The sequence below is a fragment of the Malus sylvestris genome, chromosome 14 (genome assembly GCF_916048215.2).
Source record: "Malus sylvestris chromosome 14, drMalSylv7.2, whole genome shotgun sequence".
Taxonomy (NCBI): Eukaryota; Viridiplantae; Streptophyta; class Magnoliopsida; order Rosales; family Rosaceae; genus Malus; species Malus sylvestris.
The window spans coordinates 25,284,654-25,354,391 of NC_062273.1; the positions used below are offsets into that span (position 1 = coordinate 25,284,654).

General features: G+C 37.0%; 7 protein-coding genes, 1 long non-coding RNA gene and 1 other non-coding gene across 18 annotated transcripts; 2 read left to right on the forward strand and 7 right to left on the reverse strand.

Annotated features, from left to right (window-relative positions):
- Window positions 1–11,627: 11,627 nt before the first annotated feature.
- On the forward strand, window positions 11,628–17,254 carry LOC126598835 (uncharacterized). Of its 7 annotated transcripts, none has more exons than XR_007614990.1 (7): window positions 11,628–11,902; window positions 12,634–12,872; window positions 13,244–14,155; window positions 15,338–15,571; window positions 15,665–15,853; window positions 15,944–16,002; window positions 16,716–17,254. XR_007614990.1 is itself a non-coding variant. In XM_050265195.1 (4 exons), exons 2-4 carry the CDS (start codon window positions 12,711–12,713, stop codon window positions 16,818–16,820), a joined length of 327 nt encoding a protein of 108 aa, XP_050121152.1. In that variant the 5' UTR covers window positions 11,628–11,902; window positions 12,634–12,710; the 3' UTR covers window positions 16,821–17,254. The 7 variants fall into 7 exon arrangements, 2 of the variants coding, with proteins under 2 accessions (XP_050121152.1, XP_050121151.1); XR_007614988.1 differs by having other exon boundaries at window positions 13,244–13,656; window positions 14,017–15,571; XR_007614989.1 differs by having other exon boundaries at window positions 13,244–13,303; window positions 14,017–15,571.
- Window positions 17,255–21,479: 4,225 nt separating this feature from the next.
- On the forward strand, window positions 21,480–22,757 carry LOC126600397 (uncharacterized). The gene is made up of 2 exons (XR_007615437.1): window positions 21,480–22,120; window positions 22,280–22,757. It is a non-coding gene; the product is annotated as an uncharacterized LOC126600397 (long non-coding RNA).
- A 1,571-nt stretch (window positions 22,758–24,328) lies between these two features.
- On the reverse strand, window positions 24,329–28,238 carry LOC126599906 (protein KINESIN LIGHT CHAIN-RELATED 3-like). 2 transcript variants are annotated; one of them, XM_050266373.1, is made up of 3 exons: window positions 27,897–28,238; window positions 25,169–27,174; window positions 24,329–24,830 (listed from the first exon to the last, which is right to left on the reverse strand). In XM_050266373.1, exons 2-3 carry the CDS (start codon window positions 27,145–27,147, stop codon window positions 24,617–24,619), a joined length of 2,193 nt encoding a protein of 730 aa, XP_050122330.1. In that variant the 5' UTR covers window positions 27,148–27,174; window positions 27,897–28,238; the 3' UTR covers window positions 24,329–24,616. The 2 variants fall into 2 exon arrangements, with proteins under 2 accessions (XP_050122330.1, XP_050122329.1); XM_050266372.1 differs by having other exon boundaries at window positions 25,169–27,192.
- A 3,064-nt stretch (window positions 28,239–31,302) lies between these two features.
- TRNAL-UAG (transfer RNA leucine (anticodon UAG)) lies at window positions 31,303–31,382 on the reverse strand. Its single transcript has one exon. It is a non-coding gene; the product is annotated as a tRNA-Leu (tRNA).
- Window positions 31,383–32,154: 772 nt separating this feature from the next.
- LOC126598374 (serine/threonine/tyrosine-protein kinase HT1-like) lies at window positions 32,155–36,090 on the reverse strand. Its single transcript, XM_050264733.1, has 3 exons — window positions 35,093–36,090; window positions 34,166–34,621; window positions 32,155–32,584 (listed from the first exon to the last, which is right to left on the reverse strand). Exons 1-3 carry the CDS (start codon window positions 35,450–35,452, stop codon window positions 32,345–32,347), a joined length of 1,056 nt encoding a protein of 351 aa, XP_050120690.1. The 5' UTR covers window positions 35,453–36,090; the 3' UTR covers window positions 32,155–32,344.
- Window positions 36,091–44,309: 8,219 nt separating this feature from the next.
- Window positions 44,310–46,452, reverse strand: LOC126600900 (CASP-like protein 4A3). The gene is made up of 3 exons (XM_050267602.1): window positions 45,730–46,452; window positions 45,137–45,272; window positions 44,310–44,778 (listed from the first exon to the last, which is right to left on the reverse strand). The coding sequence occupies exons 1-3, from the start codon at window positions 46,335–46,337 to the stop codon at window positions 44,584–44,586; spliced, it is 939 nt and encodes a 312-aa protein (XP_050123559.1). The 5' UTR covers window positions 46,338–46,452; the 3' UTR covers window positions 44,310–44,583.
- Window positions 46,453–48,227: 1,775 nt separating this feature from the next.
- Window positions 48,228–53,617, reverse strand: LOC126599995 (protein EXECUTER 2, chloroplastic-like). Of its 2 annotated transcripts, none has more exons than XM_050266489.1 (11): window positions 53,122–53,617; window positions 52,120–52,236; window positions 51,969–52,034; window positions 51,316–51,422; window positions 51,164–51,245; window positions 50,354–51,052; window positions 49,723–49,849; window positions 49,475–49,641; window positions 49,290–49,364; window positions 48,668–48,772; window positions 48,228–48,540 (listed from the first exon to the last, which is right to left on the reverse strand). In XM_050266489.1, the coding sequence occupies exons 1-11, from the start codon at window positions 53,467–53,469 to the stop codon at window positions 48,439–48,441; spliced, it is 1,995 nt and encodes a 664-aa protein (XP_050122446.1). In that variant the 5' UTR covers window positions 53,470–53,617; the 3' UTR covers window positions 48,228–48,438. The 2 variants fall into 2 exon arrangements, with proteins under 2 accessions (XP_050122446.1, XP_050122447.1); XM_050266490.1 differs by having other exon boundaries at window positions 48,680–48,772; window positions 53,122–53,616.
- A 1,443-nt stretch (window positions 53,618–55,060) lies between these two features.
- Window positions 55,061–58,543, reverse strand: LOC126600728 (E3 ubiquitin-protein ligase SIS3-like). Of its 2 annotated transcripts, XM_050267364.1 has the most exons (10): window positions 58,269–58,543; window positions 58,122–58,160; window positions 57,960–58,026; window positions 57,807–57,880; window positions 57,477–57,615; window positions 57,296–57,388; window positions 57,057–57,122; window positions 56,672–56,791; window positions 56,025–56,138; window positions 55,061–55,720 (listed from the first exon to the last, which is right to left on the reverse strand). In XM_050267364.1, the coding sequence occupies exons 1-10, from the start codon at window positions 58,295–58,297 to the stop codon at window positions 55,310–55,312; spliced, it is 1,152 nt and encodes a 383-aa protein (XP_050123321.1). In that variant the 5' UTR covers window positions 58,298–58,543; the 3' UTR covers window positions 55,061–55,309. The 2 variants fall into 2 exon arrangements, with proteins under 2 accessions (XP_050123321.1, XP_050123322.1); XM_050267365.1 differs by lacking the exons at window positions 57,960–58,026; window positions 58,122–58,160; window positions 58,269–58,543 and having other exon boundaries at window positions 57,477–57,667.
- Window positions 58,544–64,995: 6,452 nt separating this feature from the next.
- LOC126598406 (uncharacterized) lies at window positions 64,996–67,245 on the reverse strand. Its single transcript, XM_050264768.1, has 5 exons — window positions 66,827–67,245; window positions 66,164–66,409; window positions 65,669–65,750; window positions 65,348–65,562; window positions 64,996–65,219 (listed from the first exon to the last, which is right to left on the reverse strand). Exons 1-5 carry the CDS (start codon window positions 67,069–67,071, stop codon window positions 65,099–65,101), a joined length of 909 nt encoding a protein of 302 aa, XP_050120725.1. The 5' UTR covers window positions 67,072–67,245; the 3' UTR covers window positions 64,996–65,098.
- Window positions 67,246–69,738: the final 2,493 nt, after the last annotated feature.

Below are 69,738 nucleotides of genomic sequence, written 5' to 3' on the forward strand. Positions count from 1 at the left end.
GGTGAAATAGATGTTGAAGTACTACATGATTGTGTTTCCAAGAACTCTGAGGCTGTAGATGTAGTCAAGGAATCTGTGGCACTATATGATATTGGATTCAAGGACTCTGAAGCTCGAGATGAAGATGAATGCAGATGAGATGATGGTAATGTAACTTGATTATGCAATGAAACTGATGGTATGGATGATGCAGATAAAGGGAGTGATGACTCGGATGTTGGTTGGATCAACTGAGGTATAGCAAATGATGTGGTGGAATATGGAAATTTTGTTTCATAAAAAAGAACATGCCTAGAGATATAAACCTTGTTTGTGATCCTATCTAGACAAAGAAACCCTTTGTAGTTTTCTGCATATCCCAAAAATATACAAGTTGTTGTTTTGGGTTGGAGTTTTGAGCTATTGTAAGGTTTTAATAAAGGATAACAAGCACATCCAAATATTTTTAGATGTGTAAGGGTTGGAAGTTGACCAAATAACAACTTGTAAGGGGATTGCATTTTTAAAGAAATACTAGGCATTTTGTTTATCAAATAGATGGCTGTTGAACAAGCAAAAAACCAGAACTTGGATGGAAGTGTAGCTGTGTGCAATAATGTGATGGCAGTTTCCAGAATGTGCCTGTGTTTCCTTTCGGCCAATCCATTTTGCTCTGGAGTGTATGGGCAAGACTTTTTATGCAAAATGCCTTTGGATGCTAGAAAGTGTTGAAATTGATGACTTGTATATTCACCACCACCATCACTTTGGAAGGTTTTAATATGGGCAGAAAATTGGGTACTTAAGAAGGCATGAAACTTAACAAATATTTGAAACACTTATGCTTTATTTCTCAGTGGAAAAATTCATGTGTATCGAGTACATTCATCAATGAAACTAACATAGTACCTATACCCTTCAAAAGACAACACAGGGGCAGGTCCTCATACATCACTATGAATCACCTCTAATGGGATTACAGACTTTTTTGCAGAAAAAGAAAAAGGCAATTTTGTAAATTTTCCTTGCAAACAAGGAGTACAAATTGTTTGACATGTATCTATGAATGCAGGAGTGTTGGTGTGTTGCAACATTGCAGAAGTGACTGTGTTTGAGGGATGCCATAATCATTGATGCCATAAGCTTGTAGTAAATGGTTTAGCTAGATAGCATGCATGTAATGTGGATGATGCAGGTAGTGTCTTCTGTGGAGATTTAAACGGAATGGGGTAATAGCCAGCTTTACACAGTCCCTTGAGTAGGATTTTCCCTGTGATTTTGTCCTGAACCCAAAAGGAAATATCATCACATATGAATCTACATTGATTATCCTTGCAGAGTTGATATATAGACAATAAGTGATGTGATAATTTAGGAACATGCAACACATTTTGCAATGTAAAGGTATGCGTAGGAGCTTGCAGTGTAGATGTACCAATACTAGAAATTGTCAAATCTACACCACCTAAACAGTTCTGGGTTACGGATACTGGTGCCACATCTCATATGACTTCAGAGCTTTCAAATCTTGATTTGGCTACTCAATATCAAGGCACAGGTACAAAGGATAAAGTGCAAGATTGTGATCCAAGTGATGAGATTATCAATGGTCAAAATAAAGCCACTTGTCAAGAGATTAAATAGGCTGTTATGCATATAGTTAGTAGTTAGAATCTGGTGGACTTGGACAAAGTTGGTTAGAGATAGAGTTAGTTGAGATAAGGAGGTAGCTAACAAGGAATACTTGCTCTGCAAGCTTTGTACTAAAACACCTATATAGGTGATCATTGTAAACCTTTACGATTGAACAAATACAAAGCAATTTTACTAATACAAATTCTCCCTCTCTTTCTCTTCTCTTTCAAATATGCAAATACTGATATCTTTACAAGAAAGAGTATGACTTGCTTGCATCGCAGAAAGATTAACTGAGGGTGGTCTTCCTTGGTATGCAAAGTTGTTCCTGTGATAGCACTGGGTAGCAGAGTGCCCAAACTTCCAACAAATTTGACATTGAATAGCTACTCCATGTCCAGCAGTTGGTATATTATGCCTTTGAAAACAATCTGCAGCCACATGACCTTTTTGTTGCAAATTTGACAGGTAGGAATCTCATTTGGATGATCAGGACATGTGTGTTGAAAAACCTTTGGAGCTCCAAGAATTCCAGGACTAGAGTTGTATGGTGGAGAGTGAAATATGGGACCATTGTTATACTAAAACCTGCCTCTTCCTTTTCCTCTATAGTTTGGCCCTTTGTATCCCCTAGAAGAAAAGGAATTGCCATAATTGCCATTAAAATTTCTAGAGCCATATTGAGAAGATGAACCTTGTCCAAAGTTATATCCATTAGAAGTAGATCCTCCATTGAGACTGTAGCCTTGGCTCGAAGACCCTATATCAAAACCCTGAGACTGAGATGAATTGTGATCAAGACTAAGAGCTTTTCCTTTTTCAGACTGAGTGCTTGCAACCATTGCAGTTCAAAAAGACACAGAGGACTCACAAGATTGTCCAATTATAGCTTCTTCAGCAAGAAGCTGTGATCGAAATTCTTTCAAGGAAATCCCGGTTTCTTTTCCTCTAATCACACACCGAAATGTATTATAATCAGCAGATAACCCTTTTAGAGCAAGGATGATTATATCATCATCATCAAATAGAACACTGGCTGCAGCAAGATGGTCTCTAGCATATTTGATTTTTTGTAGATAGACATATATTGAATCAGACCCTTTTTGTATGTTTTGAAGCTTTGTTTTCATCTGAAAAAAAATTGTAGACTTTGTAACTGAAGAGAATCGTTCTTTGAGATTTGTCCACATTGCATGAGAACTAGTAATGCCAAGAACACAAGAAATCGCAGTAGATGACAATGTAGCTATGAGAAGCTACATAAGTGCACGATCGTGCATTTTCCAAACCTGGTAGGTGTCTATTTCAACTCCTTCAAGATTCGCCTCATCAAGAAACCGTGGAGGACATTGCTTGGATCCATCAATAAAACCGAGAATTCCATGACTGTCTAGCAGAAGATTAATCTGAAAGCTCCATACAAGATAGTTTGAATCATCCAATTTGATTGTAACAGAAGATGACACAATAGAGATGAGACCTGTAATAGGCGATTACACAATTTGCAATTGAGCTGTGATAACCATTGTTGCACAATTTGCACAATTTGCAAGAAATTTCTTCCCTGCGAACTTGTATCGAACATTTGGTGGGCAACTGTTTAGGAGTCGAGTATCTTGAGAACTGGGAGTTTGATAAACCCAAAAAACACACAGAATCAGCAAATCAGAGGGTTGAGAGAAAGAAATATATGTATCAGATAGTATGCGGAAGCGTTGAATTCACCAATGGCAATGATACCATATTAGAACTGCATAAATCTTGAAGAAGAGATACAGAAAGTAGAAGAACGAAGAAAGAATTAGAGAGAGAATTAAATTGAGAAAGAAAGAGAGAGAGAGAGATGATTGTATTGTACTTTCCAGTATGTCATCATCGTTTTACAAAAGCTGTTATATCTTGTTACAAAGCTTTCTCACTAAGCTAAAGCCTAACTGCCCAACTACCTTATAACAGACTATGTAATCTCTTGACAAGTGTCATTCATTTCTGCCATAGATTTATTTGTCACTTAGATGTTGTTCTTCACTTCACTACTCTTACAGCATTGTGATGCTACACAAAAAGTTTTAAAGAGAGTGAGTTTCGTATCACGAAAGAGTCGATAGAAAATAATTGGGGTTTGAATCAAAAGGTAATGGACTGACTTGATAACTGCAAATTCTGAATAAGTTTATCCACCATAATTCTCTGCTTCACTCCAGTCAGAGATTCCGAGTTCATAATTGCATTAGAAACGACAATGATGATTGTTGAAAGATGGTGAACCAGCATTGACCTAAATGTTAAAAAGAATGAAAGAGTTATGTTTTCAAATAGAAGGGAAGTTTCGGAGAACAAGTCTGCAACAATGAAAATGTCCCAACTGAGAATTAAGTTTGGCCAAGTGTCCAAGACCCAATAAAATGCAAGCAAAACCCCAACTAAAAAAGAGTTTTACATAAAGAGCAGTTATGAAGCAGGGTAATGCTAGAGATACTAAATTTCTGAGTAATGCTAAGGAAACTAAATTTGAAGACTAAATTTTGAAAACTAAAGGACACGTAAGTTGATGATTAATTTGTTACTTAAGCATTGATAGACGTGCTCATTTCTATTGGTGACTTATCATTTAGTTTGCAATTTTAGTCTCTAAATTTAGTCATCCTAGCATTATTCTAAATTTGTAGATTAAATTTTGGAAACTAAAGGACATGAAAGTTAATGATGGATTTATTACTTAAGCGTTGATTCACGTGCTCATTTTTTATTGGTGACACATCATTTAGTTTACAAGTTTTGTCTCTAAATTTAGTCTTTCTAGTATTACTCGATAAAGTATACCCAAACACGACCGTTCAAACCAATTGCTATTTCAAGGGAAATCTTCTTCCCAAGTTCCTCAAGAACTGGACATCTTGGTGAACTCAGCAACCTGAAAACCAGATGACTGGTTAATTATAACATAGAAGAAGAAAAGAAAAAAAAAAAACACTTTTTTGCTCATTGACCATGTGCTTTAGACTAGAGCAGTAACTATCCTCTAAGCACTTCTTATATATTACAGAAAGGGAACTGCACCTCAGATTCTTGAAAGGCCAGTCGAACAGTCAAAATTGTAACCATCTTTAAGGACGCCATACTCTGCTGCTTTTCCACTGGCTATACATCACACAACAATTTCGATCACAGACAAGAAATCGTCACAGAAATTCAACGAATCGACATTTACAAGAACTAACACACAGGTTAAACAGAAGTGTGTCCCAAAATGAAAAGCAATGAGATAGAAAACCAACCATCAGGGCATGACAACTCAGGATTCATGCCAGGGTTTGCCTCCACAACCTGAACATACAGCAATGCACCCATCTGTGAAGTAACTGATTAGCCATGACTAAACAGTGCAAAAAATAAAACAAAGAACTGAATTTGAAGTTGAAAGAGAATAATAAGCTATTGTGCTAACTGCAAAGGACCAAATTACAACAATGAAAATACTACAATTTCAAGCAGCTTTTCTACGTCATTCCAATTGCGGTTTTAAACTATCGCATAATTGTTTCATAGCTTTCAACTGAACTTCCATTGAAGAGACGTAACCCTGTTCCTTGTCTCTCTCTCCTCCATGCCCCCCAATGAAACAAAATCTTTATAATGAAACTTTATTTGTTTGCTAAAAAACATTTTCTAACTGCACTGGAGCCTAGTAATGTTCTAATTACTTGTTTAACTTGACTATGAACATCATTTAAGTTGCAGCAAGTTAGAATCAGTCACTAATAACAAGATTATGACAAACTTTAAGTTTATAAAAGCTCCCAACAGCTCCCTCCCAAATATACTTCTGATTTTACTTGGGAGTAGTAACAACTGGTCTAAAACAAGATGTTTCGATTGTGAGCGAAGTATTGAGGCTACTGATGTTAAGTAGATCATACAGTTGATCCATAATTAGTAAATTTTGACATGTTGAGCAAATTTAAAACTTGGTACTTAAACCATATTTAGTAAGTGCACGATAACACAAACTTATACAATTTTTCCTTTTCTTCAAATATTCATGTTTTCTGTATACTTGTCAATAATATAGCAACGCAACATATATAGACGTAACCTGATCTAATTTAGTCTTTGATATATAATTATCAAAAACATGTTTTCGGTATTTGTTCAAATTTAATCTTTGATTAAGAGCATTCATCACTCTTTGTACTCAAAGCGTCACAAGGGGCCATATAAGAAGAAAATGCTTTGAATTGGTATATATTCTTCTCAATAAGAGGTACTTATAGGTGTACAACCCTAACATAAATGGAAAGAGAACTAATTACAAGTGATTACATGAGAATGCATGGGATTACATATCAATTAGGGATCCTACCTAAAATACAAAAGTCAACACTCCCCCCCCCCCCCAAGTTGGTGCATATATGTCGCTCATGCCCAACTTGTGTAAGAAACTTGAAAACTTGTGACTTGAAACAACTTTTGTGAGGATATATGACAACTGATCTTCTGTTCTTATCGCCGGTACTTCAATTATTTTTCCTTCCAATTTTTCTTTGATGAAGAATCGTTCAACTTCAACATGTTTTGTTTTATCATGTTGTACCAGATTATGTGCAATGTCACGAGCAGCTTTATTATCACAAAATAATTTCATAGGCTGATCATGTTGTATACCCAAATCGCTTAACAGAAGCTTAAGCCACAAAATTTCACAAATCCCCAAAGCCATACCTCTGTATTCGGCTTCTGCACTGGAACAGACAACCACATTTTGTTTCTTACTTCTCCATGTAACCAAGTTACCCCCAACAAATGTAAAGTAACCTGATGTTGAACACCTATCATCAATGGAACCTGCCCAGTCTGCTTCAGTATAACCTTCAACACTAAAGTGATTATTCCTTTTAAACAAAATTCCTTTGCCCGGACTTCCCTTCAAATATCGCAATATTCTCATCACGGCATTCATATGTTGTTCTCTAAGACCATGCATGTATTGACTCACTACACTCAAGGCATGCAAGGTCCGGTCTTGTGTGTGCCAAATACATCAAACGGCCTACTAACCTTTGGTATCTTCCTTTGTCAACTGGTACTTGATTAGGATCAACACTAAGCTTCAATCCTTCTTCTAATGGTGTAGCTACTGGCTGACAAGCTGACATGCCAATTTCGTGCAACAAATCAATAATATACTTCCTCTGAGACAAGAAAAATCCAGAATTGCTTCTCGACACCTCAATCCCTAAAAAATTCAGGGATCCAATGTCCTTCATTTCAAATTCTGTAGATAGGTATTTTTGCAAGGCTACACGTTCTTCCGGATCATTACCTGTTACCACCATATCGTCTACATACACAATAAGTGCAGTAAGCTTTCCATTCTGTCTTTTCAGGAACAAAGTATAATCAAAGTTACTTTGTATGTAACCAAATGCACTCATAGATTTTGTGAATCTTCCAGACCATGCTCGAGGGGACTGCTTCAAGCCATACAAGGATTTCTTCAATCTACACACCTTTCTTTTGTATTTATCTGGAGCATTATATCCCGGTGGAAGATCCATATAAATCTCTTCTGTCAAATCTCCATGCAAGAAAGCATTCTTCACATCAAACTGCTGTAACAGCCAATCAAGATTTGCAGCCAAGGACAACAAAACACGAACTGTGTTGATCTTGTCCACATGAGCAAATGTATCTGTATAGTCAATTCCATATTTTTGAGTGTATCCTTTTGCTACCATTCTTGCTTTAAAGCAATCCACCGTCCCATCAGCTTTATACTTCACAGTATAAACCCATTTACATCCCACAGATTTCTTGCCTGCTAGCAAGTCTATGATTTCCCAGGTAGCATTCTTCTTCAAAGACTTCAACTCTTCATTCATTGCTGCTTTCCAACGTAGATCAGCTAAAGCCTCCCGCACACAGTTAGGAATAAATAGGTAGATAATTGATGCACAAATGACCTATTTTATTCTGACAGGTGACTGGTAGACGCATAATTACTTAACGGGTATAACACACTAGACTCAAGGTTAGGCTTACTCATCGAATACCTAGTTTTGCATTTAAGGTCAGCTTCATGAGTAAGTTTAGGAATACCTCGATTGACACGATCAGGGAGATGACGTGGTGGTGGTGCATCCGGGATCGAAGACGATTGATTATGGTTATTGGGACTCGAGATCGACTGCGAGATAGCTGGCAACATAGGGTTATCCGGTGGTGAGGAACCTGGCAGTGAGCTATCAGGCAATGAGTTATCTGGCGATGTCGACTCGTCCCTTTCAAGGTTTTTAACATTGTTTCCATGTGAATGATCACCACTTGTCTCCAAGACATTACCACTTAGTTCCAATTCATTCACATCATTATTTTCGTGTGAATGATCACCACTTATTTCCAAATCATTCACACTATCTATATCTGGAATAGTATAATCAAGAGTTTGAACTTCGGTCTGATTCGCCCCCTGAAGTGAAGACTCGGGATTGGCAATGTACATAGCATTCTCATGAAATGCAACATCCACAGTGACAAACAATTTTTTCGTCGGAGGGTGATAACAACGACACCCCTTTTGATTTGAGGCATATCACATAAACACACACTGTAAGGCCCGAGGTTCAAGCTTACTTCGCAGCTGTTTATAAAGATGAACAAAGGCCACACAGCCAAACACATGAGGTGGAAGATTAGGAACTGTCGGACCATCAACATATGAAGAGAGAGCATGGAGCGGTGTCTGAAAGTCGACTGATCGGGATTGAACACGATTCATGAGATACGCAACTGAGGTGAAAACTTCTCCCCAAAAAGATAACGGGAGACGCGCCTCGAGCAAAGAGGCACGAACAACTTCTAGAAGCTGACGATTCTTATGTTCTGCAACACCATTTTGTTGTGGAGTATATGGACATGTAGTCTGATGAATAATACCATGATGATCAAGAAAGGCAGGAAGTTCAGAGTTTACATATTCGTCGCCATTGTCACTCCTAAGAACCTGTATTTGTGACTGATATTGTACTTGTACCATTTTGTAAAACCGCTGAAATAAAGACGTAACTTCACTTTTGGACTTCATCAGACAAACCCAAGTCATACGTGTGCAATCATTAATAAAAGTAACAAACTAATGAGCACCACCAAGTGTAGCAATTTTAGATGGTCCCCAAACATCAGAATGAATTATCATAAACGGGATTGAACTTTTATTCAAACTAGGTGGAAACGAAGTACAATGACTTTTAGCCATTTCACAAACACCACATTTAAAGCTAGAAATGTCATGCTTAACAAATAAGCTAGGAAACAACCTTCGTTAATAGCCGAAAGAAGCATGTCCAAGTCGACGATGCCACAACCAAACCTCTGAAGTTTTATCCCTCTCCCTATGAGATCCTTCCACAGCAAGAACTTGAGTCAAATTTCCAGAACTGTTTGATGTCAGCTTCAAGTAGTAGAGCTTTCCCCTCTGAATACCATAACCAATCATCTTACAAGTCCAAATGTCCTTAAAAACACAAAAAGAAGGCCAAAAAATAACAAAGCAATGTAGGGCGACAGTTATTTGAGCAAAATATAATAAATTATAGTCAATGGAAGGAACAACAAGTACGGAGTCAAGATTCATGGTATCAGAGAGAGATACATCACCTTCCCCAATAATGGGGACAACACTAACTATAGTATTGGTGGATGGTTTTAGGGTTTGTACCTGTCTAGAATCACAAGTCATATGTTTAGTAACACCAGAATCAATTATCCATATACTATTCATAACAGTTGCAGAAACGTTGAAAGCCTTACCATCATTACCTGTATGTTCAGAATGTACCTTAGTTTTAGCAATCAATACACGTGACTTATTAAACCGGGGATCACGAGTCTTGTCCCAATTAACAGGATAGCCAATAAGTTCGAAACAACGATCTTTTGAAAGCCCTTTCAAACTACAGTGAGAGCACTTGTTGGGTGGACGGTACAACGAACCAAGAGTCGGAATATCTTCCTTTAGTTGGATCTCATCGCAAGCCATTAAATTGTAGAGTAAAGAAAAGTGAATGGTGTGGCTTCAAGTGAAAGGTGGGACAACCTTCCACGTTGCAAAAAGAAAAAAACTGCAAGAAACTTGGAGAAAGTCTCGAATGCAATATTGTGGGCCAAAAACTCAAAGCTCAAAGAAACTCGTTTTGTTTCATATCTTTTTCTATTTTTTTCCTTTTCCTTTTCCTATTTTTTTCTTCCTTTCTTTCTCTTTGGGGCTTTCGAAACAAGCGCAGATGCAGATAGGATGAGATGCAGCAGCGGGTTCAACTTCAATTGTAGAATGCAGCGGCATGTGCGAATTTAGATCAAGATGGTGACGTGGTTCAAATTGATTTCAATCAGATTAGTTTGTGCAGCAATGATTTCAGGCGAGGTGTTCCCATCGATTCAGCAGTAGAAGCAGCGAATCGACAACTGGGTTGGTGTCGGTATTGCAGCAGCGATGATTCGATGTCGGTTCGTGAGCTACGGGGCACACAAGCTTCGATCTGGGCATGATGCAGCAGTGGATCATGATGGATACGGGATCGGCGTGGTGGACTCGGGTCAGCAACGACGGCGTCGCTCGTTGGTCGGACGGCGCAACACAACTGGTGCGCGGTTTCTTGGTTTTTTTCTTTTCCTTAACCTAGGCTCTGGTGCCAAGAAGAAAATGCTTTGAATTGGTATATATTCTTCTCAATAAAAGGTACTTATAGGTGTACAACCCTAACATAAATGGAAAGAGAACTAATTACAAGTGATTACATGAGAATACATGGGATTACATATCAATTAGGGATCCTACCTAAAATACAAAAGTCAACAATATACTCTTGTCTAGGTGGGAAATGATGGTTCAAAGTTGAGAACTTTAGCAAATACCAACATTAAGATTTGATAATCGACTAAACCTTGATCTAGTAGAGCTTCTCTTTTCAATATCGAAATATGTCCCAAATACAAACATCACCTCTTAATTAATTAAATATTAGACTAAATATATTAATTAGTTTATTAACAATTTAGGATGCATTTCCCTTTTTAATGTTAAATGAACATAAGTCATTTGCACATTGCCATTATTTTGGTGTTACGTTAAGAAACGACTTGTCGTTTATCAAACAAAAACAAAAACAAAAAACACAAAAAAACAAAAAATAAAATTACTTTCTGCTATGTTAAGAAACGAGCTTGTCGTTTCAAACTAGTGTTTTAAAAATTGGCCTAGACATTAGGTGATAGCTAGCTGCTGGGATTAAACTCTAGTCGGTAGAAAATCGGGGGAAGGGATTAGGCGGGCGCTGAGGCAGTCTAGGCGGCGCTTGGGAAGTCTAGGCGGGCGACTTGATAATCTAGGCGGTTTGACAGTTTCGATTCATTTTTCTGTTTTTTAAGTGAGGAAGGAGAAATGTAGAGCTATATGGGTTATGAACTCTAGCAAAGAAGATGAGAGGAAGAAGACTCTTCGATTCTCACTCCACGTGACCATTATCAGGTCTCAGTGTTCCATATTTAATATATTTTGAAGTGCCGTCATATTAAAATTAGACACCTAGCAATCATATTTGACTGATATGTATAAAGAATGAGCATGAATGTGCCCCACATCCCTCCCTTCCTTTTTTTTATTTAATTATTTTAAATTGCTGATTAAATATTTTATTTTATTTTATTTTTTGGTCAAAATACTTTGTTTTTTTTTTTTTGAAGAAGAAGAAGAAATACTTTGTTTTCAAAGATTAAATGATTTCTACACCATATATTTGGCACCTTTATTTCTCTTTAAATGCACTATAAATTCATATGATCTTGGAAAAAGATATCCTAAAATACAAAGATTTGTATCATTTGAAATTTTATCTCATTCCATCAAATTAACCAAAGTATTAAAGATTTATTGTAAATTTGCTCAAATCCGCCTAGGCACTAAGCCCCATCTCGCCGCCCGACTAGCGCCTAGCATCTTTTAGAACCATGTTTCAAACAGACAACAACAGTCTCAACTCAAGGGTTAGGGTTCTGTAGTACAAATTACGTACAAATTCCGAACTTGCCCCACTCTTTCCTTCCCTCCCTATCGCTAAAGTACAAGGTGAAGTTGTTGCTTCTTCTTCTTCTTATTCTCCATTCTCTTATTCACCATAGCTACAAAGGTCAAGGTCGAATCAGTGAATTGGTATATTATCACACAACCTCACTCCAAAATGGTTGCTTCCCACCCTCAACAAGATGAGGTATTGCTGAAGGCTGGGCAAAGGTATTGCTTACTAATTTTCTAAGTTTTTTACATTACATGTTTATATCTTATGATGGGTTTGTGGAGAAGGAGGCAGATGAGGATGATAAGGAGGATGATGATGAGGAGGTTAATGATGAGGTGGAGGAAAATGAGAAGGATGATGAGCATGATAAGGAGGATGAGCTTAGTTAATTAAATATTAGACTAAATAAATTAGTTAATTAACAATTTAGGATCCATTTCCCTTTTTAATGTTAAATGAACATAAGTGATGAGGAGGATGATGAGGAGGTGGAGGAGGAGAAGGATGACGATGGGGAAAGTGATGAGGATGATGAGGACGAGGATGATGATGGGGAAAGTGATGAGGATGATGAGGACGAGGATGATGATGATGATGATGAGCTTAGTTAATTAAATATTAGACTAAATATATTAGTTAATTAACAATTCAGGATGCATTTCACTTTTTTAATGTTAAATGAATATAAGTGATAAGGAGGTGGAGAAGGAGGATGACGATAGGGAAGGTGATAAGGATGATAAGGATGAGGATGAGGATGATGAGGAGAATGAGAATGATGAGTAGGAGTAGGAAGTTGAAAAGGATGAGAGAGAAAGAGAAAACATGGGGATTTATGCGATTGGTGGTCCAAATGGTTATCTAGCCTAGAGGCAAGAGTTTGAGTTTGGTTTGGGATCTTGCATGTTTATGGGTACCCTGTGTAAGCTTAATCTTGTTTGTGTAGGTCAAGCAAGATCCACAATATGTTGAGGTCCTTGGTCTTCATCATTTGGAAGATGCATAGTTGATGTTGTTGTTGAAATGATCAACAGGGGTGCTTATTTTGAGCTGTTGGTTCAAACCACAAAGACATGGAGAATTCCCTTCTCACTCTCTTGTGTCACATGTCCGCCACTTTGTGCACCCTACGGAGATGAAGCACTTCTACTAATGAAGCAGAACATAATACAAAATGATGTTAAGGTTAAATCCTATATATTTAATTAGCAAACATCTATAAGTTTTCACTTGGAATTGTTCATGCTTTGATATATAAAATTTGTGTCTTTAATACAGATTGAATTGGAAAGTCATCAAAAAGTTGGAGGTTTTGTGGGATCTTTATAGGAGTCAGATAAAAATATAAAGGTTGTCCTCCTTAAAAACGGTCTTGCAAAACTTTGAAATACCTCTGTCTTTACTAGGGTTGCAACTTACAACGACCTTGTACGAGCTCAAGAAACTGCAAAAACAAAAAAGCTGAATATATGTGAAGTTGCATGCATACCTACACTATTTAAACATGTACTCCCTTTGAACCAATTTTGCTAATAATATGCATTTTGCCATTGTAGATTTGGAATACTCATGTTGAACGACCAATCGGCAACACCAAACAGAAAAAAGAGCTAAAGGTCATTTGCATTAACTAATTGCATGAATTAATACCCTTCTAATATTGTAAAATGCCGTGTTCTTTATTTTTCAGTTATTGGTCACAAAAGTTTTGGGTCGTGGTAGATTTTATGTCAAGAACGTCGGGGATTAGACTGGACTTGTTCAATTATGTAGCTTAGCATATATTATGGTCCCTAGTTTGATGGAAGCGGACAAGTATTTGAGTGAGCAAATACTAAAGAAGGAATTTTCTGCCATAATTATGTTGCTGGACTCTAAGGGTGAGATGATTAACTGTGATGAACTTGGAGGGTTAGTATTTCTTGTAGGTGCAAATTCTTAAACGAGTATCAACGCTACCATGGTTCAGGTTTGATTCATAACCGTCTTCTTTAGTCCTAGTATTTTGAAAACTTGTGTCTCTTTATTAAATCATTAAGTGCCTTGACCTTATTGACATTGAAAGTTAGTATTGGTGAAACATCACCATTATTGTATTTCAGTTGTTTAGTTGAGGAGTCTGGTGTGATATTAGCGTAACTTGGGTACTGTTGCGAGCTCAGGGACTACTTAGTATCCATGTATATCGGATACCTCGTAGACGAAATTCACGTATTAATTTGGCTCTTAGGTTTGGTCTAGCTTGCAAATCTTCTGTGTTAAAAGTAGTTTCGTGCAACATGTCTGTGAATAACTTCCCTTGCCATTTTTTAATGTGTGAAATTTTCAGGAAGGCTTTGGTGAAGTATGGGAAAAGCAGATAGATGACAGTGAACAAAAGAAGAAAGCACTTGGGGAGTTACAGAAGTAGCAAGAAGAAGCACGAGAAAAATGAAGGGGATTTGGCACTAACTATTAAGTTTAAGGGTGTAAGATATAATTTTGTGTATATCTGCCATAGCTTTAAGCTTTGTGCTTTGCCATAGCTTTAATTAACAGTTTAGGATGCATTTCCCATTTTAATGTTAAATGAACATAAGTGACGAGGAGGACGAGGAGGATGATGATGAGGTGGAGGAAAATGAGGAGGATGATGAGGAGGATGAGCTTAGTTAATTAAATATTAGACTAAATATATTAGTTAATTACCAATTTAGGATGCATGTCCCTTTTTAATGTTAAATGAACTTAAGTGATGAGGAGGATGATGAGGTGGTGGAAGAGGATGATAAGGAGGTGAAGCAGGAGGATGACGATGGGGAAAGTGATGAGGATGATGATAACGAGGATGATGAGGAGGATGAGCTTAGTTAATTAAATATTAGACTAAATATATTAGTTAATTAACAATTTAGGATGCATTTCCCTTTTAATGTTAAAGGAACATAAGTGATGATAAGGAGGTGGAAGAGGAGGATGAGGATGATGAGGAGGAGGATGATGAGGATGATGGGGATGAGGATGAGGATGATTAGGAGAATGAGAATGATGAGTGAAAGTAGGAGGAGGGTGAGGATGATGAGAGAAAGAGAGAGAAAACATGGGGATTTATTGTAAGATTAGATTAATACATAACTGATTCACTGAAACCAAATAACCACTAACCTGAAGAAACCATGTAGGCTAGAACGCGATCGAGATAGGCTTCTTCTGCAACTCGTCAATCTCAGAATGCAATGGCTCAATGCTATGGGGCGTGAGGCTCTTTTATTGCGTATCAATTGAGAGTGCAGGGACCCTATATTTATACCTTATGCAATGGTGTTCAACTAGGAGACTTCCCATAATGTTAGTCCTAATTGAACTCAACCTTATCATGCAATCCCAAGTATCCATATCAGCTAATATAACATTAGTATAGTTTATCAGGATTGTTTAGCTACATTCCTTATCGTACACACCTTTTGGTAGCTTACAAACAAAGTCATACTCGAACTCTATAACCTCAAACCTTAGATACACGTATTAACAAGTGTGCAGCTCTCATGAGACTTACATTTATGCGATTGGTGGTCCAAATGATTATTTGGCCTAAAGGCAAGAGTTTGATTTTGGTTTGGCATCTTGCATGTTTATGGGTACCCTTTGTAAGCTTACTCATGTTTGTGCAGGTCAAGCAAGATCCACAATATGTTGAGGTCTTTGGTCTTCATCATAAATGCATAGTTGATATTGTTGTCGAAATGGTCAAGAGGGGTGATTATTTTGAGTTGTTGGTTCAAACCACAAAGACATGGTGAAATCCCTTCTCACTCTCTTGTGTCACATGTCCGCCACTTTGTGCACCTTATGGAGATGAAGCACTTCTACTAATGAAGCAGAACATAATGCAGAAAAATGTTAAGGTTAAATCCCATATATTTAATCAGCAAACATCTATAAGTTTTCACTTGGAATTGTTCATGCTTTGATATATAAAATTTGTGTCTTTAATACAGATTGAATTGGAAAGTCATCAAAAAGTTGGAGGTTTTGTGGGATCTTTATGGGAGTCGGATAAAAATATGGAGGTTGTCCTCCTTGAAAATGGCCTTGCAAAACTTTGAAATACCTCTGTCTTTACTAGGGTTGCAACTTACAACTACCTTGTACGAGCTCAAGAAACTACAAAAACAAAAAAGTTGAATGTATGTGAAGTAGCATGCATAACCTACACTATTTAAACATGTCTTCCCTTTGAACCAATTTTGCTAATAATATGCATTTTACCATTGTAGATTTGGAAGACTCATGTTGAACGACCAGTCGGCAACACCAAACAGAAAAAGAGCTAAAGGTCATTTGCATTAACTAATTGCATGAATTAATACCCTTCTAATATTGTAAAATGTCGTGTTCTTTATTTTTCAGTTATTGGTCACAAAAGTTTTGGGCCGTGGTAGATTTTATGTCAAGAACGTCGGGGATTAGACTGGACTTGTTCAATTATGTAGCTTAGCATATATTATGGTCCCTAGTTTGATGGAAGCGGACAAGTATTTGAGTGAGCAAATACTAAAGAAGGAATTTTCTGCCATAATTATGTTGCTGGACTCTGAGGGTGAGATGATTAACTGTGATGAACTTGGAGGGTTAGTATTTCTTGTAGGTGCAAATTCTTAAACGAGTATCAACGCTACCATGGTTCAAGTTTGATTCATAACCGTCTTCTTTAGTCCTAGTATTTTGAAAACTTGTGTCTCTTTATTAAATCATTAAGTGCCTTGACCTTATTGACATTGAAAGTTAGTATTGGTGAAACATCACCATTATTGTATTTCAGTTGTTTAGTTGAGGAGTCTGGTGTGATATTAGTGTAACTTGGGTACTGTTGCGAGCTCAGGGACTACTTAGTATCCATGTATATCGGATACCTCGTAGACGAAATTCACGTATTAATTTGGCTCTTAGGTTTGGTCTAGCTTGCAAATCTTCTGTGTTAAAAGTAGTTTCGTGCAACATGTCTATGAATAACTTCCCTTGCCATTTTTTAATGTGTGAAATTTTCAGGAAGGCTTTGGTGAAGTATGGGAAAAGCAGATAGATGACAGTGAACGAAAGAAGAAAGCACTTGGGGAGTTACAGAAGTTGCAAGAAGAAGCACGAGAAAAATGAAGGGGATTTGGCACTAACTATTAAGTTTAAGGGTGTAAGATATAATTTTGTGTATATCTGCCATAGCTTTAACCTTTGTTCTTTGCCATAGCTTTAATTAACAATTTAGGATGCATTTCCCTTGTTAATGTTAAATGAACATAAGTGATGAGGAGGATGATGAAGAGGTGGATGAAGATGAGGAGGATGACGATGGGGAAAATGATGAGGATGATGATGAGGATGAGGATGAGGATGAGGATGATGAGGATGATGAGGATGATGAGGAGGAGGAGAATGAGGATGATGAGGAGAATGAGAATGATGAGCAGGAGTAAGAGGAAGGTGAAGAGGATGAGTGAGATAGAGAAAACATGGGGATTTATGTGATTGGTGATCCAAATGGTTATCTGGCCTAGAGGCAAGAGTTTGAGTTTGGTTTGACATATTGCAGGTTTATGGGTACCCTACGTAAGCTTAATCTTGTTTGTGCAGGTCAAGCAAGATCCATAATATGTTGAGGTCTTTTGTTGTGGGTAGACAAAAAACATAAAACGATGCTTAGATTTTGGGTCGATTTGTGTAATCATGGTTTTCAACCCCTATATAACTTCCTTGGTCGACATCTCTCTTTCACTCTCTCGAACATTTTTCAGTGCATTAAAATTGTTTGAGAGATTGAAAAGGAAGACCTTGACTAAGGAAGGCATATAGAGGTGAACCCATAATCACACAAACTAGACCAAAATCTGAAGCACGTTTCATGTCTGTTTCATCCCACATCCACTTAATTCAAACCACACATAGCTTCCCTTCCTAACCTCGAAAACAAAATAACAATTATGATTGACATCCAAAATTCAAAAGTTAATTATAAGCAAAGACATTTACCTTGGGAGGGTTGGGGGCACCCATTCCAATACAAGGTACATTATCTTGGAAAATGATCATCCCCGGATCCTTTTTCTAAGGATTCGGGAAATCCCGTGATCGTGTTGTACATCGTGCGGTCAAAAATTATTTTAAATTTTAAATTTAAAAATTAAATATAAATAATACTTAACAAAAATTGACCGAACAATATACAATGAACAAACACTATCACTGGATCCCCCGAATCCCCATGAAAATGATCCAGCGAGAATCATTTTCCCATTATCTCATTGCTTCTTAGCCCACATTTGGATAGTGTTGACCATCTGGTGCCATGGTCAACTCAACATCACAAATGAGGCTATCCACATAAGCCATGGTCGAATATGCCCAACAAAAGTTAGTGTCACCTTGGTCCATCAAGGATGTCGTAAGACTTCCTTAATCTACCATGTTCAAATTCAAGAAGTTTGGGACTACCCACGGTCATGGTTTGGCATAAGAATTCAGCAAATTGAAGATGTGGACTCATTTTGTCTTGTATTGCGATTTATCTTGAATTTTATTTTTTGATGTAAATCTCGTTCAAACATATTCAGGGTAAAATTCTATCCCCGATGCCTTACGGCTTTGCCCTATCCCCAGATGATGTGTGACCGAATCGTTGAAGACTTGTGACCTACTAGTGTAACCTTTGTGGGTTTGGGTTGCACCAGGCCTGCCTTCTGGCAGCACGAGAGAAGGTCAGAGATATTAGATTTATTACGACAGTGTATACAGCCATATTCGGGTAGAAAGAGGAAGCAACTCAGTTAGGCCGCTCTGGTGTTTTAGGGTAAGCATTCCTTGGATAGCTGACCTTCGGCTAGCACCAGGGCACTCCCACTTGGTCAAAAGTGGGCCAGTTTTCCGCTGAAAGTCAATAGGGAAGTGTTTTTAGTATAGAATGGCTCAAGCATAGAAAATTCTTGCAAGAGAAACAAGTGTTAAACCATAGAAAATTCTTGCAAGAGAGACAAGTGTTTTTAGTATAGAATGGCTCAAGCAAGGTCGATCTCCTCAGGGACTGATATAAACAATTTACGAGTTTTGTGTATTTAACTTATTTAACTCTAAGAACTACACTAATTTGACGAAACTAAATACTACTGGATGTGACTTAAACAAATATCTAAAATGGGAATTGGCTTATAGGAATAGTGATCCAATTAAACAAAACAAGTAAATATATAAACTCAAGATAATACAAATAATTGAAGAAAATTAGATTGACAAGGTGCTAGAGTTCAACCTTTACCAACAACACTCCTACGAAGCTCTTCCAATTGCTTAAGTAATCGAAAACACATATGCTTTGAAGGTTGGGTTTTCCTTGTGTATGTTTTACTTGTGACATTCAAGTTAAAACGCATACCACTACATGCAATTTATCCATGACATTTGGATTAAATATAAACATGAATGATTCATTAATCTTGATGAAAATCCTTTTGTTATGATATTTACCTTAGGAGAAATTACAATCCTCAATCACAAGAAACATAACCAATTTTAATGTAACATTCGTTCAAAATTGCATCCAATGACTTTTCTAAGCATCCTAATGGTGATCAATCATCAAGACACATAGATAGTTTAATTTAGAGATTGAAAATATCAAAGCAAGCATGTAACAACACTTAAGCAATTGAAAGAGAAATCTACGTAATCATGTTGCGGCTCATTGCCTCACTCTAGCGAAAAGAAATTAGTTACACATAATTATTTGAATACATAAGAAATTATCCATGAAGAATCAAAGAAGGAAAACAACCCTTTTTACAAAACAAGCTCTCCGATCTTCTCCTCCTTTTCTGCTATGTTGCTCTCTACAACTCTCTACTCTGTAAGTCTAATGAGAGCTGCACACCTTTATTTTCTACTGCCATGAATACTCCTCTCCTGCTCCATTCTGTCCGTCCTCCCCTCTGTTTTCCCTTCCCTCCTTTCGTGTGTTGCCTTCAATTATTGCCTTCAACAAAAGGCAATAATTGCCAAAACCAACCAAAGCTACAAGTGGAAGACCAACCAAACTCCACTTCATAGTGGGCACCCCATGTTCTCCTCTTTTCTACCATCTTTTCTTTCCTCTTTCCGGAAATGTCGTGTGTTCCCTCCACACTTTTATTTTATTTTATTTCTTTCTTCTCTTTCTTTCCCACTTCGGTGTGCTCCTCCCTTCATCCTCACTCTCCCACTTTGCTTTCTGATTTCTTTTTCAAACACCACCTGTGGAGACAAGCTCCACTTCCAATTCTTTTGTTTGTTTTTATTATTTCATTTTCTCCTTTTTGCTTGAAATTGATTCTAAAGCAAATTTAACTGCACACTAACACAAGGTAAGGTAAAATGCAACCATTTTAACACAAAAACATCACAAAGACTTTAGAAATGGATGTTATAAATACATGAAATATATGAGTGATCAGACACGTACTGTTACTGTATATGTATGTAGCCCTGCTCAATTCCATTGTGATCTGTTTGATGCGTTTATTAAATGATTATCCCAAACTTTGTATCGTGACTATATAACATAATTCAACTTGCCCGCGTACTCCAAACTTCCCAAGTTTCGCCATTGTTGTACATTGACATATGGCATTGGATGTTTTATTCCCTCCAAAATCTATAGCCAATCGACCAGGTTGATATTCCCAACGTTTTTTTAAATACAACTATATTTTTACAAAGTGTTATGGCGAAGAATTTGGATGTGATGTCACACGTAATCATAAAGTTATCGTATGAACTAACTATACTAATTGTCAAATTCCTACTTATTAGTAATCACCTAATTAAGGTTGGTCCCTAAAATTAGACCTTCCAATCAAAATGGTTATGTAATAGAAAGTCCATCAATTTGGTCTCTGAAAATGGCTTCCGCAAACTTTTGAATCAGTGAATTTTTATTAGAATTAAAAAGATTTAGTCCTCTTGCTTGAATATTAAGGCGTAATTTGTAGTTCGTTCATTTCTTGATTGGTTGGTTTTTCTGTTGCATTAGTTTTGGATGCTGTACAATTGAGAAACTTAACTGTAGGTTGGAATAATTGAGGTGGAAAACACTTGCATCCCCATGTACTTTCGATTGAAGATCACTCTTATAATAAATCATTCTAACAGCTTACAAAAAAAAAATCATTCTAATTAGAGATTATTTAGTAATGTGTCAAATAAATCAACTGTGTAGGTACCAAATAGCATATTCATGATAAATTATTGATTTTGACACATTTGGATGATTAAACAAATCATCGATTTGAATGGTTTTTTGTAGGAATGATCTTTAAATGAAGACTAATAGATTGAACAGTTCCAATTATGAAATTTCTATTTTCCATGTTTCGAATACGTTATTTACAAGTAGGAGAATGAGATCCTCTCACCAAGAGGGATGCAAGATAAAACCCGTGAGAAAACGAAAAAACTGACTAAATTAACAAATAAAACCCAGCTCTAAGTATTCCCTAGCCAGGGAATGACTGACATCTATAGAAAAAGTAAAATTACATGTAGACAGTTGTGCATAAAATCAGGTAATAAAACTTTCATACTGACACACAACGCGTGAGTGGTCGAACAATGATGCAATAATGTGCATCATTGTTTGGGATTCGGAGAATAATGATTATTGGATGGTGGTGTAGGTGGCGGTGGATGTGGCATTTGTCATCGCAATTTATTTTAAATAGACGAAGGTTGCGTTGGCCAAATATAAGTTGCGTTGTAGTTTAATTATTAAGTTAATTTTTTAGTGAGCAAATTCAGACTCGAGTTACTTGGACCCATTTACATACTTTTTGAGTCTAGTAATTATATAGCTTCCAACTTTCCTAGGAATCATCAAATTGTATACCTTTTAGAGAAAATATTGCTTAATAAATTGGATTTTCGTTTGATGTTCCTTTAAATTTGATATCATTCTGAGACGACCTTGGATCCATGAAGGTTATGTTAATCCAATTGTACATATTGCCATTGGTGCTCTTGCTTTACTATTATGGCTAATTTGAAGTTCCTTTAATTTCTTGGTTGGTTGGTTTGTTTGTTCTGTTAATTTTCATGAGTTTAACATCTTATCATTTTTAACGTGAATTTCTGGTGGTCCCGATGCGACTTGATACTTTTATTTATGTTTAAACAGAAAGTTTATGATCCCACTTCCCCCTGTTTATATGATTGTGGAAAAATATTTACTTTCTCAATGATGCTTCAGTTACGTCAACTGTTTTGCAGACGAGGTTCTGGAATTCAAGTGTTCTGCAGTTGGCCAGCTACATCTTGTGTTTTGCAGACGAGGTTCTGGAATTCAAACCGTTAAACTAACAGATGAACGTAATGTTTAACATTCCCGTAATCATCACGTTGAAAGTAGATGAAACTGGATCATCTGCTGAGAAAACAAGGTGAAAGTTCCTTTTACTTTTGTGAGTTGGGGTGGAGGATGTGGGAGGGGGAAGTTGAGAGAGATCTCTCAGTTAAAAAACTTGAAAATTAAGCTGCATCTTAGGTAAATGCATTCGAGTTCGAAAACCGCTAATAAGTCTAGTTTGCTTCAACTGCAGGACAGTGTTGAGTGCACATTGTTGCTCCATGATAGGTGTTTCACAACCTCTATGGCACTTATCGACGCTTTCACAGTTGGAGTGGCTGGTGATGCTACATCCCAACCTGTGAGTTGAAGACATGTTTCTAAAGATCTAGCGCAGACATGGGTAGAGGAAGCACCTTGAATCTTTGGAACGTCGTCGGAAGCTGGCGGGCGTTTCACGACATGAAAATTTTGAAGGTCGTATTTGCTGAAATAGTTTTCCGAATTAGGTTCTTATGAGACTAGTTATCTAAAAATTCGTAAGAGCACGTCTGTCGGAAAATGTACAAATGACCTGCTCAATCCACGGGTCAAGTAGATCTTAAATCAGCTCTTTCAAACTAAGAAAAAGATGTCGAAGAAGATTATAGGGGATCGGACATGAAAAAACAATAGAAATAAAAGGCAATACATGATCAATACAAAAGCGAAGTTTGATTTCTTCTTGAAAAGGTATTTGTATTTTCAATTGAGATGGGATGATTCTTTAAATATAAAAAAATAATCATTAACATCAACGGTATATTGTATTCTGCGTAGACTAATAAATTCAAGAGAAATTATTATATTCTCTCTGTCAGAAAATATACAAATGACCTCCTCAACACTGTACATAAAACATGAAGATTGTATCTTTCTTGTTAGAGTAATGTTAAGGAGATCAAATTTTTTAAACCAAATTAGCAAACTAAATGATATGGTTGTAGATGATTGAATTATTAATTAAGTGTCGATTAACATGTTTGTTCCTTATTGGTGACACATCATTTGGTTTAAAAAATTTGATTTCCGTAGCATTACTCGTTATGTGAAATGCATTCTAATTCGTAAATAAATTATCAACCACGATTGTGAAGCAGGTTCTTTTGCCTTTGTCTTTTGCTGCCGAATATGTGAACCAGGTCGAAAAATGCAACCCAAAGAATGCAAGTTCTTGGTCACAAAATCAGAAATCGGAGAAAATATTATATATAACCGGTTGTATACAAGTCAAAATCAGAATGAACGAAATTAATACATATGTTGTATACAATAAATTATCAACCACCGAATATGTGAACCAGGTCGAAAGATGCAACCCAAAGAATGCAAGTTCTTGATCACAAAATCAGAAGTCGAAGAAAATATTAAATATAACTGGTTGTATACAAGTCAAAATCAGAATGAACGAAATTAATACATCTGTTGTATACAATAAGGAAAGTTTTCTCGATAAGCGGACTGTAACTTCGAACGATTGTAACGAGAAATTCTAGTAGGACCAGTACAGAGAGGATTGCCTGCTGAGAAAGGGGAGAGCAACATCCACACTGCCCCCACCAACATTAAATTTCAAATCTTGTCTAACCTGAACACTTGGGTTGGATGTAACACAACAGCAACTTAGATATATGCCCAATACCTAATTTCACAACAATTTTTATGTCAAATCCTTTCAAGATAGTTAATGGCATATAATATCACAAGTGTGGTGTGTATCCAGTACCCCCAATCCACAACAGTACAATTTGTACCCACCAAAATAATGTCAAGATCTCTCAGAAACAGAAGTTTCTCACTCCAAAAATGCAATGAAAATAAAGGTCCCCCAAACTTAACGACATAAATCACAGCTAGCTTCAGAGATAGAGAACATGTACACATCAGTATGAGTTGGAGTTTTAATGGTGGTTTTAGGTTCTCACAAATCTTATCACTTTATAATGTAAAACCTTAGCAGAATTGTCCAACTAGGTCACTGATATGGCATTCACAAAGAACAGCACCCGTCCAATGCACCTATCCAAGGCTCGTTGATATTCTAATACCAACCAGTCTTTTCTTTTGTGAGAGTGACGTGATCAATTATGTAATTAGACTGCTCTACTGAAATTTTCCTTCGTTACCGGATACTGAATCTTGAAAAACAAACCGTGACATTTCTTGACAACAAATCTAAATGGTCAAAAGCTTTTACATTATTGAACTATAATTAAGATTATAACTCTAACCCATAAGCTCCAATAATTGATACATCATGAGATATCCTAAATAATTAATTAATATTAAACAAATCTATAAATCTTTAACGTAGTAATACAAATTGTGATGATACAAAGTCATATAAACTTCAGCCAAATACAGTATATCATAAATTAATTATGTAACCAAAACCTCAGCCTGAGTTTATTTCAGTTCACCCTGCACAATAACAATCTTATCGGCAAAGCCAACGATCGCTTCTTCATTCTTCGGCTGTTCTATGTTTTGTCCCTCTTAAATACGTCCTATAGTACATCGTATTCATTTTCGTATTCATTTCTGACCATCCTTACAATACCGTAATTCCATCATTGTTTATACCGTGGGAATTGGAATCAAGGAGGTTCTCTAGTGATCTGGTTTTTCTGCTCCGATCTCTGCCTGCTTCTTTCAATAACTCAGCCAACCTTCTTTTCTCATCATCCACGTCGGGATTTGCTGTCCCAAGTTTCTCTTCCCTCATCTCAACAACGTACTCCAAGATTTCGATGGCATCCTCCAACCTGGGTTAATGATCACAACAATAATCAGAACAACATCAGAGAATCAACACATTTACTAAAAAAAAAATCTATCTTCCAAAAGAGCAACAAATCACAAAATTTCTACAGCTTATTAAGTTTTATTTTTTTATGTTTAATCGTCAAAACAACGGTCTTGTCAGGCTTTCAGTGCAAGAAAAGAACAGAAAACAGAACATGTGAAATAGGGAATATAAAAAAGTCACAACCAATTGAGCATTTGCAATGAGTACCAGGTGAAGAACGAAAGCATGCTTAATGAAAATTGAACATGACACATTGACACTAGTCGAAGGACAAATATAAAGATAAGAGCGTACCTTCCAGTTGCATCATAAGTGCCAGCAAGATTGCTATACACCCCGAGTGTGTCAGGGTGATACGGTCCGCATTCATGTTCCAAAATAGTCCTGGCTTCTTCGAAGAATTCTTGGGCCTCATTTATGGAATAACGTTGCACGCAAGCAAGCCCTATTTGGTTAAGAACAATCCCGAAAAAAGCAGTTTTCTTTTCTCCAGTTGCACGGAGCTTTGAAATGGCACTCTTGAAGGAGTCATAAGATTCAGAATAACTCCCCAGCATGTAGTACATGACACCCATTTGGGCTTCAATCCCGGCTATGGTGCTCTGTTGACCAGGGGCATCATTGTATATCCTTAATGCCTTCTGTAGCAACTTGACCGCCTGCTCAAGGTCATTCATCGATTCATAGATAGCAGAAACATCTGTGAGACCACTTGCCATCTCCTCAGGGGGGACTCCAGGCATGGGCTTTTCATAAATTCGAAGGGCATTCTCACAATATGATTTTGACTCTCGAATTTTCCCAGTCCTGTTATACAAATCAGCCAAGCGGATGAAGACTGAACCAACAGCTGGATGATTCTCTCCTTTGGTGGTCTTGAACACAGTGAGTGCCTTCTGATAAGCAAAAGCAGCTTCATCATACCGAGACAAGGACAAGTATGTGTCTCCAATGCTGCAATCAACAGAAGCCACCTCCACTTCCTGGCCATTTGCCACCATGGCCATGCTGGCTAACACAAGGTGCTCGAGAGCAGCTTCATGATCACCCTTCGTTTCACATATAAGACCCATCAATCTCCTATCTGCAGCCTCTTCCAGAGAAGATGGGGAACCATTCTCCTTATGACTGTCGAGAGCCATCTGGCAAAGCCTCTGAGCTTCATCAAATTGCAATGCTTGAACATGAGCTTCAGCCAAATACCGACAAGTCTCACCAACTCTTACATCTGTTTCTCCCAAAACTTGTTTCTGGATTTCCAATCCAGTTGAGTAATGCATAATTGAATTCTCAAGTTGGCCCAGCATAGCATAAGTATCACCCAACTGCATATGACCAGCAAATTTAGCAAGGGCATGATTTTGGCCTTCCTCAATAGCTGAAAGCTCAATTGAATGTTCGAGAACAGGAATTGCCTCATGATACTGGCCTAAGTTACAGTAAATTGCTGCCGTGACATGAAGGCACATTACCAGCTCTAAACAAGGTTTCCCATTTGCAAATAATTCAAATGATTTTCCAGCTCGAAGAGCTAATTCAAGAGCTTTCCGGGGATTATCCCCTGAGGAAATCAAATCTCTTGCTTGCTTAAGCAAAAATGGCCCAAGATCGGGATTATTTAACCCTGATTCAGCCAAATCCTCAGTTCCATTCTGCAACTTTGACCCTGCCACAGATGAATTCCTGCCTTTCTTCACGGGAGTGGGTCCCGGATGCTGTTTTTGGAAATTTTTATTGCTAGGAATTGGAGGTTTGTCAGGACTTCTTCCCTTCACAACTGATTTTGATGAAGTTTCAGTCTCGACCTGCAATTGAGCAACTTTCTTCGAGTTCCCTGAAGAAACGGATTTTGTACTTGCAGATTTAACCATCGTTCCTGATTTTCTATCTGAGGACAAACCTTTCTTAGAACTTGAATCACTACGAGAATCATACGCTGGCTTTTCTAGTACTTCCTCTTCCATTATCTCCACCTCTCTCATCTCTCCTCCAACAAGATGGCGTAACTCTGAATCAATCCTAGACTCATCACCATCCGATCGAAAACTACGCCTTGAAGGTGACTGATCAGAACTCTGCATATCACACACATTCTCATAAAGCTGCTCAATTGAGGTGTCAACCACCCCATCAACAGGATGATCAAGTCCTCTACTCCGGGGGCTTTGCTGATTCAGAGTACTCTTTGGGGATCCATTCAGAGCTGTATTTTCCTTACTTGGCGTGGAATTTTCATGTGATTCATTTACCACCTCCTCAACAATTCCAGGCATCGCTATGTACCCAAATCAACAAAACCTCTACACCAAATAAATTATCTGCAACAGATGTTTCATACAGAATAGGTAAAAAGAAAAACAAGACACAACTATCACAAACGGATCTCAATCAATCAAGCAGAAGATTTTAGCAGAATTCCAAATGCATACATACTGCACAAACCTACGGTTGCCATATATTGAAAAAATATTGACAAAAAGAAAATGCATCAGCAACATCACAAAATTCATTTCGGCCATTTTAGCAATCTGCTTTTGAAACTTTGTATGTTTCTCAATAAACCTAATGAGCAAATATCAAACAACATCCACAAAAGACATTAAAACATCATAAAATTCATGTTTCGGCGTTTTAGCAATTCACTTTTGAACTTTGTATGTTTCCCAACAAACCAAATAACAAGTAAAAACAACAAAAAATGAAAAACTTAGATTTACCCATCAAAGGAAACAATGAGAAATGACTAAAACACAAAAGAAGAATCAATCAACCCACATAAATGCAATATTACATACAAAACTCATATCACCACTGGAACATGCCAAAGATTAAAACCAATAAAATCAACTACTTTTCATATTATTGTTGATTAACATGAACCCATCAACGATAAAATATAGTTCTTTGCAGCTAACCTCTCAAATTAATTAAAAAAAACACCAAAAAATGGAAAATAAATAATGGGTTGTCTATTGAGCTGAAAATACAATACGCGGAAAGAAGAAATCGGAAAAATCCATACCTGAACAACCAATCGACCATGTCAAAAGGGCAGCAAATGGATTGAGCTATGTGGGTCTCAATAAAAATGCAATCTATACATACACACACATATATACGAGGTAATAGGGAAAAAATGTCAAATATTTTATCTTTTTATGGTGGGGGTTGGTTGGGATGAAGACGACAGGGTGGGAGGCGAAATGGGGAAATGCCTAAAGAAACAAAAGATGAAATCTTTTTGAGAAAAAAAATGGAAATTAATTGAGGGAAATGGTGGAAAGTTGCAGAGTTGGAATATCGAAGGGGAGAAAGAGAAGGCGAGACTTCTTCCGCACCCGCGCTTCCTGCTGGAACTCCCCGAAATGCCGATTTGTTTTGTTTTCTTTTACTGTCGTTTAACCCTGAAATCGCCACGTGGCGCTCTGATAGCGGTTTGTTTCCTCTTACTGTCATTTTTTGACTGTTTTTATTTTAACTTTATATTTTAGTTTTTGGGTGGGACGTAGGTTTTTTAATGGATAAAAGGTCATTAGTCTTGAAATTACTTTGCTTCTTCTCAACTTGATTATGAAGTGAATATTTCAATGTGTCGGGAACACAGTTTGGCATATCAAGTGTTATAATATAAGCGATTGAATTTTTATTAAAGTAATTAACTATTTTGTATTATGACGCTTAATTTACCGAACTGTATTTCCGGCATACTGAAAAATCTCTCATTCATCATGGTGATTGACATGCTGGCACAATAGGAGGAACCATTATAACTCTCCTAAATAGCAATTCCACAATTATATCCATCATACAATAATGAGTACCACCAAATTACGCTAAAATAGTCGTATGTCATGTTTGTTGTATCAAAAAATTCTGTATTAGACATCAATCAATTCAGATTGAGAGTTTGACAATTTGTCTAGGTTCATTTTTCTTTATGCCCAATGGTATGTGGACTCATTTGTGTGTATGTTAAGCTCGAAACTAATATAAAAATTTGATTTAACATATCTCGTATATTAATACATAACGTGTCAATGGTTAGTGAACAATAAAGTTTTATGTAACTCCATCTAGATAGAAACTTGAAAAATTGCCTAGTGTGGGAGGTGGTGGGTTTCACCTTATTGTTTGACATTAACTTGATCATGTGTTGAACGATTCACACTTTGGTTTGGACCATGATGGTCATGAATAGTGCATTGATGAAACACTAGTATAGCACATGAAGCAATAAATATAGGGACTTTTAACAAAACGCTTCCGGTATTGTTCACTTATAACGAAAAACCACATTTATACATTTTCCTGGTACTATTCACTATACCTTTAAAAATGGTTTTTCATTAAAAGGAAAGTTTTTTTGAACTTTTCGTTAGTTTTTCTATAAATATATGGTAAGCATTGAGCAAGGCCATAGCTTTAAGTAGGCTTCACTTTATATTAGAGTCAACAATTTCGATTTGAAAATGCGAATGTGACTTTCTATAAACTTTATGTCATTTCATGTTTATAAAAAATCTCACTTTAAAAGAGTCTCTTTAGTATTTCTCTTTAGATTTTCACTTGTGGATAATGATAAACTTCAACTTCGTCCCCACAAAGTTGAATCTAAAAGATGGATAAGTCTACAATGTACTGTTGTAATGGAGCACCAATGTATTTGACGGTTAAAAATACATGTTTGTATTTTTACTATTTTTAATTTATACATTTAAATATATGTGCATCTCATACACCAGTGTATTGTGGGAAAATTGTAATTGGATTGGTTGAAGTTATTGGATTCATTTGGTTGGAATCATTCAAAAGTATTACAATAATCTCGTGAAGTGACCAAATGGGAATTGATGAAGGTGCTTAGCTTTTGAAATAATCATTGGGGTAAACAAGTTTCACAAGGCTCTAGGTTGGATTGATGGAATATAATAAAAATGCTCCCACATGGGGACTAAGTACAATTTATCCCACTCATGGGTCAAAGTATCAACTTCCACTGGGGGTAGGGAGGTTCTAAGTCTCAGACCAAACGACCAATAATATGGGAACTTTAACGAAAAGCACTCGATACTGTTCATTTTAAAGAAAAATCACATTTTTATACTAAAAAGTCAATCCTGGTACTATTCACTTTACCATTTATTTTGTCTTTATTATTAAAACTCAAAGTTTTCAAGTCATTTTCATTAGTTTTCTTATAATATAAAGGGAATTTTAACGAAAAGCTCCCGCTACTCTTTACTTTAACGAAAAACCACATTTTAACACTAAAAAGTCAATTATGGTACTATTCACTTTATCCTTTATTTTGTCTTTATCGTTAAAATTGTTGATGAACGGATCTTCAAGGGTTTTTGGGCTTGATCTTGAAGAACTGTTGTTGAATGGATCTTCAAGGGCATTTGGGGCTTGATCTTGATAAACAGTGGATGAATGGATCTTCAAGGGCTTTTGGGTTTTATCTTGAAGAACGGTTGAATGTGTGGATTTGTTGATGTTGTTGATCCAAAGGGCTGTTAGGGCTTGATCTTAGGATGAACGGATGATGAACGATGAACGCTTTCTTCAAGGGTCGTCGGGGCTTGATCTTGAATTGGTGGAAGTTCCTTCAAAGAGTCGTTGGGGCTTGATCTTGAAGATTGGGTTGACGAAGAACGAATAGAGCTTTCTTGATCCTTCGGGATTTGCTTGGGAGCTTTGGAGTTTCAAAACTTCAAGGTTTTGGTGTGAGGTGAATTGGTTATCCATTCGTCCCCCCAAATGAATGTCTTGGCTTCCTATTTATAGAATTCCAAAACTTGATTTTTGGGTTTAAATAATCAGATGAAATAAATTATTTCTGCCAAGCGTTGACACCTGTCATGTTTGATGACTTTTCTGATGATTCTCGATTTTTTGTTGAGTCATATGCTATGTGTAAAATTTATGTGACACGTGAATGTTGAAATTCTAATTATTGATCAACATTTATTTCACTGAAATTTCGATGTCTATAGTATGCATTTGTTTTAACTTGCTTCAACTTGATCTTCTTCATGAAAATTGTGAGTTAATAGCAGAAAGATGAATATTGTTAGCTAATAGAATGTCTAACCTAACAAAAAAATGGATCCAATTTGTTAACAGAGTGTTTGTTTTAACTTCAACTCGATCTTCTTCATGAAAATTGTGAGTTAATAGCAAAAAGATGAATATTGTTAGCTAATAGAATATCTAACCTAACAAAAAAATGGATCCAATTTGTTAACAGAGCGTTTACACTTGAACCCAAGATTTTGTGATATTCATTATTCCCTCCTCTAATATGTTTGTATAAAAAATAGAAAGAAAAAAAATTGAATTTCTTACCTTGCCATTGTAATTTGTTAACTAAACTAATGAATAGTTCAAAAAGGACGAAGAAAAAAAATTAAAGAGAACAAAAAATCTGACGGCTGTGGGATTTGAACCCACGCCCTTTCGGACCAGAGCCTAAATCTGGCGCCTTAGACCACTCGGCCAAACCGTCACATGTTTCTTAAGGTCACAGAAGTTTATAAATACTAGTTTACCATACTATATTTTGGTTGTTAAGTTTTATTTTTATGTTTTTTTGTGTTTCACAAGCAGTTATTCTACACTTATTTTTACCTTCCACCTTTATTAATTTTTTGACATTGAACTTGTTTAATTAATTCAATCCGACGACCGTGAATTGAGGGTATATAAGAAATAAAAATAAGTGCGTGAATGGAACTATCCTATTTATTACGCTTTTCTTTAAGAGAAAACAAAGTAAATGAATTAGTTTAAAAACATTAGTTGCTACTTAGTACTACAGTCTAGTGGTATTCCTCTTCACTTTTTAGTGAGAGGTCTATCATTTGTTTAAAAAAAAAAATTAAAAAAAAAAGACATTAGCTAATTACAAGTGAAATTGTAAATTAAAGTGAGAGAAGACATTGAAGAATTGGAAGCATTTTTGCATGCATAGACTAAGCTAGACCCCAATACGGAATATCATGTGTTTTCATGTTTTCCACATGATATTGTATTATTGATCTGAAATACTACGGTGAAGTGTAATGAAGTCTCCAACTCAAGATATATAATCAGCTCATACAATAAGTTTTCATATCCAAATCTCTCATGCCAATACTATCCCGAGAGTGGGAATGCGCACTAGGAGTGATGGAGAGGAAGTTCGAAAAGTGCTTCTATTGAAAATGTAACATTCAGCATTTCACATCAAATTTAAAGTGCTTCTATTGAAAGTGCTTATATCAAGTATGCAGATGAAGTTAAAACACCAATAAAAGTAGTGCTTTTCATTCCAATATATTCAAGACAAAAGGATCAAAAGGTTAACAAGACAGAAAGGAAAAAAGGTTCACAATCATAATTTGTATGAAGATGGGAACCTTGACAAGAAAAGCATATGGTACATTTAACTTCAATACTTTGATTCCAGAAAACGATTCCCTAAATCTTTCAAGAAGCAGAACTACGGCGACCCTTCCATTTTGGAAAGCATCGCAATAGGGCGTGATCTGGGGGCGGCTTGTAAGATGAGAAGAAATCTGGGTCCTGCTCAAGGGACTCGGCATAACCTTCCAAAATGTGCACTATCTCATCGAAATGAGGTCGCTTATCTGGATGGCTTGACCAGCATCGGCTAATGAGGCGACTGAATGGCACCGGGCATGTGGACGGCAAAGGGGGTCTTGCATTCTGCACAAAATTCAGGAGCACATAACACGTTTAATAAACTTTGCCACAAAGGAAACTTAACACACTCTTATCATTGTATTAGCCACCGCAGGATTCTTAGTCTACTGTGCTCATACAAAAAATCACATCACCCCAACAACGTTTCAACTAATAAGGACATTAATGCAGCTTTTGATACCTTAGATTCATCTCATCTTCAGTTCCTGCAACCAAACTTCAATGAAAAATTGTAGCTGTGAACACGCCAAATTCTGGCTTTTGTAACAACTTCCAGCACATTTTACCCATACACGGGTTTGTTTACTCAAAACATTTGACTTTCATGTTTACGGGAATCATAAGCACCACCAAGTAAACTGATTTGCATAATGATGCCATTACATACCAGGCGTTGTTCAGAATAGTGCAATGACACGAACAAGTTGAAAATCCATAGTTCAGAACTAAAAGGAGATCGACACATATATCTCCATAACAGGTCAGCTTTATGTTAAAAGGTTTCAAAACATAGCAACAAAAGCGGTTTACATGGGTGGCAAGTGAGAATTCGAGGTGGGAAAACAGACAGAGTTCCCATTTATTCCACAAAATCATAACAGGTGCAAGATGCCAACCGGAAAAACTGAAACAGATCATTAGATGCCAGCATGCTGCTTCTTGGTAGAAGGCGATTAGGAAATCGCTGAAGTTTTACATTCTTTATGAGACAGGAATTAAACAAACATTAAATGCAACTCTCCACATCCTTTAGATGTCTACCTGTATTAGTGCATGATCACCAGTGCTTTAATATATCTTATCAACAACGAAAAAGATGTAGGATTTAATATATTTCTCCGATTTTAGGAGATTTTCCTGCATAAATAAGGATGGCCAAATACAGCAGGTCCCCACATGATCTGGATAATACAATGACAAGCATATAAATGACTGTCTCTCACCCCACTTCTGATGCATGTGAGAAACATACAGGTGTAACAGATGCATCAAGAAGAATAGAAACTAAAAACGATAACGGATAAACTGTAATTTCTGATATGACATGTTACTTTTACTGCATGGGAATTTAAGAAAGTTTATCAAATGTTGTGAAGTAGAAGAGCTGACACTTGAAGAGATTTCTAAGAAAACTCAAAATTATCAATGCACATGAGAGCTATTCGAGCAGTCAGTTTACGAGGCATGTATATATTGTGTGCTTTAAAATGTATATTAGTATGCTAAGAATGGGAAGATAATATGCAGAAAAAAATGATTCAGAAAGGAACATTGTCATTCTCTGTTTCCATAATTCTCTAACAGTTTCGAAAACTCAAAAACATATGGGTGACAGAAATAATTTTCAGTAGTACTGGGTTTTTTTTAATCCTGTTACTTAAAGAGTTCAATATCTCAAGAATGGATATCTTGGCCACATTTAAACGCGTAGACTAATGCTTGCCACAATAATATCCCCTCTTTCAATAATAGGTTTCACCGTATCAACACTTAATTATAACTAATAGGTATTGAATCTATTGATACAAATCATTAACCGCAGACCAGGGTAAGTAATATTACGGGGTACAATGAGAAAAATACCTTCTGCGATACTGCAAACGCAGCCTGTTCAGGAGTCATGTTGTCAAATGGTGTCAATGCCGTTAAAAGCTCCCACAGAACTATTCCAAAACTGTAAACATCGACTTTCTTTGTATGGTGTTTCTCTTTGATCATTTCGGGTGCCATCCAGCGGTAAGTACCTGTGAATCCCTTAGCGCTGCCGCACTGTGATTCTAGGCATGAAATACCAAAATCTGCAACCTTTACAGACATATCTTCCCCTAGCAATAAATTTTCTGACTTGAGATCCCTATGAAGTATACTTTGAGAATGGAGATATTGCATCCCGCGTGCAATGTTGAGGGCTAATTTTATAACTAGGCTAAGCGGAACAGAATGTGGCTCCTGCTGATGAAGATACTTCCTTAACGATCCCCCAGCTAAATACTCGGTGATAATGCAGAACACAGGAGGTTTCTTACAAGCTGCAACAAACTGCACAACAAAAATTGGTACATGAAGGTCAAAAAACGTAAAGAACGAGCTACTGTTCCAGCATTAAATGTTACTAGAAGAACAACAAATTCTTAGAAGAACCGATTCCAATTTTCGGCATATACGCAATACCAACAAAGATTAAGGTCGGATACAAAATTGAAAAGATGGAGAATTCTAAGGTAAGGACTGATAAATCAATGACCAATTGAGGTAACTGGAACAGATTTCTTCTAACATTTTATGCCGAATTAATGCGGTTCCTTTTTTCCGAGTGATTTCTTAGAGTAAAGTCTTAAAATGCACAAGGTTAAAAGGGATCTTGCGTTTTTATACAGACCAAAAGATCACAAAAGTTAGCAGGAAGAAAACTTGAAAAAGAAGAAAAACAAAAACTGCATTTCCAAAAGATCTGAAAAGGCAAACAACACCACCATAAACCTAACGAAGAGGAGAGAGAGAGAGATTTACAGTGATGATATTAGGATGGTGCAATCGAAAAAGCAAAGCAACCTCAGAAGTGAACTGCTTCTCAAGCAAAACAGCCAACCCTTCATCCTCCTCAGGCTGGCTTATCAGCTTAATCGCCACATCCCTCTCATTATAAACCCCTCTGTAAATCCTGCTATGCCTTCCGGAAGCAAATTTACACCCAATGTACAACTGTGACATGTCCGCACTCCACTCCTCCTCTCCTTCCCCTTTAATCTCGGCCCCTGACGACACCAAGTACTTGGACCATGAGACTGCACGATTGTACTCACCCAGCGAGAGACTCCTCTCAGGCTTGCCATTGCTGGAAATCTGCTTAAACCAGTGGAAATTCTTCATGGGTCGGCACCAAAACTCATCAAAAGAATCAGAAAAATCTCAGAACCCCTTTTGGTATTTGCACTCCTCAACTAGCAGAAAGCCTCCAAACTTGCAGAGAAACTTGGATTTGGAGACGACCCAGAAAGATTAAAGTGTTGTTTTTCAAACACCTACATTTCGAAATCATCTAATCAATCTTTGTGCATTTAAAGACAGGTGGGTTCAGATTAAGCAGAAGCTGGGAAAAAAAATTGATAAGTTTCAGGCCAATAAGCATGTTTCTGGGCAAAAGGTGGAGAGTTTGGTCAGAAGTCTTGAATCTCTACATATTTAGACAAAAACCCACCATTTAAAAGAGCAAAAGAAGCTCCCAAAATATGGTTTTTGAGCTTCCAAGTCCAAAAGCACACATGGGTTTTGAGAAGTTGAGGGAAAGCGCTCAGGTGGTCAAGGATGCAGTAGTTAAAAGAGAAAGTAGGGGAAAAAAGTTGAGAGCTTGTAATAGTGTGAAGCTAGAAAACAAAAACAGGAAAGAGAGAGAGAGAGAGAGATCGGTTGAGAGATGAATTGGGACGTTGTAGTTGGTGGTGCAGTGAAAGCATATGCAATGGGGAGGGGAGGTGGCTGGCTGTAATTCTCTCGTCATCTCTCTCCATAAAATTCACAGCTCCTCCTCACTACAAACTCCATTTCATTAACGTGCGAAGATCCACTTCTGAGGAGACAAGAATCCTTGTATCTGATTTTCCCTTTTTACCCTTTGTATCCCAAAGCCAACATGCCACCACATGCCCCTTTGCTTACAGCAATACTAGGCACCAAGAGTGTTAATTAGTCGACGACCTAATCATTTGTGATAAAAAAGATATGTTAGTTTTTTTTCTTTTTCAAACAACCTCGATGTTACGAAGAAAAACATTACTAATGAGTTGAAAAATAAAAAAAATTACTTTATATCCGACCTCTATTGTAGTCATCATCTACTAAAGATGCAAAGATTGAAAAGAAGAGGTTAGTAGTTTTTCTTCGACAAATAATTTGATTTGTGGGCAACACACATGCTAAGCATTTTACTCTTAAAGTTTGTCCTTCAATCAACTTCAAATTGTTTATTGACCATAAAGATTAGTACTGGAATTCAATTTGATTGAATTTAAAAGCGTTAGTTATACAGCAATAGAATTACTCACAAATTTAGAACTTTTTTCAATATTAAAGTCTAATAAAATGAGAATAAAAAACATTGTTGACTTTCCTATTCAAAGATTTAGTCAAGAATTAGTTAGATCATCTCCAACTGAATGGTTCAAAGGGTCAAAAATAGTCCGAAAACCGTCTCCAATCGAGGGTCAGGCCAAATGGCTCGTGGGCCCTATGGCCTTTTGGCCCTCGGTTGGAGATGGTTTTTTGTAACAGAGCTATGCTTGGCCTGGCCTTCGGTTGGAGACGGTAAGAAATATGACTATATACTGTTCATTAAAGTATTAATTTCTTGGAGGACCAGAAGACTAAAAAGAACCCTCTAACCCTCATTCGATTGGAGATGGTCTTACTACTTTATAGTAAAAACTATGTCATTCAAAATTTAAAATAAAGTGAGCTTTATCTTTTAACAACCATGTTTAAAACAGTAAAAGCGCCAACACCAAGGCTATTTTAGTCCCTCCAAATTTCACAGGAGGGTATATGTGTCATTTCACCAAGTAGGGCGTACGTTACAAACTTGTAACTGAAACCGAAGTAGGCAGAGGACTAAATGTTATGGCTGAAAAGCAAGTGGGCCCCAAGCTCACACAGATGGATCCGTGGGTGTGTCGGAGAAGCCGTATGGTCCTCTTCCGTATACGGTCTCTCTCTCCTCCCCCTCTCTCTCCTCTCTGATTCCCTTTTATTTTTTAATTTTATTTGTTAATTTTCCTTCAAGCCATTATTCTTATTTTCCCTCAAACCATTATTGATGATAATTTTTCCCAAGTGTCGTATCCACGGTTAATTTCTGGTTAGCATTGTTTAGGTTCCATTTAAACGCTAGACGGCTAGCTACCATCTCAATTAATTTTTAAACGTTTAAAAATTAAGAAAGTATGTCTAAACATGCTTAGAAACCCACCTAGATTGTACAGGCTCCTGCCTAGCCAGTGACGGAGTCAACATAGGGTTATTGGTTGTCTTTGACCCCAACAACTTAAAAACCTCAAGTATATATGTTTGTATATTGTATTTGACCCCCATAAACAATTAAGACAAACTAAATAAAAACACTCCTCCAACTTCTATTGTCTTCTATCATATTTGTCTTCATTTTCTCTTTTTTAAGTATAAACATGCATTTATTTATATGATATATAAGAAGTTTATTTAAATCCGCTTAGTCTGCCTAAGCCCCACCTAGCCGCCTAGGCGCTAGGATCAAGCCACCTAAGCATTAGGCCTTAGCCCATCAAACTAGCGCCTAACATTTTTTAGAACATTAATCGTATCTAAGCTAGTGCTCAATGTATTATAAAATAAGTAGAAAGATACGAAAAAATATATCATTTTCTTCGAAAATATTATAACATGTGAAATACCGTTTCAGGTCCACAAGTAAAAAATCTCTCATTATCGATGGAGATTTTGTTTTATTTAATACATTTTTTGTTTTAAATAAACAGTAAAAATGAGAAAAAAAACAAGAAAGAAAACCGATCCGCTCTTGGAGCGCGTATGTTTCACTCTGAGTGTGACTTTGCCAACTAAGTCTGTCTAGGTTGGCACAGACAAGAGGTACAGCTCAAAATGCACCCAAAAGGTACAAGGTTTACAAAGCATGCAAACCATTTAAATGTTGAGGGACTCCGCCTTCCTTACTACTACAACTTGGCTGGGTCCTGATTTACCTGCTGGATCCATTACCAATCTAAACAGGTCTAAAACATCATTAATGCTTCATTGTGATGTGCATCGAGTTGGTTGTTCACGCGCAAGCGGTCGAATCTCAGTCGTTGATGTATGTGTCGGCTTATCAGTTAAAAATTTAGAATTGTGTTTGGATCAATCGTTGTTATATCTTAGCAGTTGAATATCAGCCGTTGATGTATGTCAATTCATATCGCAGCAATACCTTATCAATTAAAGCTTTAAAGTTGAGTTTGAAACAACTGTCTATAAGTTAGTGGTTGAATCTTAGTCGTTGCTGCATGTGGACATATAACAATGACGACCAAAAGCTATCACTTAAGCTTGGTTGGATCTCCCACTTGAACGTGATTGACTAATTTTAACGTTATACACAAACGTATTTGATGCCTCAATCTTTTATAAAATCTTTGCCCTGCACACAATTTGATATTTGTGATGTTGTTGCACTTCAACTTCAATCGACGATTTATAGATTTGGTCAAATGGCGTGTACAAATTGATCTAGCAAGGCAGTTTAGATGCTGCATGAGGTATTATTTTGTGGCTTGAACCTTATCATCAAGATATATCAACCATTTTCTCAACAAAACAAAAAAAAAAGATCTGCCCACTATTGAAGATCGATTTTGCATTATTTGGTAGGTTGGCATGCTGTACCAGATGATTAACGTTCATCAGTATCTCTTAAGATATTGTTAATTAGCTTGGTTAATTTCTTAATCAGGAGTTGGAATCTTGTGATTTAGTTTTAGCGGGCAAGGAATCACAAAACCAAGCATTTTCAATCTGTATATTATTTTCAACTGCAATTTGAGTATTTTAGGTGTCAACTCATTGTCAATGGGTCAATATTCCAAACTGATTACTATATATTAATAGTATATTAGCATCACAAATGAACAGATAACCTTTTCTTTAATTTATTTCCTGCAAAGAATCTTTGGGGGATTTTTAATCTTATAAAAGGCCAAAAGCTTGCATTATTATTATCAGAGTAGTAACTTTCCCACTGCTCGCGTTTTATTGCGGAATGATCTTTTGTTTCATTTCGTCTTTCTACAATACTTGTCTTATTTATAATTTTGGGATTAAATACAAAGAAAAATTAAGCGACGAAAAATAAAAGAAAAATGCTAAATGATCGATACATTTAAGAGTGTGAAAATCACTACCTATCCCTTCTTTGCATGTCTCTTTTCTTGCTTTGTTGTTGATTTAAATAAGTTAAAGAAGTATCAATAAACAAAAACACAAAAAACGAGAGAAGAAATGTAAAATGATAAATTTAAAGTGTGAAAATCATTATTATCCTAGTTTCTCCGTTTACAATCTTTTATTTTTATCAATCCTTAATTAAATAAGTGAAAAGAGAATCGTTAAACGAAAACAAGATGAGTACAAAAGAGAAGACGAGAACGTGAAAATGATTACCTATTATTATTGTTAACATCATGGGGAGGCTGCAATTACCAAAACGAAGAAGCACAAAATTAGGGTGGTGCACATGCAAGTGTACCTTGGAAACATTGATGAAAATACCACGTGTCCATGTTGTGTAGTACCAGCTCATCAAGATTCGACAATCTAGCCAAAACTTATGGTACAGAATATGTCCCTTGCCCGTACAAGTTATTGTTGTTGGCTAATGATATTACATTACTTTAACCATGATTAATTAGAATACTAATTATCGTAAATGACAAAGTTTAGGAGGTGTAAAGTAAAGGATAGGCATGTTGCTTTTTCGAGTGAGTCTTGTATATGGACCATGGACATAATTGTTTCGGCAATGATAATATAATATACGACGATATTATATAGCTAGGGTTTGCATGGGATTTGGATTTGTTCGTGGATTTTTATGTATCGGACGGTTGAGATTTGTTTGTGCGTGCATGGACGGTAGTGATGGGTGTATTACACTATTACGATAGAGGACAAGCGAATGTGAAGGGAGGAAGACTATAAATAGAGGATGGTTGGCTGCTTAGTTTGAAAGCAGTGATTGATAGTTGGATTTCTTCTTTAAATTATTAAAAAAATAAGTCCAATCGTCTACTATGTTGCATGGTCTAAAAATTTAGTCTTTTCACTATTTTCCATTAGAAAAAGACGGGACTGATGGGGAATGTTTGTTATCTAGCTCTATTTTGTACATTGCATGAACATGGCTGATGGAAGATACCACGTGAACTTCTGCTCGCTTGATATTCCATGTATGATCAAGCTTACTAGTTAATGACACTCTTACAAGCGATTAATTGGTATATTATGTTATCAGATTATCAACTAAATTAGCAATATATAATGATTAACGGTTCATCCAATAATCCCACTGCTTCATATAAAATTAATCTGGTATGAGCTACGAATATTATTCGTAGAATTATAGAAAAGAATAACATATCCCTTTCATTATTTGTACTATTAAAGCATAGAGTTAATTTGGCCACACAATGAAGGTGAGGAAGTCACCTAACCCTAACACCTTGTTTATTTTTTTTTTCCACTAGTTTGCTAATTTGACCACACAATCTTGACAAACTAAGTTAACTAACCCCAATGTTAAGAAAAAAATTACTAATTAATATTTATCTCCTCCATATATAAATATAATTATGACCCTATACGTATACTTAGTGGCGAGTTTCTGATTCTGCCATTGAATAACATGATTAGGGTTTTCTCCATAATCATGACTCGTACACATAGTGGTAAGTTTCAGACTCCTCCAATGCATAACATGATTAGGGTTTTTGGGTCATAGTACTTAACAAGAGAGGAGAGAGCAACCCTAGCAAGGTAAGGAACAATTGCATGAAACGTTTATGATGGTTGTTTGGATATAAGACATGATGTGTCTAAATCGACGCCTACTACAAGTGTTGTTATGTTTTCTTGTAAATAGTTTGATGCTGAGACTTCACCATTGTTGATAACAAAACCTAACATGCTTCAAGTTTGCGTTACAACTTTATAAATTATGTCATCATAATATTATTATTTATCAATTCCACTGGAGCATCAATCAAGGCATAGATGGCAGATGACAATGACATAGCTTATGAGAAATTTTTCATTGTGACGGAAATACGGATGGTACACCACGTGTTTTTATGTAAGTGGCAGAAAATTTTAAGTTACGAACTTTTTAACATACAAATCCCACCATTTTTATAGTAATAGGTGGTGCACCAACAAATTTAAAATTAAAAAAGAATATATATTTTGGACAATGAAATCAAAATAAAAGAGAAAAAAGTTTGGATTTTTCTTACCCAATTTATAATTCTCATTCTTAATCAGATAATGGGCCGTTAATGGGCTCAGTTTTGATTTCTCAAGTTTTTGAAAGCACAATTACTTGGTGCTAACTCTTTTGCTTATTTCAGGCCCACTGTACCTATGTCTGCCCGGCGCTGGCAAGAAGAGTAAGATGTGGACTATTATTTTAGAAGTTAAACATAAAAGGGTTTTTATCACAAATGATCTCTAAAATTTACTCTTACCATTAAGATGGTCCATGGAATTGAAAATCAATCAATGTAGTCCCTGAAAATATGTGTTGCAAATCAATGTGGTCCTTTTGTTACAATTCTGTTAAGTGCTGATGTGGCACATAAATGGACCCCCCATAAGTTCTTTTTTTTTCTTCTCACAAATGGTTTTTGAAATTGACCCACGACATCAAAATGGTCCCTGAAATTGACCCGCAACATCAATATGGTCTCTAAAATTGAAAATTGATCAATGTAGTCCCACAAGTAAGTGTCTCAAATCAATGTAGTCATTCCGTCACAATTTTATCAAAAATTCTGTTATGTGTTGACGTGATACATAAATGGGTCACACAAGTCTAATTAAGTTTTTAAAAAAATACAAATAGGCTTAATAATTTAATATTTAATATAAAAAATGTCAACCCAAAAACCCAAGCATGCAATCACCTCTGATCTCAGTCCACATTTCTCTACCTCGTTCGCTCTCTATTCTCTAAAAAAATCAATACACCCATCTTTACACACTTCGACATCCTTCACCGCTTTGAACTTGGATCGAGATCACCATTGGTGACGGCTTGGCCCATTGGCAACGACTTCTGGGACATCACCGTTAACATTTATGTGATCAACAACCTTAATATTAGAGAGCTTATTTGGTGCTTCCCTGGTGGTCTGGTGATGCAAAGAACGACGATGTCTGTCTTGAGATAATGAGGTTATAATCGAGGTGCATCTATTATTGGTTGAAAAATATTTCCACACCCCCTCTTAGGCCTTAGTTAAGCCTTGTGTCTTTAAGAATTTATAGAAGAGATATCTCTTCGGATACTATAAGAAAAAAATAATTCCATTGTGCAAAAAGGTATTTAGATAATTTTTTTAATTAATTTTTAAATCCACATGAGCACATAACAAATTTTTTTACAGAATAGTGTCAGAAAGATCATATTAATTTGCGACACCTATTTTCAAGGACTACATTGATTAATTTTCAATTTCAGGGACCATATTGATGGTGTGGGTCAATTTCAGGGACCATCTTAATGGTGTGGGTCAATTTCAAAGACCATTTGTAATAAAAATCCATAAATCTTGTGGGACCCATTTATGTGCTACATCAGCATTTAACGGAATTTTTAACAGAATTGTGACGGAAGTACCACATTGATTTGCGACACCTATATTTAGAGATTACATTGATTGATTTTTAATTTTAAGGACCATCCTAATGATGAGGGTCAATTTCAGGGACCATTTGTGATAAACACCAAACATAAAATACTTGTGCCATGTAGTATTATGGTCTAATGGTTCATCTTAATATGTAAGTGAGGTTTTATGTTCGATTCTCGCCAAAGATGAATTTGAACCACATTATTGCTAACCCATTGTGAGGCTTATCCCATTGCAAATCTGAACGATTGCTTTATTGGCCCCGGTTATGCGTATTCCATGCGTTTTAACCCCATGCGCAGGTGATAGTAGCTAAGCTTGGACTCTTCCCTGAGGGAAAGAGTTATCCTTTCTTGTCTCAGTTAAAATTTGACATGTGCAAAAAGATTTCGTTATGTTTTTAATGAGTTGTTTTAGTATATTTTGTATGATTTTAACTTTTTCACGTAATAAAGCATGATAATTACTATGATGTTGTAAAATCGACAGTGTGTGCAATGGAATAAAAGAAACAAGACACAAAATTTACGAGGTTCCTCTACAGTCAGTGTGACTGGAGTACGTCCTCGGGGCAACAGTGGTGCTTTCATTATAATTTGAAATAATATGAGTACAAAGATAACTCTCTCTATTATCTCCTTTCTTTTCTCTCATTTCCTCTCCTTTCCTCTCTCTCTCTCTACCATGAGTCACACCCCTATGTTTGGTGTGTGTTGCATTTATATAGAAAACATGAGTCATAGGGAGTAAGCTTTGGCAGACAGCGAAAGACAACCTTTATTCTCACTTGTAGCTTAGTGGATTAGTGGCCAACGTGGACATCCACCATATTTACAACATATGAAAATTTAATGTATAAGCATATAAGGAAATTGTAGCTATGGAAGGAAAGTTTTCCTTTAGTGAAGGAGCTTGTAATCTCACCAAGGAGAAGAAGTTCCATACAACGAGAAATTCTCATATGGCCGAATCAAGCATTATTTCATGGACAAGTTAATACGCATAGTCGTGCGTTGTTGGCTTGAGATATTGTTCTTGCACCACATTGTGCCTATGTCTACCCAACAAATGAGAGAGGTAGAATTAAATCTTAGAATTTGCTAACTCCCCTAAGGCACAAAATGGAAAGAAATGCTTCCATATTAACAACTCAAGATTTCACTGTTATTTTTAGAAAACTTTAACGAAAAGTTCCCGAACTGATCATTTTAACGAAAAATCACATTTTTACACTAAAAATTCAATCATGGTACTATTCACTTTACCCTTTATTTTGTCCTTATTGTTAAAACTCAAAATTTTCAAACAATTTTAATTAATTTTCCTTTATTTTTATTAAGTTTATAATTATACACACAAATTGCCATGTGGGGAACACGTTGTTTGAAGCTTTACAAACAACATTGAAAAAACGAAAATTTGAGTCTATGGGCCGTCGGTTATAAATGATTATGATCCACTCACACTTCGATTTGCGCCTCCTCAGGGCCTAGTGAGAGCAAGGCGGCTGTTGAGGAGGACGTGTAGGCTTGGCATTAGTGCCGACTTCCTACCGTGTAGGTAGGATATGTATCATGCAGAATCATAGGTACAGAGGTTGTAACCAGATACGAGGGAGCTAAGCGCAAAGGCAACAAAAGCCAGGAAGGCCATGCTGACCGAAGCAGTGGCCATCTCCGTGAACTCATCCTTCCCCCAATTTGATTGCCAGTCGTCAACCCGGGTGGCTGCAGACGATGATGCTGAAATGAGAAGGTATGCCAGTACCTGCAAATTGAACCAACACCACAAAAGCACAACGCACTGCTTATCAGTACATAAATCTTTAGCTTCCCTCGAGCTGAGGCAGTACACCCTAAATCTTAAAATGGCATCGCTTCGGCCAGAAGCATAATAATAACGCAGAGGCCTATTTCGGGAACAAATAACAGGCGTTAGGTCGCAACAAACTTAGCTAAGTTTTCGAGTCACTAACCGATGCTCGTTACCTTCCGAACAAGAACTATACAAGCAACAATTTTCCCTAAACAAAAGTTACCCTACTCCACTAACATATAAGATAATACATTTAGCAATAGAAATGTTAAACAGCGATGAAGACAGACGGGCTGACTGAGTAACTTGCCTGATCCATGAAGAAATCAAAGTGGCGACGAAAATGGTGGCGGATCACGTACTTCCCGGTGACCATATGGTAGGATAGATTGTAGGCTTGAAAGGCAGCATATGCAAATCCAATTACATTCACAGATAAGCAATACCTGCAAAGTTTAGCACATAATCCTCAATTCATCATAACATTATCTCCAAAAGTAAACAAAAATTCAAGAACCAAATTCACAGTGAAAACTGTTTCAACAAATCATCAAAATAATAACAGAGCAAAGCATGAAAATTGGTTGAAATTTAAATTTTAACAAGGCTTTTTAGCCAAAATGGTTTATGGCGTTGTTTGAATCATTTTGGTCTTTCTGTGAAATTTTTTTGTTAAATTAAGAGTATTTTTGTTTTTTCAATTTAACATAAAGACAAAAGTGAGTGACACGAAATAATTTCAATGATTACTTCTATTGATTACAACAATCTGAGGACCATTTTGACTAAAAAATATCTTTTACAGTTTGAATTAAAATTAGAACACTAATTTGACTTAATCAGCTAATCATTAATAATTTTCTGAAAAAGGAAATTAATTTGAAAGTCAGGCGGAGGAGGAACCTGTATTCCTTGTAGCGATCGAAGGAGTCGCCGCTCCAGCCCTGAGTCTTATCCGCCGCCATAACCGCGAACGAAACCAGGCACAGCACCAACTCGCTCACTCTAAACCCTAGCGCCGCCGTCTTCACCATCTCCCCCCTCTTCGACCGTCTCAGAATCGAATTCGTCAGCCCCCTGGATCTCCCACCGCCAACACCGGTGACTCCGCCCTCCTCCCCGCCTCCAACACCGTTGACTACGCCGGTCGGCCCAACCTTCGACACGGACGGCGCCACTTCCTCCCTCACCGCCCGGTTGTACACCACCACCGGCGACGGCGCCTTGGCGTTCTCCGGCGGCTTCTGAGGCCGGAGCGGCGAGTACTTGGTGAACTTGTCGACGACCGTGATCGCCTTGGAGTTGTCGACCGGATTTTCCGGCGTATTCTCGACGGACTCGTACGGCGGAGTGTCGGGCGGGTCGAAGGCGTCGGATCGGATCGGAGAGTGGAATCGGAGGGGAGAATCGGCCTGGGCCGAGTCGTCGGATTTCAAAGACCAAGACTTCTTCATGTTGGGATTGGATTTCTGGTGATGGTTGGGATTTTGGGATTGGGGTTGGGATTCCATTTGGGCGCGTATAAAATTTTCTCAGGAGTTTGATGCAGTGGGAAAAAGAGTGTTTGGGAACTGAGAAAGGTAGAAGAAAAGTGATGGGGGGGGACTCCGGAGTCTTTAATTTGTTGATGCTTTCGCGCTGTGGGGAAGTGAGCCACGTGGAAAGGTTGTTTCCCGCTTACTACTTACTAAAGTTGAGTGAGGGATGACAAGTTGATTCATTCATACGACGTCGTTACCTGCCTCTTTTACACCGGCGAATGACATGGCGGAAGGTAAAGTTAGCACATGACTGAGTTAATCATCACATTAAGTCAGTTGAACAACACGGTATGCATGTTTCTCTAAACTAAATTTTGGATTCCTTAATTTTTTTTAAACGATATTATCTATATTATGTGGATTGAGAAGTGAGTTAAGTCTCACAATTGACTCAATAACGTGGTTCAAATTCCTCTTTGGCGATAATTGAACCTAAAACCTCTAACTTACCAGTGAAGAGGAATACCACCATAACGTAGTACTAAGTGGCATATGAATAGTAAAATTTAAGTGGGGTCTCGATCCCTTAACTTATATTAACAAAAATACCAATGTATTATCAAACCAGTTTATTATCTGCTCAAACATTTAGTAAGTAATATAACGATATCCATTAAACATTTCGTGGTAAGAGCGATAGAAGAAAAAGAAAAAGCCAAGAGCCTCAAGAGGAAGCCTTGTATGGTAAAACAAGAAAAACAAATAAATTCGTAGAAAATCCAAGCTAAATAATTTGATGGATGACTGTACCAATCACTTTAGAGCAAAGAGGACAAATGGGAATCTTATCAGCGGGAGCGAGCTCTACAACAACTTTCAGTGCTCTTACTTCCTATATAAATACAAGACACCTTATGCACAAAAGAGAGATCATTACAGAGAGACTCACGGAAGAGGAAGAGAAAAAAGAGAGGAAGAGGAAGAGGAAGAGAGAAAAGAGAGGAAGATAGAGTTATCTTTGTACTCATATTATTCCAAATTATAATGAAAGCACCACTGCTGCACGTACTCCGATCACACTTATTGTAGAGGAACCTCGTAAATTTTATGTCTTATTTCATTTATTCCATTGCACAGCTCGTCAATTTTACAACACAGGCAAGCTTTTAAGTGGAAAAGCTTTATATAAAGTTTTCTTTAATTTACTAGTGTGCTAAAAGGCATAAATTCCTTCCCCAACTTTCCCCTCTTCCTTCGTGTAAATACATTCCTCCTCCTCCTGTGAATACCATTCACAAGAATAAAACACACTTGTACGATAAATAGTTGATAATAGGAGGCAGATTCTCTACCCTCCCACTTTCCTTGCCCTCCTGTGTCCTCCTGTTTTGTGTGATCACGGTTAAGCCACATCAACATTTTATATTAATTTTTTATAAAGATAATAAGACAAAAATAAATAGTAATATAAAATGTTAACGTGGTTTAACCGTGACCACACAAACAGTAGTAAAAGAATCTGCCTTCTTGATGATATCCTCCCGTTGTCAGACAGCCCAACGTCCTATGTTAATAACTTGTCAATCAAATCATCAAGAAAGATCACGATTGATAGTTACGCCTTTACACTATTTTGAAGAAAGTATTTACGAAAAACGACCAATTACAATGGTTTTTGATGATTAAATTAACCAAAAAGAAAGCACCAATGCCTTTGTTTTCAAGCCACAGGATATTTCGCAATCAACTTTTCATGGTATACTGATTTCTTAAGATTTGCTACTCTGATGATTGATGAGTTTCCATTAACTATTTCATCAACTAGTCATGATAACAAACCGTCTGTAGAGAAGAACATATTAACAGTCGATGCAGAGGAAGCCGAGCAGTGTCCGGAAATGCTCATGATTCGGAGCCTCGTTGTAGTTTCGGTACCAGTCTTATATATATTCGGTTCAGCAAAAATGATATACAGCTCATGGAGTTACAACGGGGTAAAACTCGAACAGATTGGGAATCAACCGTCTATATATATTTGCTCAGATACGATACACTTCAAAGAACTCTTCTCTTACATATTTGCTTGCCAAATCGAAGTGGTGAAAACTCGAACAGATTGGGAATCATTGGTTCAGTCTGGTAGTTTCAGGCGGTTGAACAGTACAAGGAAACTTTGCTCGGGGACGATGTAAAGAAAACCAAGATCTGCACTTTTGACATATGGTCCAATGCCCTGCACACCAAGTTACAAACATCAAGCAAAAGAAGGGAAATGAGAGAAAAGAAATACGAGGCCGGTTCTTTGAGAGTTTTGGTTAATCCGAATGTATAAGGAAGAAAAGCTAGTAGGCATACTGAACTGGTTTATTCACCTTGTTACTGAGTTGGAGAAGTTCTCCTTCAACCCACTGTGGATTCCGGAACCCAAATTCTGCTATTCTCCCTTGTCCTTTGTAACTTGCAACCTGGATAAATGAACACTTAGTCGGCAGCATACATCCATCCAGAGTTTCATTTTGTTGCAGCCTAAAAGACGTTCTTTAGTTCAATCCGTAATTTATTATAATGCCAAAATAGGGTATATGGAACTTTTTCTTCACACGGTTCCTTGTGTGGTTTGAAATGGTATCAGGAGAAATCAACGTGTTACTTCACGAAACATGAGGCACCAGCACAGGGCTCATGATCCTATAGTATGTATATGGTACTTTAGAAATGCCCCTAATAAGAGAAATGGTATCAACAATTGTACACGCCAGAGGAGATTTTCAACTAACAAAAGCAAAAAATTTCTAGCTGTTCTATGCAGAAAAGAGCAGACAGGGTTTTCTAAAACTTTTAGGCACAACTTGATCTACTAGTTGCCATGGTACTGAGAAAAACAAACCTCCTTGAGTTTTTGGTCTTAGAACTGTATAAAAGAAAAATATCACACACACCAAACACATGCACATATGCAGACACAGTGCAAAGTATCATTACCACTCCTAATTCATCTGGATACAATCCATGGTTAGATTGGCGGTTCCCTTTCCCAATTTTAGCACGAAATGTCACCTGGATATGAAAAAAATCAGAGAGTTTAGTACAAGATATGTTACATACAGTGAACATGTGGTGTCACAGAGCAAGTAGCATGGTATCACAAAATTTAGAAAGCTATAAACCTGGCCAGCAGGAACATTCAGGTCCCCAGTTAGTTTAACTGCCTCAACATATTCGAAGAACTCCATATCTACAGATTCTTTGCCTTCTGAGCTATTCCAGTGCCCGTACTTACGCCTGAGTTGCACTACCTCCTTGCCGTAAGGGCCAAATGCACCAACATACAGACCTGTACTTCAAGCAGAAGAACTCCTCAGAAGATTGTCCTTTTAAGTAAAAAAAGTAAAATGTGGAGGATAAGAAAACTGACCTTCAAATGGATCCAAATCTCCTCTAAAGGTGTTGAGGCGACTAAGCTTTGTATACTCAGATAATCTATTCCGCTTCTGAGCTTGATTAACGGCAAACTTGACTACTTCACGCATATTCCGTGTCATCTGTTTATAATTTAAAGGAAAGTTACGCACTATGAGTGATTCACACCACTGTCAACAAAAACTTAATATTGTGCCCCAGAAGAAATGAGAATTTAGGGAAATTTTTTAATGTTAACTATCTAGTATCAGTCTCTTCTAAAATATAGATCTAAAACTGCAAAACCTTCCACCAGTTATGCGAATTTAAAAACAAACCTGAAACTTTCATTTTGCCCTCGAAATTTATAGCTGAGACAAACTATGGACATGACGCAAACTTCCTAGAAATACTAAATCCAAAAATGATAGAAAACGGGAAAAGGAAGACATAAAGCAAGGGTAGTCTTCGGAAAATCCAAATTCTAAACCCTTGTTTGCCATGAGTCTACCATGTACAACAAAAGTATCCAACTCAAATGATTCTGTTCATGAACCCAGTCACTTTTTACCAACTGGAAGAGTAGGTTTTTTGGTATGTGCAATCTCCATATCATATTTTCCTGATGGTGTAGAAGTTCAACTGACCTTTGAAGAAAGCTTGTCAGAATTAAAAAATGCCTTGGCAACCTCAGAAGGCATGAGCTCAGGGGCACTTTTAGGTGCTAGAGCTGCCACCTTGAACTTAGATGCCTTACTTTCTCCCGTGTTGTGATCTAGGCTTCTCCCTGGAATATGCAACACAAAAGAATCTTTCTCCACATCTTTGATTTCAGCAGGCCAACGCACATACTCATCCTTGGTAGGAACATCCTCATTATTATGTACAACCCCACCAATAAAAAGTTTCATATCCAAATCCTTTTCATCTTCTATGGTATCAATACCTTCTCCTAGAGTGACCTCGTCAGACTGAATTTCATCCAAATTATTCACTTCGTCTTCAGAATTCTCATCAGAATCTGACGAGTCACTATTTTCTTGCATCAATTGGTTCACAGAATTGTCATCCTCTTTCACTTCCTTAGCAATATCAACATCCATGACTTTAACTTTCAGTCCTGGAATTTTTGTCTTAAGAAAATTTAACACACCTTTTATCCCCTCCTCAGCTGCTCCCTCAATATTAATGCCCTTGAACTCGCTGCTCTCTGCCTTGCCTTCATTTTTCTGTACATCTACTATGGTTGCACTCTCAAGTTCGGAAGTGGATGAGCCTTTTTCAGGTTTGGAAGGTGCAACAGCGGAGTTTGTTGAACTGCCTTTGGGTTGGTGTAAGTACACTACCTGCAACAGATATGATATCAGAAGACCAGAGAGGGAGGACAAACTGCATAGAGGGAGGACAAACTGCATTAGACAGGTGAAAGATAGTTTGTTTGAAAGATCTGTATTTACCTGCATAATGTATGTCCCATCAGCATTTTTTACCACAAAAATTTCAAATAGGGGACTTCCCGGTGATGCTTCAACCAACTGTCTGCAACAAATAACAAATCAGTAGTTTTCTCCAGTAGATGAAAAATAAATCAAAACCCAAAAGATCTTACCTTGGACTGTAACTCCTCCCAATAAATCTGCCCACACCAGGAGTTATTCGTATTAGCCTTCCAAAAGGATCATCTAAATCTTTTGGGTACCCAACCCACCAACCTACCTGCAGATACAGAGAGAACCATTTAAAGGACACAGCGAAAATTTACCACAAAGCAGGCCTAATTAATAAGGCCTATCAATAAAATTCACATAAATATCTTAAAGATGCCAGGAAAAAACAAACTAGGCACATATCGTTTCAAGAGCCATAGGTAAACTCATCTTTTTTGGAGAAAAAAAAAAGAAAAGAAAAAGGCTTTATCATGCGTAGGATAAAACTGGAAGTCAGCAGCATGTAGGTGATGGTAGAAGCTGCCTCCAACAAAGGTGTATTATATGATAAATCATAAATGTAATAATTTCGTCCCGTCGACACTTTGGAGTCCCACAAAAACTTCCATGACTGGCAATAAAATTCATGTACAAAGGATGACCTGATATATCTAATTTCTTCCAATGAAATCTACTTTCAGTATTTCAACTAAGCGTGAAAAGAAAAAAAGAGTAAAAGCTGGCTATTTCAGCCAACAAATAAAATTGAGTTGCGAAGCCATGTTGTTAGAAATTGGAAGATAATATATAAGCCAGCAACACGTGGGAAGATTACCAGTCCGCTTCCTGTGTGTCTACACAACCTTGAAGCATCACGGTAACGCTCTTCCTCAATCGCATTCTGCAAACATACAACAGACCAGGTAAACAAACAGACATTGATGTGAGCAAGTACACAATTACAAAAGCATAAATGCTCAACTAACCTTCAATTGAGACATGATCTCAACAACAGTGTCGTTTGATGTAGCTTCTGAAATAGACATTTTCAGTTTTGCAGCTTCCTGGAAATCTTCCTTCTCAATTGCATCTTCAAGTTGAAACTGCTTATAGCATCATGTCATAAAACATTAAAAAATAAAACACTTTTAATTTGTATACGTGTGGTTATGTTCAGTTGTGTATGATTCTTTGTACTGGTACATGATTGTATCCACAGTGAACAGACCCAAGCAACCGAGACTCCAGAAAAAATTACAATATTTGCACAGGTACATGGTTCAACTGAAAGTAACAAATGGCAGATGAAGCAAATTTTGTACCATCACTGACTGCCATTTGACAATTTAGAAACTTAAAAGAATTCCGTGAAACTTGCTAATATACCGAGAACAGGGGAACAGACTCTCCAAGTCTTCCCGAATTTCTCATGTAATTCAAACGATGCAAAGTAAATCTTAAATTTCTCAAGAACCAAGTTCCAAAATTTGTTTTAACGTTTCTCAGCTGTCTTTAAACAAGGTCCAAAAGGGTGAATTATGTTCTATAAAACCCTGAGAAATGGTAGCAAAAGGCAGACAGATTTAAATAACTATAAAGCTCAAGGAAGAGAGAAACTGATGAGCATGATCAATGATATATAATCATCAAAAGCTACGAATTTCAAATAAATTCAGCTTACTTTTGGATTTATGAACTTTGCAGTTCAACTAATGGAGTAGTAAACATAAATAATATTCAGCAACTGGGAACTGTACATTGAAAAGTAACAGAATTCCAAATAAAATAAGAAACAATTATCCAAAACCAAAAGCGCTTCTTACTACGTTTGACATAACTTGATTCTGATCAAAGTACTTCTAGTAAAAGCTCTTATGAGCATAATTCTTCTAGAGAACTAGCATTTCTGCCCAAACAATACCACTGACAAAAACTGAAACTTCGATGCAATTAGCAACTGAGCAAAAAAGTACACAAAACCCACATACCTTGAGAACAGAGACGAAGCTCTCGGCCTGTTCGACCTCGGAGAAATGGCGGCTCCACCGATTCCAATCCCATTCCCAAGACGACCCAACACAGTCCTCACTGTATCTGTTGCTCTCACTGCACCGGCAGCACAAATTCGAGCTCTTTCGACTCCTGCTACTACTCGAAGACGAAGAAGGTGAGAGCTTGGTCTGGACAGAGCAGCCCCAACTGAGAACAACGCTCAGATTTTTATTGGAAGTGTTGAATTTGGACTTGGTGTTGGGTAAGAAGCCGGAGCAGCAATTGGGTCCGAATTGAGGCAGGGGGATTGCTTGTCCCACGCCCCACCCATTGGCCACCTCCATCTCTCTCGCTATCTCTCTCTGGTTTTCTCTCTTCCCCACAATTATCTGTGTGTTTTATTTTGTGGGGAATTAGAGAAATGAATTATCGTCCGAGTTTTTTGTGTTGTCGTAGTTCGTGACGAAGATGAAGACTGCAAGAGATATATGGATAGATATCGTAGAATCGCCGCCTTAAATGTTTTTGCAATTACAGGCAACTCAGGCCCACAGACTTGTGGTTTTCTTCGATCAAAATTTTAAATCAAATTTATAAAATAATATATTATTAATATGAAATAAGTACGTTAATTGATACTTAATTAATAATTTAGCTATCAATTTTCATTTCATTTAATTTATAAGATTTGTTTATAAATTTAGTACCTAGCATTACCTCTCTTTTTGCATACGGAAGGGAATGTTTTTGTTCATCGCCATCAAGTAATGGTGATTTTGTTCTCCTTATTTATTATTGTTAATTGAGCGTAATTTTTGATATCTATTCAGTAATTGTAATTTTTGATATCAAGTAATTGTAATTTTTTTATTTAAAATTGAATATAAATAGTACTTAATAAAAATTGTTCACACAATGTATAATGAACAGATATGATTGAATTATTATAATCCTCACAAAAAAGATTTGGCGAGGATCCTCTCTCTTTCTACCCAAGAATCAATCTTTTGACCCACCCCACTTCTCTCTGCTGGTTGCCGCGTGTTAGATGTGCCAACAAGACATAGGAAAGGGATCCATATGGATCACTTTCTCCTAATCCATCAAATCAGTGAATTCATATAATTGAAATTTGATTCAACGGCTGATGTTATTATAACTTTTAAAATGGACTCTTATTTGTAACCGTTAAATCAAATTTCAATGATACGAATCCACTGATTTAATAAATTAGAAGGAAATGATCCGGAGAGATCCCTCTCCCGAGACATACAGCCGTAATTGTTTGTCAAAATTGGTTGAGTGGACTACAAATTAATAAATTATCACAAAAGTTAGGTTTACACACGTTCGATAAGACGGCTGCAAAAATACGCCACGTGTACTGCCACTTGGCTTGTAATCTCCACGAGGGCCAAGGACCCCCTTCAAATGGATTTGAATTCTCGTCGGATCTTCAAATGGATTTGAATTCTCGTCGGGTCGGATCTTCAAATGGATTTGAATTCTCGTCGGATCTCCTTTCTGGAGGTTATAGGAGGTTATAGGAATCAATGCACACGGACCGTTAATAAAAAATCGTACGGTCCCAATTAAATGTTTTTTATATTTTTTAAAGTAAAATAATTTCATTTTACGTGAAAAATATAAAAAGAAAAAAAATTGCAACCGCATAATTTTTGATCAACAATCCGTATGCGTTGATCCCTAAGATCCCTAGGCAAGGGATCCAGCGAGGATCCAATTCCCCTTCAAATAAATTAATCTTTCGAACGAGAAGAGAAAGAAAAGACTTGCATGAAACGGAAAATGCTAAAAGCGGCAGTGTCTTGAACCTATCAGGCTTCGCCGTTCTTATATAGAATAGTATAGACTGGTTTTGTACGCCGGCAACTTGGGGTCGCCATTTCATGCAAGCCCTCAAGAAGAGGAAAATTTCATGAAACAGAGGTAGCTGCATTGGTTAACCGATCATATCCAGTTCTCATATCCATGAATATGTACATCCATCATTACAATGAGAAACCATGGCAAAAAGCTTTAGACTTTCAGAAAGCAACAGCGATTGCAAAAGCATGCCGACCGATGGCGAGGTACACAGATCTATACCGTTAACGCCTTCCCTCAGCATATGGGTTAGAAAATTCAGTTAAAATTTAGAAAATGTAAACCAGGAAGGATCCCCTATTGTTGTTGCTGTGAGGGGAACTCGACAACGACAATACGTTCAATGGAAGGGACCGGCCTTGGGCTCGAAAGATCCCGAGTAGATGAGAGAGCAATACCCCCTTCCTCAGAAGTTTCCAAAGACGTGTCTGCCTCATTGCCTGCACCTGCATTTTCAGTACGAACTGGGCGGAATGCTCCCTGCAACCTCAACAAATGCCTCTGACTGTCAGGTCGGGTTCTCACGTACCGGTTGGCTGTCAACACACTGAGAGATGAACGCTCAGAGTCAGGACGGAGATTGGATATAGCACTAAGGTCGAGATTTGGGAAGACTGAGCAACGGCATCTGGGACATTTCACATTCAGTCGAAGCCACTCATCGATGCATTCTACATGAAAATTGTGAGCGCAAGGCAGGCCGCGAACCTGCAGAACTTCCTGTAAGAATCTGTTGTTGAACTTTGTAATAACTGAGCCATTATCAGAAGGTAAAATATGTCCGGCAATCTGTTCATAGAATGGGGAGAGGTCGTCTGCATTGCTTAAACGATAAGCTATGCACTTGGTTCCTATTTTCTTAAAATTCTCTCTACATTTTACAGGGAGCCACAAAAGGGGTCCATTGATCCAATTCTTATATAAACAAAGATTTGACTTTTACCCGAGAAGCATGGAATAATTCAGATCAATGCGGTGTTTAAAGTAGGATAGATATTCATAAAAAATTTACCTCGTTGCCTACATGAAACTCTTCCAAGCAGATTGGACATTCACTGCAATCAGTTGGAACAGCCTTCAGTCTGAACTTTGGAAGCTCCTGAATGAGTGCTTCCACTGCTTCTCTCTGCAACACCAAGATAACAACGTCAACCATCAGAACTCAGAATTAAAGTATCAATAGTGAATTGACATAGACAACGAATAATTCACAATGGAAAAAAAGGACTGTCATTGAAGAGGTTAATTTTCCTTTTTAGTATGTCCCCTTATCACCAGTAAAGCACAACAATTAATAAACACTTTTATACTAGGCCTCTAAAGTCCAAGTGTGCTTGAACGTTTTGAGACAGAGTAACGAGTATATACACACACAGGCATACATGTCAGCAACACCCACTAGAATCCCTAATCTCTATTTTCTAGACATTGCTTTTGCCAATGCTTTAAGCATAGAATTCATCCAAAATGCTACTGCTTAAATAGCTTGAGTAACTACTATCATGAATTCAACAAAACAGCCGCATATAATTTTTTTATAGTACACATAATATGTTGTAAAAAGAGTGAAGATAACAATTAGACAAAACTGAACAAAGCTGTGAATCTAAGGGCAAGTAAGCAATTTCCTCAGCAGGAAAATTTTGGGGTGGGGGTTACCTGTGCTTGAGTCAAGTAAAGTCCAGGTTGGTATGCAGCAGTATCTTGGCCCATCCCTCTTGTTTCTTGACCGGCAGCTTCAAATGCCCAATCTGGCACCCGAATCATATCAACCAAAACCTTAACAATGAGGAGAAATCATTACTAGGAATGATAGGAAGAAGTGGATCAACACAGAATAAAAGAGCTTTGAACGCTAATGTGCAATCAACAGCAAGTGGGCGTGTTACATAGTCAAAACAGCATTATCATATATTGTCTATCTGGTACAATAGCAATACTGGCATAAGCTAAATTGAGGAACAAAACACTAAGGGCATACATTCATAAATATTACAATAAGAGACATTTCCATGAAGGGGAAAAAGAACGTCTCAGGATTTACCCCATATTCTGACACAGGAATCCCTTGTTGAGCACGCAATAAGTGTGCCTCTCTTCGTGTCAACCACTGAAATAGAGGGGTTCCAAAACGAGGATTAGAACATCACAGATAGGGACACAAAGCACCATATATATATATATGTTAAATAGAATGTCTGAATACGATGTTCAAATGAGCTCACATAGAATAAAGTCCTGGTTGAGTCTAAAAAATGGACAAGGACACAAAGCACCACTAACCTTCCCAAGCGACATGCAAGAAACGCAAAGTAGTGCACAGTAGCTAAAAAGCAACCAAATGAGAAAACCCCATTTGTGACCATTTTCAGGCAACTGCAAGCATTAAAATGCATTAGCACCGCCACTATTGTTTAAACTTTAAACACCACTATTCTGCCAAGAACTAAGATATATAACTTACACAGTCCTTCGATTTTTTAAACCACAGCGTACCAATCACTGTCCAAGTCCAAAGAAATGGATAGAGCAACAGAGAAAGAATCGAAAGGACCACTACTCTTCCGCAGAAACGAGCATATCTTTGCTGCCACCCAAGATCCCTAATACCATAACAATTCGAAGGGGAAGAACACGGTTTTAGAACCATTCAAACTACACAAATCGAACAAAGTACCAGGGAAACATTAACTAAAGGTATGGACTTACAAACTTCCCCACGGTTTTAGAACCATTCAAACTACACAAATCGAAAAAAGTACAAAGGAAACATTAACTAAAGATATGGACTTACAAACCCATTCCAGAGGCAAGCCCATTATCCACAAACATCAGCATCCGAAAAACAAACACAGTAGTGTAATCAACCTGACATTAAAGCCAAACACATATCTAAACAATCCCATATCAAAATTGCTGGGAATTCAGATAATATATATATACCTACCACAATCCATATGTGCAACGGGAATGTACAAGTATGGTACCGCTTCCAATTCATTGCAACAATCACTCTGTTATCCAAACCGTTAAAGAAAAAGAACAATTGGGAAAATTGGGATTCCAATACGAAATTAGAAACCCAAATTTAGATAAAATTAAAGGATACACACTCGTCGCGAGCATCGACAAGAAGAACCCATCGTACCTGCAGGTGCAAAACAATCGAAAATTCGACTTCAAAATCCTTAGAACCCACACGCAGTAATCGAGAGGCGGGTGGAAACAAAGAAGGAAAGAAAGACAGATGAGTTACCACTTGAAATCGACGCCTCGGATGGCCATGGCGGAGGACAAGCTGTGCGGAAGAACGCTACGCAGAGGACGGCGAATTCCAAGATCCGACGGTGGTCATTTGAAGAGAGAAATGCTTGCAAGTTTGCGTACGAAGAGACTGAGATGGGAGGAGGGAGATTCCGGACGGGACAAAGCTGGCGAGCAAGAAAGAGACCGATGAGAGAAAGACAGATAGAGAGAGCGTATGAAGCGGTGAGAGTGACAGTGAGGGGGATCGACTTGTGCTGTGACTGTGACAAAAGCTGACTTTCTTCCAACTATCATATCCGCACGCGCCTAAATTTTCAGAGTTTTTATTTAGGGATAGGATTTTCTCTTCTCTTTTTTTTCCCTCTCCTTCTATTTGAACGGACCGCGTCAACATTTTATATTAATTTTTTATAACAATAGAAATACGAAATAAGAGAAGATGAGAGGAGGAAATGGAAAGAGAATGAAAGAAAATCCTAATTCTTTTATTTATTATAAGAGAAACGATGGTGATTTTATTTACGAAAGCATATAATCTTTGTCGTGGAAGCTCCGAAGCTCCTCAACAAACTATTGAAAACTAGAAGTTAAAGCCAACTTGACCATCCTATGCACCGTTATATTGGCGCATTTACGAACATGTCACACTCGTGAGGCTTCAAAACCTTGCAAACTAGCTTTAACGTCCTCAATCAATAAATCAAAGGCGGAAGAACCATTGTGAGGGCTGCCAATAGAATGAACCACCTACAATTCATCACTCTCTGGAGTCATACATTGCCAGTTATGCTGCGAAGCATGCCACACTCCATCACGAGCGGCTAGAGCCTCATATTTTTTGTTATAACTTTGTGTAAGGATAATGCTAGAAAGACCACATTTATAAGACTAATGCTAGGAAGACTAAATTATAAACTAAATTTGCAACCTAAATTATGTGGCATTTTGACATATTTTCATGTTTTGCTCTCCACCCGATATGTCAAATTAAACTATTATTTAAAACAATTTTTTTTTCTTAATTTCTATCTTATACTTTAAATTTTACATATAAATAATTCATAATAAAAGTCATATTAATTAATACTAATACAAATAATCTAACAAAATACAACCGCTTATTTGAAAATAGAAGAAATAAAAATCCAACTCAATAATCATCACCTCTAAGAATTTTCATTTTAAGTTGGGAATAATATAGTTGTCCCTGATCACCCATCTCCTTCGAAATTGAGTTGGAGAGTACATTGGATGTTCAGCAAAATAATCATTATAGAGTCTTTGGTGCCCATCAAGTCGTCTTCTATTGATATATGCATGACCGTTTATGGAACCACGACGTTTTCTCATTCCTGTCTCCATGTTCTCTTGTTCATTTTGTAAAGCAACCAATTCCAGCCTTTCCAGTTCTTCATCAGACTCAGAATTAACAATACTCCAAAAGTGCTCCTCTGCTGAATCAGAAGATGAGTCTGAAAAAATTTGGAGCATGTTCACAAAATAACGAAGGATATCTATTGAAGAACGAATCACTGTATTTTACAAAGTAGCAACATTACTTAAATTGAAACAAATTTGCCGATTAAAAAAAGAAGAAATAGGTAGTGTTTTAAACGAACTCTACCGTTCAACAATCAATTGCTTAAATTGAAACAAATTTGCTGATTAAAAAAGAAGAAATAGGTAGTGTTTTAAACCAACTCTACCGTTCAATAATCAAATAATATTAATAAAAGACATTTAATAATTAGTAAAAAAATTTGAAGCTGTCAAATTTGACAGTAAGCCCCTTTGTTGCCATTCTATATCATGCCACATAAGATTTGACATTATCTTTTTTTTACTGTTATAACTTATGTGGACAATTTGGCATCTCCTTTGAAGATGTTCTTACCTTTACTCAATTTATAAGCTAAATTTGCAAACCAAATGATGTATTACCAATAAGAAACAAATACGTTAATTAACACTTAATTAATAATCAAATCATCTACAACCACATCATTTGGTTCGTAAATCTGATTTAAATTTTGATCTCCTAACATAACCCTTGTGTAAAATAATAATTTATATGTTATTCATGCAAAAGTCAAACAATGTATAATTTTTTAACCACTAAAAGCCTTTTAAATATCACAAAAGCACCCCATGCCTACGCATTCGGCATTGAGCTTCTTCAATCCTACCTCTCCAGCAACAGAAAACTCTAGTTGTAGACAACAAATAATGTACATCTCATTGTGTAAGCAGCTTTGGATCGTGCTTTCATACTTGCTTTCAGTTTCCATTCTGGCACTCTGTATATTGTTGAAAGGCCTGAAGAAACATTGAGTGACAAAACCCCTTAGAACTTGGATTTAATCAAGGAAGTTTTAATGAAACACTCCTGATACTGTTCACTTTTAACGTTAAGAACATTTTTATTCTAAAAAGTCACTCTTGGTACTATTTACTTACAATACCTTTTTGTCATTTGGTTAAAACTCAAAGTTTTCAAGTTATTTTCATTAGTTTTCCTTTTAATCAATCATTCAAGGGAAAAAAATCATCCAAGACACGGAAAGCGTGTGAGAAAACTGAATGTTGAACTAACGCAGATAAATTGTTATAGACTTGTTCTGATGTCGATGCCTTCAAACTACAGTATAAACCAAAACAAACTGTTAAAAGAACATAAAACTTGTTATAGACTTGTTCTGAATGTTTGCCAATCAAAATCCAAAGCGACGTCCAATTTCAGAAGGAGCGGAGAAGTCGAATATAAAGTTTTGCTACAGGTAACTCCATGACCGCCGATCATGTGAGAGTCTGAAAATTCGAAATCAGTTATCTCGGATTCTTAATGTAATTTGGATCTCTTACATTTTTCAACACTTTCAAAATTTTCAAACTTTTATGTATCCACCATTCAATAAAAATCTGATTTTTTGCTGAATTTTTGCGTTATTTATAGGCCGTTATGTGTGTATAATATAAAGTAATGCTAAACAAGGTAAAATAGTACATATGTTTTTTAATACTATGATTAAATATACAAATACAAAGTAAATCATATCTAAATATAACAATAAACATGATAAAATAAGACTATGCATGGTTTATTTTGTTATAGTAATAAGTTTGAGAAATTTCGGTTCATATAGGTACGTTCCAATTCTCATCCAAAATTTTAGAAATTTTTTGAAATCAGAAATGTTTAGGATCGGAACGGAAATTTTCAGTTCGGATTAGAATTTCCAATCCAACTTGGACTCATAGCTGTGCGCATTTACCACATGAAGAATTTATTTTGGCAATTTACTTAATTCTTTCTTGCTCGACATTTTGAAGATATTTCCATCAAAGAAACCTTAACCGAGGCCCCCAAACCGAATGCAGGGAAATTGTTGTACCCTTCAACGGTAAAGCACATTGACAACAAGAAGAAACCACCTTAAATGCTTCAGAAAGTTCAACGATGGAAGGCGCTGAAGTTCCTATCGGCCTTGATGACAAGGTCTTGTAATTCATGCGTGCACAACTCTATGGTGGATTATTCCCTTTTCGGAGTCAATAAATGTTTCACTACATGTTTCTGGCGAAATTTGCTTACCCAGCTTGTAGCCATAAAGACCATTGTTGATTTTTTGTGCTGATTATCACGTGGATTCGTAGAAACCAGACAGAGAATATTATCACGTGGATTCGTAGAAGGGAGACAGTGAATGTGCATGTGCTCCTTCTTCCAAAACCGTTCATTACAAATAATCATTGGGATTCCAGTCATAGCCCCACCCCATAGTAAGATTCTCTCCCCTCTTTTTTCTCTTCCTCTTCCATCCCCTCCTATTTGAACGGTAACGGTTAAACCATGTCAACATCTTATATTAATTTTTTATAGCAAGAAAAAAACAAAATGAAAGAATGTGAGAGGAGGGGATGGAAGGGGATGGAAAGAGGATGTGAGAGAATCATAGTCCTACCTGCAATACATAATCAGCAATCCATGCACTCACCACCCTTACCCAAAATATTATCTTGCAAGTATATATTAATACATAAATGTTGTAAAATTGACGGTGTATGCAGTGAAATAAATCAAACAAGACACAAAATTTACGAGATTCCTCTACAGTCAGTGTGATTAGAGTACATCCTCGGGACAGCATTGATGCTTTCATTATAATCTAAAATAATAAGAGTACAAAGATAACTTTTATTCCTCTCTTTTCTCTCTTCCTCTTCTTTCCTCTCTCTCTCTACCGTGAGTCTCTCTATATCCTTTATACAAAATAGGATTTTCGCTTAGTAGTTTGGATCGCACGGCAGTTGCTTTCCCATCCATTCATATTTTGAAATCCTAGATTCCATTAAAGCAAGATCTCGAAAAGGATAGTGTATGCGAATGTGCCAGTTCACTGAAAATCGAAACTGTCCAATTTTTCTGAGTGTTTGGGAGTACTTGGAAGATGAAGAGGCCAATAACGCTGGCAAATATTGGTATTTAGTAGGCAGAGTTTCCCTGGACTGAATGATTTCGCAAAATCCATGGACCATGGAATCGAAGGAGGAACAGGTATGGACGCTCGGTTTTGACCCAAATAATGAGGATACGTTGTTATGCATAACATTGGTGCAAAAAGGGTAAAAGTGGTTTGGAAAACTGAGCTCAGTTATGATCATGTTCTGCAAAGCCGAGTTGTCCTTCCATATCTGCACCCATGGTGGCCGACGCCACTTCCTAAACGCTAACAACTACGGGAGACCTCTAGAAGACCAAGCAGCAACAGGGATGATACGCAATAGTGGAGCCAGAAATTATTAGGTTGGTGGCTAAGTTAAAATTATTACTACAAAATCAAATGCTCAATTTTTTTCATTGCCTACGTAAAGCTATGTAATTTCAGTAAGAATTTTATAGTCTGCTTTTAGGTTCTAGCCTTCAAGCTTTCAAATGAATATACTATTGTATTGAAGTTTTAATTTATTAAATTTTAGTATGGTTAAAGTGATGAGTTTATTTAACATTTATTAGCTCTTATTTTCCCTAAAAACACTTCTAAGATTCAAACTTTTCATTTTCTAGGTGGGCTACCACAATTAAAAAAATCATAAAATAGGTCAAACAATTAGTATTTTTAGGCTTAATGAACTCTAAGTTATAGCTCACCGGAACCTTGTACTTGGCTCTGCCGATGAACTGTACTGACGAAGCCAAAAAGAGACAAGAATAGGGTTTAGGGCCTAAACCCTAAGGGTGTGTTTGATTGCCCTCCTTAGCCCTCACTGGACTGGACTGGATTACCTTTTAGTTTAATCCCGTGTTTGTTTACGGAAGGGCCTAACTTTAGTGGAACTCGCCCAGACTAAATTAGACTAAACACTTCGCTAAAGGGGCTTAGCGAGACCCCCCGAAATCGGGCGGACTGCTAAGACCTTAGCTTCCCCCTCCCACTTCGCACATCCATCTACTTCGTCCTCGCTTCCAAGAAACATCTTCAAGACCAGATCAGGCAAAACCGAAACAAAATAGAAGAAAAATGTGCAAACGTTCTATTTTCAAAACCACATCCAACACCCAAAATCTCAGAAAACCAAAAAAAAATAAAAAATAATAATAATCTAAAAGTGAGATAAGCTTGACATTTTCAATCACATAACATCGAGAAAACCAGAAACCCAAAAAATCTGTAGTGAAGTGAGCTTGAAATTTTCAATCACAGCACCCAAAAAACCAAAAACTTAGAAAACGCAAACTAGATCCAACCCCCATCTTCTACCTTCGAGCCAATCGCACATGCAACCCGCTCCCAACTCCTAAATTTTCAATCTCTTTCTTGCCTTGTGGTTAGATTGTGAAGATTTCCAGTTGATTATGAAGTTGGGAGATGAACAACTTCTGAGTTTAATTTTGATGTTAATTTTTTTCATCAAAAGAGGGAGATGAACAGAGAACAAAAGGAAGAAAATAGGGAGACGAACGGAGAACAAAAGAAGAAGATGGAGATGAAGAGGGAGAGGGACAAAGAAAAATTAGGAAGAAAACAGAGGGAGAGGGATGGAGAAAATTAAGAAAGAAAGAGGGGATGAACGGAACACAATTGGTAATGGAACGAGGTTTCTAGAATGAGAAAATAGATTGAAGTAATAATAAAATATTACTAAATATTTATTAAATAATGTAAAATATTAATAAATATAAATTAAATAATCTAATATTGGAATTTGTTATTAGTCTGTTCCTTAGTCATGACACCGCACCAAACGCTTCACTAAACTAGTCCAGCTTAGTCTAATCTAAACTAGTCCAGCTTAGTCTAATCTAAGTCAGTTCAGCTTAGTCCCTGCAACTAGTACAACACGAGACAGTCCGGTGCAACAAACGCACCCTAAATAGGCCCAGGCCTATCGAACATCCTTCTAATTCTTTTTAAAGCTAAAAGGATTAAAAAGAAGGGAAGATCCAACTATTTTGAAAGAAAAATGCCATAGTAATAGTTTTAAGTCATTTGACTTTAAATTTTTGTTCCTGTCTAATGAACAAAGTAACAAATGAGCACATGCCGCCGTGAATGGAGGGGTCACTAATCCGGAATCGGAACGAGGGGAATTGAATTGAGGAGAAGTTCGATTGAGGACAATCATAATTAGATTTCTATTACTAAATTATTTGGAATCACAACCCTAGGGCAATACTTCTGTTAATGTGAGCAAAATTGGGGAAGGGAGAATCGAACTCAGGACCTCCAGTGCAATTGCGCAAGAGTTAATACTTTTAACCAAATGAGATACAAACCTCTTGCAAGCCCGATAAAGTTCAGTCTATCAAAAGAAATAACGTTAGTTACAATTTGGTGGTTTTGGGCATTTATACACAGCTGATGCAGGTTGCTTGTAAGTAGGTACACTATTGGTATCAACAAATCTGACTTCTCCTGGTGCAAAAGAAAGTTCCCTGTGCCTGAAACTCAAAAAAAAAAAAAAAAAAATAAAAAATCATGACATCTTAGCATTTACAATGCTTGATAACAATCACAGATTCTTGTTATGACGATAGTGATCGTGTTAAGGAAGAGAGTCTCGAGTTACCTGCGCAAGTCAAGTCCAATTATACCAGCTTGCAGGACAGTCAAATTGTCTGAATCTGGTGAGACAATGATCACAGTGTCTTCGGAGTACTGAGTCTCGAGTATGGACATGAGCTGTGTCACCCGAACGAATACATCTGAGACACTCTCGTTCGGGGTTCCATCATCGATGGGGGGAGGCTTGATTGCGGGAGAAAGAGTGTCTGATGCATATACCTGAGGGTGCATTAACAAAATTACTGATCATACTTGCTTGTCAATCACTATATATTCTACTTCGTTGAGAGAAAAAAAAAATGTGGATGTTCATTGGAAATGGTACTTCTGAAACAGCATCTAGGTTCTTTCCTTCATAAGCCCCCAATCCACGGGCGTCGAGAAAGCTATACTCTGGGACGATATAACTGCAAACAGAAATGCATGATGATTGCACAAAGCTAACATCTTTGGATAGATTTATAGAGGTATACTCAATCAGCACGGTCCACAATGGCTATCATTCAGAGTTGGCCTCGAAATTTCGAAAATCATGCTACCAATTCAGATTAAAATGCATGGAAACAATGAGTTTGATTCGGGAAAATGGCCTCCCCTTTGAATACTAGAAGTACTTTTATTATGAACTAGTCCAAAATTAAAAACCTTAGTGCTTCCTAGAGGAGCACCCAAAAAACACTTTTGGTTTTTCTGTCAACTATATTCATAAGCATCTTAGGTTGTCAGAAAACGGTTTTAATCAGTCTCTTTAGTAAATTAGTTCTAATTTGGTAACAAATGAAGCACTAGAGTTCATGGTTCATAATACTAACTTGCGCACCTTCGACTGACCCCATTAACGGCTGCAATGATCTCTGCGGCCTGGTAAGCTCTCTGAGTGATAGAAGGCCATATCCAACAGTTCTTGTCACAAGCCCCCATTTCCTTCAAATCGAAAGCAGACCTCACTGCCTGCTTCTTCCCTTTCTCCGACAATCCGTTATCGACAGAAGTTTTTGCAACCGGATTCGTGTTGATTACTCCTATGCTCTCATACTCAGACTCCCCTGCCCTCACAAGAAAATACCTTCCCATTCCATCCACCCAAAAAACAACAGTCAAAAGAACACTCATCAAGCAACTAATGCAATAGCACCATGGTAATATATTAACATCACCGGAAATGATTTTCACACTCATTTTTCTCCTCTGCAGTTCTCTTTTTATTTCTAGCCGTTAGATTGAATAAATAAATATAGAATCAGGAAGAGAAAACGGGAGCGTGAAAATTACTATCAGTCTACCCTAAACATTATATATGATATATCACCTAGTCACTAGTAAAGCTAATATGGGGTCAAAAATTTCCAGCTTTCTGGAAACAAATAGCAATACAAACCACATCCCACAAAACCCATTACTTTGTTGTCCATGATTTTCTACAATTTTCTCCGAAACCAAACTGCAATTCATGTATAAACAAAAAATGGGTTTGCTGAATCACCGGTTGGTGAGCCTGACTGGGGGCATCTGGAAGAGGCCACGAGCAAAGGCTGCTTCTTGTGCTGACATGAGGCTGAGAAAATTGTGTGCAAAAGGTGTTGCGGCGGCGGCGGAGACGGTGAGCGTGGCGAGGAGGCTCCGACGGCTGATGGGTAGGAATGAATTGATGGCGTTTTGAGTTGTTGACGATGGATATTGAGGAGGAGGAGGAGGGCGGGGTTTAATGGAGGAAGATGTTGCTAGCATTTTTGGCGGCTATTTTGAGGGCGGAGTGAGTCTTAACTAACTAAACCACCACTTTTGGTTGTGCTTGCTCTGTATTTCCTTCAGTCTTCACTTCGTCCAACCAAATCCAAGCCAATAGGCGCAGCGCAGACCAATTGGAGCTGAAACGACAAGGATTTGGATCCTATCCGGATCCAAATTGTGAAGATCTTAGGAATTCCCACATCTTAGTCTTTTATTCGCATCGTAAAGTCAGAAATTATTTAATATTTTTTTATTTAAAATTAAATATAAATAGTACCTGATAAAAATTTATAACAATGGTTAAAATGTGAAAATTCTTAAAATTCCCACAAAATAGATATGAAGAATATCCTCTCCAAAAGGGAATTCCTTACCACCGGCCCCACTCCAAAGCCCAGAAGATCCAGGTCATAAACATCCAAGTCTCCAGCTCAGCCCACTACAGCCTTGTCTCAGTCGTCCTAATTAGATTTGGATAAATTACAGTTTGCATCTTTAAGTTTAAGTGCAACTGTAATTTCATACATCATTTTTAAATCTACGTTTTTTGTAAAATTGGTTGTTAATTGATGAAGTGACAAATATTGGTTCCACATGTATGCGTATGTGCAGTCAAATTTTTTCACAAGGACGATAATAGTTAAATCGCCAACAAATTTTGAAAGAAAAAACGTGAAAAGTTGGAAACCCTCTTGTTCTTTGTCATTCTTGTTGGAAAATAATAAGTTTAATTTAGCATTTGGGTCTAGCCTATTAGAATTAGGTTTTTGTTTAAAGATTAGGGTTAGTTTATTATAAATATGATGTTTGTTATCCACTTGTGAATAAATCAGTAAAGATATAATCTTTTTGAGTTATGTAGATGCCTTGGCATTTTTCGTTATAAATAATACCCGTAGTTTAGTAGTAATCCTTTGTTTGTAAAGCGTACCTTGGTTTTCAACTATTCTTCCCCTTTTCCGTTCCACACAAGGCCACCCCATCGCAAACTCCACCCGTTGACCCCCTCCGTCAGTAACCTAGCAAACCAGACGTACCGCAAACCACCACCGAGACTGCGAGGCCACCCCCATAGGACTTGCCAAGTCAAGAGCCGTTGTTGCATACGTTCTCTCTTTGTTCGAGCTTCTATCCCATTTTTTTATCACAAAAAACAAGGGGGTTGGCCTCTTAATAATTTGTAGCTGCAGCTACTAACTAGATATATTTGTTGGTTAGTGATGTTTTATATATATAGTTCCAGCAAATGAGTTCATAGATAGCAGTGACTAGGAACCGAAATGCACGCTGCACAAAATTAGTGGGCTACTTAAGCCAAAAATATGAAGCATCTTTGCCTTGGTAGTATTATAAACTAGAAGCTCTGGGATTCACCAAACCCCATATGTGAACTCAAACTTAACATTATCTAGTTCAGCTAGCTGCAGCTACCCTTTCGATGTTCGAGTCCCTTTGAAAATGTTGATATAAATTGCACTCCTGTTTTCTGTAACTGATCTCTGCTACACCAGATTAAATATATATGCTTTCCTGAACTAGGCCACACCATTTTCCAGGTTTCACTCTTCAATTTAGGATAACATGAAACTGAGTCTTGAATAGCACTATCACTATATCGGTGTTTTCAAATTTTACTGTACGGTGGAATAAGAGAGCCTCATCGATATGTTGTCAAAGTTGTCAATAGTCTCTTATCATGGTGATAGCAAATAATCTCAAGTGAAGTAACCAATACGTTGTTTTGTTGTTAGTACTGATTTGTTACTGATGTGCTTTTATAAAAAGTGAGTATAAAAAAAATTGAACTCAAAAATGTATTTAGTAAACACTTAAAAACAACTTATTTTCATAATTTTTTATGATTTTTTTTTAAAGCACAACAATATCAAATCATTCCTTATACTGATAGTGATATGAGAAGCGATTGTTGCACTCCTTCATATTCCTTTTCTAATATTTTATTTTAAAAACAACAACATTCCTTAATAAAAGTCCAAAAGCACATAAAAGACAATGCACAAGATAAATTTTTTAACATCACTACAAAATCAATATCCTCAAAAGACTAAACTAAAGCATATAACACCTGTACAAACAACTAATCTAGCATAATCCCTGTTCAAGCCCTCATAACCCAAAACCAACCAAAAGCTAAATTGAACCATAGCCGTAAACTATAACTACCACCATGAATCGAAGCCACACTCAACTCCGATTTGGTCCCAAAAGGTCTCTTTTGAAAGCTTAAGACATTCACTACAAATCCTCAGAAGGAATCTTCCTCAAAATATATCATCTTGACCTCCAAAATACCCAAAACGTCCAGAAACATTTATCTGGGAAAACTGCGCGTTGGGCCTTCTTTTCTTTGCAACGGTCAAACGGCTTGGTAGATAAATCTGGAACTTTGATACAATCATCTTGAAAGACTCACGGACATCATCCAATTGGAATCACTCCAAAATTCATCAATTTGATCATTTTTTGCTTAAGAGAAAGTCGAATGTCTTACATTGAAAATACATAACAAACTTTCAAAATTCTACCAAAATAACCAATAAATTAATACTAAGAATTGGGTATAATATATGGTATAATATGGACTCATCAATGTATAAGGAGAATATCAATCTTTAATGATCCAATTGAGCATAATAGTAGATA

Excerpts from the sequence above, each read along its gene's own strand:
- LOC126598835 (XM_050265194.1), top strand. The coding sequence starts at position 11,850 with ATGGTTGCTTCCCACCCTCAACAAGATGAGGTATTGCTGAAGGCTGGG. Across the intron at positions 12,873-13,243 it reads TAATACAAAATGATGTTAAG|ATTTGGAATACTCATGTTGA; the intron begins GTTAAATCCTAT and ends TTGCCATTGTAG. Across the intron at positions 13,304-16,715 it reads AACAGAAAAAAGAGCTAAAG|GAAGGCTTTGGTGAAGTATG; the intron begins GTCATTTGCATT and ends TGAAATTTTCAG.
- LOC126599906 (XM_050266373.1), bottom strand. The coding sequence starts at position 27,147 with ATGCCTGGAATTGTTGAGGAGGTGGTAAATGAATCACATGAAAATTCC. Across the intron at positions 24,831-25,168 it reads ACTTATGATGCAACTGGAAG|GTTGGAGGATGCCATCGAAA; the intron begins GTACGCTCTTAT and ends TCATTAACCCAG.
- LOC126598374 (XM_050264733.1), bottom strand. The coding sequence starts at position 35,452 with ATGAAGAATTTCCACTGGTTTAAGCAGATTTCCAGCAATGGCAAGCCT. Across the intron at positions 34,622-35,092 it reads ACCATCCTAATATCATCACT|TTTGTTGCAGCTTGTAAGAA; the intron begins GTAAATCTCTCT and ends TTTGTTGTGCAG. Across the intron at positions 32,585-34,165 it reads CGTTTGCAGTATCGCAGAAG|AATGCAAGACCCCCTTTGCC; the intron begins GTATTTTTCTCA and ends AATTTTGTGCAG.
- LOC126600900 (XM_050267602.1), bottom strand. The coding sequence starts at position 46,337 with ATGGAATCCCAACCCCAATCCCAAAATCCCAACCATCACCAGAAATCC. Across the intron at positions 45,273-45,729 it reads GATCGCTACAAGGAATACAG|GTATTGCTTATCTGTGAATG; the intron begins GTTCCTCCTCCG and ends TAAACTTTGCAG. Across the intron at positions 44,779-45,136 it reads TTGATTTCTTCATGGATCAG|GTACTGGCATACCTTCTCAT; the intron begins GCAAGTTACTCA and ends TTCAATTTGCAG.
- LOC126599995 (XM_050266489.1), bottom strand. The coding sequence starts at position 53,469 with ATGGAGGTGGCCAATGGGTGGGGCGTGGGACAAGCAATCCCCCTGCCT. Across the intron at positions 52,237-53,121 it reads GCTTCGTCTCTGTTCTCAAG|TTTCAACTTGAAGATGCAAT; the intron begins GTATGTGGGTTT and ends TGCTATAAGCAG. Across the intron at positions 51,423-51,968 it reads GACACACAGGAAGCGGACTG|GTAGGTTGGTGGGTTGGGTA; the intron begins GTAATCTTCCCA and ends CTGTATCTGCAG.
- LOC126600728 (XM_050267364.1), bottom strand. The coding sequence starts at position 58,297 with ATGGCCATCCGAGGCGTCGATTTCAAGTG. Across the intron at positions 58,027-58,121 it reads TCGATGCTCGCGACGAGTGT|AGTGATTGTTGCAATGAATT; the intron begins GTATCCTTTAAT and ends TTTGGATAACAG. Across the intron at positions 56,792-57,056 it reads TTCCTGTGTCAGAATATGGG|GTTTTGGTTGATATGATTCG; the intron begins GTAAATCCTGAG and ends CTCATTGTTAAG.
- LOC126598406 (XM_050264768.1), bottom strand. The coding sequence starts at position 67,071 with ATGCTAGCAACATCTTCCTCCATTAAACCCCGCCCTCCTCCTCCTCCT. Across the intron at positions 66,410-66,826 it reads CCAGTCAGGCTCACCAACCG|GTATTTTCTTGTGAGGGCAG; the intron begins GTGATTCAGCAA and ends TGGAATGGGAAG. Across the intron at positions 65,563-65,668 it reads ACCTAGATGCTGTTTCAGAA|GTATATGCATCAGACACTCT; the intron begins GTACCATTTCCA and ends ATGCACCCTCAG.